Here is a 72089-nt window from a genome sequence, read left to right as displayed (position 1 = left end):
AACTGGCACGGACATTGATGAGTCCTGGGGGAAAAGGGTGCATGCATAACATGACCCATGTTGTCCTGCGGCCTGCAAGAATGATCTCAGAGTGTGCCACCAGACGTTACCGGTGATCCCATTACTGGTCTGAACCACATCAATGTTGCTATGGTCGTTATACGCCTATGTATAGATTAAATGTAGATGTACCTATGGATGTCAACAGTGGCGTCAAAGGTTGCTTACGTTTTTCCGGGTCTGAGTTTTGGGCGCGATGTCTATGTAAAATGTGCTACACGGGTCGGCGCCGGATACATACATACAGACAACAAAATAAAATAAATGTGGTTCGCCCTGCTTTCCCCATGTACCTCTTAGATACCTCGATTTTGGCTGACATGCTGTATGCTGACCATGGATACATAAAATATAGGACTAGTCCTAACACAACTATCATGGCAAGTATGCAGAGGAACCATTCTATGATTGTCCAGGCTCTCCAGTAGCATTCACATTGCTCACGGTTGCGTTGTCGTCTCTCCAGGCGAGCCCTCATCACGAGGGGGAAATGTTCCATGGAGTGTGTGAGTGTATTCTCTCGGTCGATTTCGTGACACGGACCGTCAGACTTCGCACACTGATAACACAAACGAGGAACCAGAGAGCATATGGAACCGCTCAGCTGGCACTCGCTCGTGACACCTTGTGTGTAGTGTGTTTTGGTGTATGTAGTGCAAGTGTGGTGCTGGTGGTGACTAGGACACGTCACTTGCTGTCATCTCTGTTGGTGACTCGGACACGTCACTTGTTGTCATCTGTTGGTGACTTGGACATGTCACTTGTTGTCATCTGTTGGTGACTTGGACACGTCACTTGTTGTCATCTGTTGGTGACTTGGACATGTCACTTGTTGTCATCTGTTGGTCACTTGGGCACGTCACTTGTTGTCATCTGTTGGTGACTTGGGCACGTCACTTGTTGTCATCTGTTGGTGACTTGGACATGTCACTTGTTGTCATCTGTTTCTATCGTTTCTCCTTTCCTGTGACCACGACCTTGCAGTGGCTGGCGTGGACCCATGTAGCTCTCTCTGCGACCTTGACCGCTGTCTGGGTGACGAGAAGCACCTGGTAGGGACCTTGCCAACGATTGGATTTCCAGCTCTTTCTCCGGAAATCCTTGACCAGCACGAAGTCGCCCGGTTGAAGGCGGTGAAGCGGACCAGTGGCAGTCGCTAAAGTGGACGATAGGTTAACACAATATGACAACATAGCATCCTCACACAAAGTTGTGGAGGGAAGAGGACATCCTGGAGCCTTGAGTCCAATCTGTGGAGGAGCCCCAAAAAGGATTTCAAATGGGCTGAGTTGACTCCGTGTTCTTTTCCGCATCCTCATGTACATCACCACAATGGGCAGAGCTTGTGTCCATGACAGACCTGTGTCTGCACAGCATTTTGTTAGTTTGTAATTTTGCATAATGCAGATTAGCATGCTTCACAGTGCTTTTGAGCTGTTACTGTGAATCCCCTTGTGAACCACTCCTGATTTATAGACTCTAACATCCCCCCTTTTGACACATGATCCCACCCATGTGTCAACTTAGCGAAATGAGGGAAAAAATGTCTGGGAAGACATGGATTAGAATTTGGGCCAACCCAGATGCTGGATTTTAGGTCAAAAACAGCCCCAGCAGCCTTCCATTGAGCCTTCTCAACTGGCGTAGCTAGCTGCTGCATGGAAGTCAGTGATGACATTTTGTCAGTGAAGGAGGAGACAGGGATTTTAACAAATGAGTGTGCGTGAGGTGCGAGTGGAGTCAGAGCAGCGGCCTTTGCGGCTGAGTCAGCAGACGCATTTCCTAGGGAAACTGGGTCTGTACTGCTTGCGTGTGCGGCACATTTACAGACTGCAACCTCAGATGGGAGCAGAATGGCGTCTAGTAAGCCTGCAACCAGTACATGGTTAAGTACTGGTTTGCCATCAGATTTAAGAAATTGTCTACACTTCCAAATAGCCCCAAAATCGTGTACTACCCCGAAAGCATATCGTGAGTCAGTGTAAATAGTCACGGTTTTGCCTTCTGCAAACGTGCAGGCTTCAGTTAGTGCGATGAGCTCTGCTGCCTGTGCTGAGAGGTGACATGGAAGCGGTCCAGAACGGAGAACAGCAGAATCTGAAACAACAGAAAAAAAAAACAACAAAAAAAACAAACAAATAAATTAGTGCACCCTTGGTCGCGAGAGGCAGACCCATCAACATACAAAATGAGGTCAGCGTTGGTCAGAGGAACGTCTTTTAAGTCCAAACAATAAAAACCTGTCTGTCTTTAAGTCCGGTCTAGGTGTGCACACCATGGAAAGTACGTCAACCGTCTTCAGGCAATGTTCAAACTAAATGAAGTCTCTCCTTTTGAAACATCATGTGTTGAAATAAACACCTGCAGTTCAAAAATAAAAAATGAATTGCCTAATATTTTTGTTGTGGAATCAATTAATTTCTTTCTTTAAAGGCAAAAACATGAAAAAGCTAAGAGAAAAACCCTAATGAATACAATATTATTTGGAGCAACTTAATTTATAAATAGTTGTCAACTTAAAAACATGTGTTCATGTTCAACATGTGGTAATTAAGTACATACAATTTAAGATTATATTTAAATAATACGGTAAAACAAGTTGGAACTTTTGGAGTAATCAACTTAAACTTGTGTTTATGCTACCAATTATTAAGTGAGTGGTAATTGAAAACACCTCTGATTGCAGAGGAAAAGCCTTCTCCCCTAACCCAAATAACTTTGTTGCTTTAACAACATTTCAATAGAAGTTGTCTTAACTCAATAACCATCGATGCAACCTATTGCCTTGATTTTCTTTGTTAAGCCAAGGCATTTGTTGTTAGAGTGTACATAGACTGGGCCTCCCATATAACCTGGCTGAGCCGATATAAAAACCAATCAGCAAATAACTTTTCAATACATTATTGATTACTATTTTTGAGGTACTTTTAGGTTGGAAGTGAACATAAGTCATAGGTACATGGTGTACTTTTCCTTCACTACATGTATGTAATACCTTTAGTTACTTCACAGATGTGGATGAATGATGTGAAATATAATCAAGTGTTAAATCAGACTTTAGTTCCACCTGGAGTGAATCCACAAGCTACCCTGCAGAATACAAAGCCATTCAAACTAGCTGCACCTTCACCAGCTTTGAGAACACTTTCATGATCAATCATTATAAAACATATCATATATATTCTGAAATGGACCAATCTGCACAACGACTACTTTTACTGTCTTTACTTTCACTATATTTTTATAATACTTTTCTACTTTTACTTGAAGAACATTTTGAATGCAGGACTGTTACTGTAACACTCTGGTATTTCTACTTTTACTCAAGTACAAGATCTGAGTACTTATTCCTTTACTCAAGTACAATATCTGAGTACTTCTAATTTCACTACAATATCTGAGTACTTATTCCACTTCTGGTAGTGTATTAGTCTGAATTGTAGCTACAAAATCACACAGAGCTGCATAAAAATAGAATAATATGTACACGTGTGTACAATGATTTGTAGGTAATTTTGACTACTCAAGACACCTCACTTATACATCTTCAAAGTATTGGCTTTCAGAATATTAAACTTGTTTCGGCAAATTCAGATGATAAATACAACTTTGAAGCTTGTAACGGCATAATTACAAGCAGAGAACGGACTAATGTAACGTCACAGCAAGCATAACAACAGCCGTGTGTTATGAACACATACGCAAGAATGACATCATCTGTCGCTTAGTGACTTTTTTAACATTTAGTCTTAACACAAACGTGTGAATGTGTAAGGTTTACCATTATATTCAAATGTGAACAAAAATTGACTGTCTTTGTGTACCGGAACACTGAAAAAAAACATTTGAGACATCTATGGCAGTAAATATGTTGCAGAGGCTGGAACTTTTGGAGTAATCAGATAAGAATTCCGGACGAGCGTGCATGCACAGCTGCATTTACATCGTAAATCCTGGACAAATCTCCACTCGTCAGGAGGTTTGTCTCTGATCTTTTTGACAGGAAACACTGGAATCGTTACACGGAATAATGACCCCTTGTTTAAGCAGAGAGGTAAACACTGGCCATCAACAGCTTCACGTTTCAATGGGTACGGTACGTGAACGTGGACATTAACCCTACGTCATATCTGTGAGCTGCCCAGAGTGAGTATGGCACATCTGAAAGCGCGGCAGGAAGCTCAGAGATATGAGAATGACCTTATCCTCAACCAACAGCAATGTGCGCAGAACGGCTACGTTCGTGCACATTTTCCTTTGATACACGTCACGTGACATAGAGTACATGACATATTCTGTGTGTGTAGGTGTCTAATCAGTGACTGACTCCCAATCTTTAACGATTGGACCCAAATCCCTCCATCTATCAGTGGGGCCCCCTGGCTAGTGAAATGTGTGGACCGCCCCTGGGATTTGACACAGCTGGTTGTGTCTTGTGTGTGTGTGAGTCTTAACAGAGATAGCGCTACCCAGCGAATTCCAATACATTTTTAAATATGAGCTCATCATTCACACATTCTAACAGTAAAACTCTCATCATAGCATTTACACGGATCTTTCAACCACGTTAGCAGTACAATGCAAAATGAGAAATGTCCACACAGCAGGTGGAAAACCACGTTGATCAGTCAAACGCAACAACTCCTGAAAATCAGGATATGTCAGCAGCCCATTGATACACATTCACCAGTTCTTTATCATCAAATGACACTTTTTTGAACCATCGTAGGAGATGGCTGTCGGACTTTAAGTTTGTGGAAAAATGAGGTCCAAGCCGAACCAGAGAATCAGATCTCTGCCCAGTAAATGTATTGGGCAGACAGATGATAAAATAACTGTTTTTTACTGATGTGGGAAATGGATTACTGTCAACACCGTTATCTCCACTCTGAAGTGGTACAGAAACTTCTCCTTTTCATAAACCCAGCACATGAATAAATCTATCACTAAATTTGCATTCAGGCAAATCTGCCCTTTTTTTTTACCACAGAATGTGTAGCCCCAGAATCAACCAAAAATGTGTGGGACATTTCTTAATGCAAACATTCACTGTCATATTTCAAATATGTACCCTTTTTAACCACAGACATGTCCTCTAATTCTTCTAATTTCTCAATAGCATGTATGATGCGTGTGTGTGTGTGTGTGTGTGTGTGTGTGTGTGTGTGTGTGTGTGTGTGTGTGTGTGTGTGTGTGTGTGTGTGTGTGTGTGTGTGTGTGTGTGTGTGTGTGTGTGTGTGTGTGTGTGTGTGTGTGTGTGTCACTTCCCTGGTTTGATGCTGCTGGCTGAATTTCCATCTCGCTCGATTGGGCCCCTTCCTTGCTGTCCCCCTCTGCCTCCACTCCAGTGTTCTGTGAGCAGTCCCATAATCCAATGTTCAACACTTCCACACTTGGAAACATCTTTCTTCAAATGAACGTCTTGCTTCTTGTCCTCTGCCTCTGAAAACCTCCTCTGCCTCTCCCTCGGTATTGTGAGCGGCCAGCATTTTGTTTAGCTTGCGCTGTGTCTGTGAGTCCGTTGAGAAAGGCATTACTGAGGTTTGTTTCCCAAACACCTGCTTGGTCTCCTAGGGCATCGGGTTTGTTTATCCCGCTGTTGTCGAGCTTGGAGTTGACGCTGACTGCATGGCTGGGGCTTGTAGTGGAGGTGGTTGAGGTGTTCCAACCAGATTGCCAGGGTTGTACGCCGGAGGAGGGAAGGGATACCCAGTCGAGGAGAGGTCATTCAGGCCTGCAATGGAAGGACACAGAGATGTCTGGGGTTTACATGTCTTTTGGAAATAATGTATTTCTTTTCTTCACATTCATTTTCAACCTTAATATTTTATTTAATCCCCAAGGCCAACTGCCTTTTTTTACTCCCCTTTTTAATTCCATCTTCACACTCTTGTAATTTATCCCTTAGGTTTTTGATTTTTAATTTACTCAAAGAACCTCCCTTAGGAAATCCGAACATTTCCGTCCATATATTTAATTTAGACAGACTTTCTTCACCATATTTTGCTCGCATGACATCTACAGTCGGACCCTCAGGAGGCTGTACACACCCCCTCGCCTGCTTTGCCCCCATAGCAAAGTCTTTTAAAGTGTCACCAAAACACTCCGTGTCACCAAAACACTCCTTAAAGTGTCACCAAAACACTCCGTGTCACCAAAACACTATTTTTCATCCGTCGATGCTAGATATGCCAAATATCTCTGTTTTCGAGCAGTCCCTCTCCTGATGTCATGGAGTTTTAATTACGTTTAACTTTAAACAATTTAGACTTTGCACATCTCACCGAGTATTGAAAGCCCTTTGAGTTCGTTGGATCTCGTGAAGTCAATCGGTTCCACCCCTCACGCTGGTCCCCTCGTCCCGTACGTTTTATGTCGGGGTAGAGGAGGATCCAAGATCCCGGAGCTAGCAGCCACCAGCGTCCAGAGGTTTCCCCGATCAAACATACAGAGATCCTGCCGACAACGCCATTTGTTATGGAAATCTAGGGCCCAATCACGGCTGGAGAGTACAAGTCAAATGATCAAAACAAATAAATGGTGAATCAAGCAAAGCTGTCTTTTGGTTATTTATTTGAAGCTTCAAATACACGACATAATAATATATTGTCACCGGTCGGACAGAGTATGGAAAGTCTGCCCGAGAGTGCGCAGAACAATGGGAAAGCAAAGGTTATATAAGGAAAATGAGTGGGAAAGAGAGAGATCTGGATTCACACAGTCGGATTGTTTTTGAGACACCCAGTGGCCTTGAGTAGATAGCATAACGGTTCTCAGAGCAGGGAAGTTCGTGTGTGTCTGTGTGAGTCTCTTAGTAGCCAAAGCATCTCTTTGGCCTTGAAGGAGAGGAAGAAGAGATATATAATAATGGTAAGAATATATCAGGAAATAAGAAGCATTTGGTTTAAACATATGAAAGATATAATAAGGATAATAATAAGGATGATAATAATAAAAATTTCCACTACAAGTCCTCTCCCCATCCCTTAACTCTCCCAGATCTCCAGTCTATGTGTGGGTTGTGCTTGACTAACCATGGGTAACCAAGAATAAGTGGATGCTGAGCAGAGTCAAATAAATGGAAAGTCACGTGTTCAGTATGTGTTGCATTTACGGTTATTTCAATGGGCATAGTACAATGGGTAACGGTAAACAATAACCGACCATCCAGAGCAGAGGCCTTTAACGGTTGCTTCAAAGGAATTACCACACAGTTCCACTTCTTGGCCAACCCCCAATCCATTAAACGTTCATCTGCACCAGAGTCTATGAGAACCCCCTGAGTTAAAACATGTCTGTCTACTTTTACTTGTACCTGTGTCAACGTACGAGGAGGGAATCCAGATGACAGTCGGCTCACCAGGGTCCTCCTCGTCCCTGATGAGCCCGATCTTTTGCTGTACAAGAAGCCAGGAGGTGCCCCTGCTCCCCACAGTAAAAACACCTGCCCTCCTGAATGCGCCGAAGACGTTCCTCCGGAGTCAACTTTGCCCGACCCAACTGCATGGGCTCCTCTGAGACACTAGGGAGCACTCTTCTCTCAGGAGGAGTATCGGCAGAAGGTCTCCAGGCGGGACGATGGCTTGGTGTGTCCCCTTGGTGTCGAGGCAGACGTGCCACATTCTTGAACATTTCTTTTTGTCTTTCGGCCAGTCTATTGTCTATTCGAACTGCCAGTGCAATGACAGAATTCAAGTCTTCTGGGAGGTCCAAAGGTATTGGTCTTTAATGGAATCCGAAAGACCAGACAAAAAGGCGTCGAGCAGTGCTGAAGAATTCCAGCCACTATCTGCTGCAAGGGTCCTGAACTTAATGGCATAGTCCGATACTCTGCGCTGGCTCTGCTTAATCTGCATCAGTGCTCTGGCTGCCTCCCTTCCAGGAGCCGTGCGATTAAACACCTTGGTGAGAGTGTCTGTAAATACATCCAGAGAATTACAGGTAGGTGAATCTCTCGCCCATTCGGACGTAGCCCAGGCCGCTGCTCTCCCCGTTAAGTGGCTCACTATGAAGGCCACTTTAGAGTGATCAGTGGGGAATGCAGCAGGGTTATATTTATAATGGAGATCACAATGAACAATGAAAGGGCGACAGTCACCGGAATCTCCGGAGAATCGCTCTGGAGATGCCAGACGAGGCGGTGGAGCATGGAGTGGCACATGGTCAGCTGCAACAATTGGTGTGTGAGCAACAGCAGGAGGCTGAGGGGATGAACCAGCTTCCAGGTGAGCGAGGACACGGTGCAGCTGTTCGGCAAGGTGATTCACCTGAGTATTGACGGAGGCTTGAACATTTTCCTGACGGCCGGTCAGGTCCCTCACCCCCAGGTTGATGGTGCCCAGCTGCTCCTCATGCTGGTGTAGTCTCGTTCCTCCTTCCTGTCTCACACCTGAACGGCCCGTTCTAACAGCTGTTCACCAGCGGTGCAGTCTGTGCCAGTTAACAAACGCACCGTAGATAATGTAGCTGACCCTCATCCCGGAGCAGCAGAGTTCAGCCGACAGGCAGGAAGACTCGAGCACACAGCTCGCGCTTCATATATTAAAAAATAACACCATGCGCGGCGTCATGATGGCACATAACAGCTCGCGACCGCAGATTATTTCGGCGATTAGATAAAATGTAAATTATATTTGACGCAACTTTAGTTACATTTCCATGACTTTTCCAAAACTTTGGAAAAAATATTGTTTTCCATAACTTTTCCAGGGCCTGGAATTTGCATTTTGAATTTCCATGACTTTTCCAGGTTTTCAATGACCGTACGAACCCTGCTAGGTGCTCACGACATGAAACATAACAAACTGACAAAGGAACAAAGAAACATCAGGAGGCAGGAAATGTGGGATCTGGAATGAAAGGAAAGATTACTTTCAAAATAAAAACAGGAAGTGACAAGATCAAAACACAAAACTAGTATATATTACGACTTTATTCGCGTAATATTATGACTTTATTCTCGTAAACTTTATTTATTCTGAAATCTCTCTGTTTTTTTTTTCTAAGTGTGGCCCTAATACTCCGGAGCGTACATAATAAGCAAAGGTAATGAAATAAATTAAATAAATAAACACAGCAGGTACAGAATACATGACTGAAAAGGCATACTGTAGTGTGAGTATGGGCAGCTCAATTAAAAGCAGCGGCAAATAGGTGCGTTTTTAGTCGGGATTTAAAAATAGGAAGTGTTTCGGCGGACGTGCATGATTTAGGCAGTTTGTTCCAAATTGTTGGGGCATAATAACTAAAAGCTACTTTTCCATGTTTAGTGGTTATTCTCGGAACAGAGAGCAGACTCGACCCAGAAGACCTGAGACTCCTGCTTCATAGTGATGGAGTAGGTCGAAAGCGACTTACATACTCAATACTGGACAATCCCCACAGGAGCAATTTGGGGTGAAGTGTCTCAGGGACACAACAACATGCTGATAATCAAACCAGGATAGGCTACGATAAGATTAGCTTTGTTATCCTTACACACGGAAATGACTCAGCATGCTCTAATAACAATCCAAAGTACAACATACATCCTGTATTGATGAAGGCACTCCCTGTAGTGTTGGTTGTTGTTTAGTGTGCAAATGTTTGGAAGACTTTAAAAAAAATTAAACAGTTTTTATTGTATGGGTTTATTCTGGAGAGTATGAAGAGAGGATCGTCAGACCAAATATCCTATACTCCCCCTCAGCTATCACTGCTACCTGTAAAATAAACATAATTTTTGATGTAGATGTGGATCCTTATCAATGTTGAGTTTCATATTTTGCATAATTTATTTTCATTTTAAATAATGATTAGCCTAGGTGTGACCTAGGCATTGTGTGACCACCAACGGGTCAGAGTCTCTGTTGATCTGACTATAAACGCATCATCTACAGTCAGACTGATCTGTTAATCAATTATTAAATATCCTTGATGTCCTGGGTGCCAACGTTGCCAGGTAATGATAACCATGATGTAGTCTACAGCTGTATCAGGACAGGGGGCGCCATCTGCTGTGACCTTACTATAGTTACCGTTTTAATGTTATTTGCAACGTGTTTAAAGGACAATGCGGTTTTAATATGTCCTTAATAAATAATGGAGTTAAGCCTCTGTATCTTTCTAACTGTTCCAACCTTCAGTTTTGTTTCCGTTACAGTTTAGTTTGGGACATTCTGAACTACATCCCATAATTCGGCTGTGGCTGAGAGAAAGAGCTGTTGTCTTTAAGTCAGAAGGTGGTGGGTTCAATCCCAGCTGTGCAGTTATCATGGTGATTTATCCTAGTGTGTATTGTGCTGCTTGTTAAATGTGTGCGTGATCTCACTGCTATGGAGAAGAGTTACAAAATCAAAGTTCTCAAATCTGTTGGAAATCGCACCCCTTACACTCCTGTTACTGAGTTTTAGTAGTAGCAAAACCTTTAATAGCAACGCCATTTTATATGATAATAAACATTTATATCTGGCTCTTGAGGGCTCTGAAGTGAAGTGTATAGTTCTTGTGCAAAATCCATCAATCAAAGTCAATTTATTTTTCAGCCCGATATCACAAATTGTACTTTTGTCTCAGGGGGCTTTAAGGTTTATACAGAACATGAATACGCCGTAAATTCCCGGTGCTGTGTTTCTCCTTGCACTGTGTACACATTGACACAAAGCTTCCAAATAAAAGTGGGACTGGTCAGAGGAAGTGAAATAAAATATGATAGCAGCTCAAAGATAGTGTTAAAGACATGTGCACTTGTTGAAACTTTCAGAGCAATTGAAAGTACTTTTGTTATAAATGTTGTCATATCCACAGAAAACAAAGCTAACAAGCAAAACGCATTGGTTTTAAATGCAGGCGCTCGAGGTTCAACACCTGGAAGAGGTACATATTTTCTCTTCTGCTATGCTGATGTTAAATCTGAAGAAATTGTCGCCCATGGTCATGGAAGTAACTCAACTAAGTTTACTCAAGTAGCCTACTGTAAGTACAATTTGTCAAGCTTGAACTTTACTTGAGTATTTTCCTGCTATGCTACTTTCTATTCCTACCCCACTAAATTCCCTAAAGGGAAATAAAGTAATTTGACTCTGCGACATTTGTTTGAACAACTTTTAACAAAAATGCTTCTCCAAAAATTAAACAGTGAATATGGGAATAACTCTATAAGTCACTGGCAGAGGAGGTGGCACTGGTCTCCTGCTCTCTCCCAAATGGAGCTTTTCCCTCTTCAAGCTACCTAACTTCACTCCTTCCACCTTTGAATTCCATGCCGTCACAGTAACCCATCCTATACAATTAACAATTGTTGTTCTCTACCGTCCACCAGGCGCCTTGGGAGACTTCTTGGAGGAATTAGATAATCTCCTCTCACACATCCCTGAAACTGGTCCTCCCGCTGTACTTCTCGGAGACTTCAACCTCCAGATGGGGAAGATAGACTAACTAACATCTCTGTTAACCGCCTTTGCTTTCTCACTGTCTCCGTCCCCACCAACTCATAAAGCTGGCAATGTCCTTGATCTCATATTCTCAAGGAACTGCTCTACTTCTAACCTCTCTGTAAACCCGCTCCACACATCCGATCACTTCTTCATTTCATTCTCTCTACCCCTTTCCAAACATAACAAACTAATCTCTTCTCATCCTGCACCTGTCCGCCGTAACCTTCGTTCCCTCTCCCCCTCTACCTTTGCCTCATCGGTGCTCTCAGCCCTCCCTTCCTCTGACTCGTTTCAACTCCTGCCTCCAAACTCTGCTGCAGAAACTCTCCTCTCTACTCTCTCATCCTCTCTGGACTCTCTCTGTCCTCTCGCATCTCGGCAGGCTCGTCAGTCCCCTCCTGCTCCCTGGATAAATGATGCACTGCGTGCTAATAGAACCGTCCTTCGGGCAGCAGAGCGGAAATTGTGGAAATCCAAACACCGTGACGACCTCCTAACCTATCAGGCTCTCCTCTCCTCTTTCTCTGCTTCGATCTCTCAGGCAAAAAGCACTTTCTTTCAAGATAAGATCCAATCTTCCTATTCCAATCCCAAAAAACTATCCCTATCCCTTCAAACCTCCTTCAGACTATCGCTCCTGATATTCTACCGTTTCTCACCCATTTCATCAACACTTCTCTAACTTCTGGTCACTTTCCAAACAGTCTTAAGGAGGCAAGAGTAAACCCTCTCCTAAAGAAACCCACTCTCAACCCGTCTGATGTTATAAACTACAGGCCTGTCTCTCTCCTCCCGTTCCTGTCTAAAACACTTGAACGCGCTGTCTTTAAACAACTCTCCTGTTATCTCCATCAGAACAACCTTCTGGATCCGCACCAGTCTGGTTTCAAGGCAGGTCACTCCACAGAAACTGCTCTCATTGCTGTCACTGAGGAACTGCACACGGCCAAAGCAGCATTCCTCTCCTCTGTCATCATCCTGTTGGACCTGTCTGCTGCATTCGACACGGTGAACCATCAGATCCTCCTTTACACTCTCCAAGAACTTGGAGTTTCAGGCTCTGCACTTTCCCTCCTCACCTCATACCTCAAAGACCGTACCTACAGGGTAACTTGGAGAGGGTCCGAGTCCGACCCTTGTCAATTAACTACAGGGGTCCCTCAGGGCTCTGTTCTTGGTCCCCTCCTATTCTCCCTGTACACAAACTCGCTCGGATCAGTCATTAGCCCGCATGGTTTTTCATACCACTGCTACGCTGACGACACCCAATTAATTCTGTCCTTTCCCCGCTCAGAGACCCAGGTCGTCGCACGCATCTCTGCTTGTTTAGCTGACATCTCTCAGTGGATGTCTGCTCATCACCTCAAGCTCAACCTTGACAAGACTGAACTGCTTTTCCTTCCAGGAAAAGATTGTCCCACTCTTGACCTGACAATCAACATCGGCACCTCTGTTGTTTCCCCGACTCAGACTGCAAGGAATCTGGGTGTGATCCTAGATAACAAACTGTCCTTCACTGCAAACATCGCTGCTACAACCCGTTGCTGCAGATACACGCATTACAACATCAGGAGGATACGTCCCCAGCTGACCCAGAAAGCGATGCAGGTTCTGGTCCAGGCTCTCGTCATCTCACGCCTAGACTACTGCAACTCCCTCCTGGCTGGTCTACCTGCATGTGCCACCCGACCTCTGCAGCTCATCCAGAATGCAGCGGCTCGTCTGGTCTTCAACCTTCCTACATTTTCCCACACCACTCCGCTCCTCTGCTCCCTTCACTGGCTTCCAGTAACTGCTAGAATCCACTTCAAGACACTGGTACTTGCATACCATGCTGCGAATGGATCTGGCCCTTCCTACATCCAGGACATGGTTAAACTGTACACCCCAGCGCGTGCACTACGCTCTGCATCAGCCAAACGACTCGCTGCACCCTCGCTGCGAGGGGGACCCAAATTCCCATCAGCAAAAACACGTGGGTTTGCTATCCTGGCTCCAAAATGGTGGAATGAGCTCCCCGTTGACATCAGGACAGCAGAAAGCCTGCACATCTTCCGGCGCAGACTGAAAACTCATCTCTTTCGACTGATAGAATTACTAACAAAGAACTGCTAACAGAGCACTTATATACTAATAAAGGTCTGGCTTATCTACAGCCAGTTGAGTAGCACTTGAAATGTTTGGCTCTATGAAACCTGATGTACTTATATGATTCTGTTTTCTTCAAGGTTGTGTCTTCCTGGTCGAATGTACTTATTGTAAGTCGCTTTGGATAAAAGCGTCAGCTAAATGCAATGTAATGTAATGTAAGTCACAAAATAATCAAAAATAATTTAATATTTTATAACAAAGCAATCAAAACTTTGTTTGTGTACAACAATAAAACGCTACTTGGTGCAACAATTGTATCCAGAAATGTCACATGCATAAATATAATTATATACACACATAAAGGATTTTTTTCTGCACATTGATTACATTTCATTTATATACTTTAATTACATTTTGCTGGTAATACTTTTGAATGCAGGATTTGTACTTGCTAATTAAGTATTTTAGTAATGTATTGGTACTCGTTCTCAAGTTAGGCATATGAATACTTCTTCCACAGCTGATTACCGGTAATATTCTTGCTTCTGGTGCATATCTATCTATGTCAGGCTCGTGAACACACTTCCTCGCAAGCGCGCGCCCGGCCTTGCGCGTTCCTTTCCATCCGCAAGCCCGAGGGTTAGCCTGTGTGTCCACGCTGAGCCGTTCCATCAGAAAGAGAAATGCCGATAAAAATCATCTTTGAGAGTGAAGATCAAGTCATGGAGGACGACGTGGACACTGTCGCGGAGGCTAAACCCATCAAGGTGAGCAGCACGTGCCCTGTCGCGACGGACAGACTTAAATATCCACGTAGCTCGTGCGACTTCTTCTCCCGGCACTCCATGTTGACAACATGTGGCTCAACGTGCTAGCATAGGCTAGCTAGCTGTTAGCAAACCGACGTTCAGATCAGTTTAAGTAGCGTCACTAGCATCCACATGTTATAAACAAACCACTGCGGTGTGATTTTATAAACTTAATGTAATCCACTGCTTCATTTTAACATGGGACGCTTCCTTAGCCTAGCTATAAGATCACATGTCAAGCCCATGTGTTTCTGCAATGATCTATATAAGGACAAGGTGGAGGCCTTAAACACACTGCGCACATCTGTTTGTGTATCTGCGCTGTTGGCGCCACATGATGACGTAATATTCAGCTGGGCTCGTCAGCTGTTAAGCTTACAAAACAACTTGCCCACAACTGTACAACTATATATTCAAGTTAATGATCGCTGCTACTAATGATCATTTGTTTTATAACTGCATGCTATGTATAATGCTTACATGTTTTAATTAAAACAAAAAACAGTTGCACCTTAAACTGACTCTTTATTGTAGTCTGGCCTCAAAGTAATTGAGGTATTACAATTTGAGTTAGCCCGTATAACTATTTCAGTCATTATTGTTTTAAGGAGTGGAAATGGTAAGTAATGTATATTGCCTTACTGTTATTTATTTAAAAACAACAAGGGAAGTTGGCAGCTTAGCTCACTTTACATTGTGCACAATACATTCTGTGTGGATGCCTCATTGTACTCTTTATTTGAGTCTAGCTCTCACAACATGTACTGAAAGTGCACTTCAGAGGAGTGAAACAAGCGTTGGAGCTTTGATATTATCTGCCCATTGATAATTATACCTTACATACCCACAATCAGAAGTTGTTTATCAGCAAAATTGCAATAGGATGATAAAATGGCAAAGAGATTTGAAACAAATTGCTAATTTATTTCTGTCCTTGCGTTCATATAAGGCAGTGAATTTGTTTTAACTAAAACCTATTTATCTTCTATTGTTTCTGTTTATAATAAAAGAAGACCAAAGAGGGCAAGAAGCTGAAGAAGAAGCAGTTGGAGGACCAGGAAGAGCAGGAGGACCTCGACTGTGAACCTCCAGCACCAAAAAAGAAAAAGAAAAAAGACAAGTTGGACCAATCGATCGGACACGTAGTTGAAGACACAGGAATGAACGGCATCTGTGATGATGTTGAAACACCAAAAAAGATTAAGAAAAAAAAAAACCCTGAAGAAATCACAGAGGTCAGTGCTGTATGATTTAAATGTGCAGTTATATTTATGTTTCTAAACCAAAAAGAGTTTAAATATATGGACAGCAAACTGTTACATATCCACTTATTTGTTGAGAGGCACCTTGGGTTAACTCTCATGGAAAACAGTGAACAGTTTACAAAGATAATACTCTGCCCCTCTTTATAAAACATCTTTGTTCATGTTTTTCTCTGGGTTTAGAAAAAAGAAAAGAAGCATAAGAAAGCAGAGGCAGTAACCAACGGACATTCCTCCACCAACACCCCCGTCCAGACGCCCATCCCGACACCGGCCCATTCCAGCGACGACTCAGCCAGCGACAGCGAGAAAGACACGGTATGACTAGCCTCCTCCCAGTAGACGATGGAAATTTGTACCATTACTGTGTGATTACTCTGCCACGTTGTATTTATGATAAGCGGAAAAGCTTGAGTTCTGTTGGTTAGTTCGGTAATATTATATTGGTGGATTTTAAAACATCCTGCCTTTCACTACTTGGCATGTGTTAAAGCATTTAAAAGACCCACAAATAAATTGAAACATGATTTATTAAATTGAATGTATGGATTAACTTGTGTATCTGTCCAGGGGTTGACACCGCAGCAGAAGGCAGGCGCCTTCTCCAACTTCAGGATCTCCCAAGTGACCATAGATAAACTAAAAGGTAAATAACGTATTTATATTTTTATTCCCGAGTGTACTGGTACTTTTCCAAAATCCGACATGCTTATTGCTCTGCCAAAAAACTGCACCTTTTTTATAGTATTTTAATTTTGTCTAAACAATTTTCAAAATAAATACCAGTTTTATAAAACACAGCAAACATTTTTCCTCCTGTTCTAACTCCCATGTACCCCAATTATATCTATTGAGTTGCAACTATCTTAATTAGATACACTTTCTTTTCTTTTAAAGGGATGTTCATTCAAAAGAATAAGATTTTCATTCAACATTTGGTGGTCACCATTTTCAAATGCTTTAACTCGTGTTAGACACAGCTCTTTTCATGTACTTTGTTGTGCAAACTGAGCTTTGGAGCGGCTGGGATTGTTTAAATTGTACTAAAATATCAAATTAACATGTCTCCTGCTTTTCTCCCTCTCTGTGACCTCTTTCTATCCTTTCCTCAGCTCGGGGTGTCACCTACCTGTTTGACATTCAATCAAAAACATTTGATTCTGTCTTTGATGGAGAGGACGTAATTGCCCAGGCCCGAACAGGAACAGGAAAGACTTTCTCGTTTGCCGTCCCTTTGGTGGAGAAGCTCCAGAGAGACCCAGTGGATTCTGCCAGAGGCCGGGCTCCCAAGGTACACACACTAGTACACCCATCACTAAACACCCCAACCAATGCTATTTCATGTGTGTTGTCTATAACCGAAACTCTTTTTTTGTCACTCTGTAGGTCCTGGTGTTAACTCCAACCAGAGAGCTCGCTATCCAGGTTGCTAAGGACTTCAAAGACGTCACCAAGAGACTTTCTCTCACCTGTTTCTATGGAGGCAGCTCGTACAATCCACAGAGTAAGTCTTGTTCATAAACGAATTAATTCGGAAAACCGACAGTCAAAAACATGAAATCAACTATACATTTTCTTTATGTTTTAATGTTATAAAGAACTTTTGGCGTTTCATTTTTATTTGATGGAAAATGGCCAACTGTGCCTTGTAAACAGCAGCTCATCTCTTTGTTTGTTTTAGGGAGGTTTCTGGGTTGTCACATATCAAAATAATAATTTCTCCTCTACTCTCTTCCCGTCTAGTTGAAGCAATACGTAATGGTATCGATATTTTGATTGGCACCCCTGGTCGCATCAAAGACCATCTCCAGAACCAAAGACTGGACCTCTCCAAACTGAAACACGTTGTTCTCGATGAAGTGGACCAGATGTTGGACATGGGTTTTACTGAACAGGTTGAAGAAATTTTGTCTTCATCATATGAGAAAGGTAAAGTAAATCTGTGAATGTTTTTCAATGAGTGTTAATATTCATATATGTGTATAGGCCTCAATGATAAGGAAAAAACACATTACAATTATTTTGCAAGATATTATTTTGATAACATTTAGTCAAATCTTTATAAGATAACTTGCCTCCTGCAATTTGGTTTTTGCACTCGTTTATGCTGTAATTTCTATTAAAAGCCTTATTCATTATTCAGCCCTCGTGTATAAGGAGTGTTACAATTTGGATTTGTGTATCATATATGTTAAAGTAGATAACAAATTCATTAAAGTTTGTATGTAAAGTTAGTAAAAACCTGAGTGTGTGTGCTCCTCTCCAGACTCCCCCTCCAACCCCCAGACTCTTCTCTTTTCGGCCACCTGCCCCGCCTGGGTATACCAGGTTGCCAAGAAATACATGAGACCAGAATGCAAACATGTGGATCTGATCGGCAAGAGCACACAGAAAGCCGCCACAACTGTAGAGGTAAGTGTGTGAAGCTGGCTGAGGTGCAATATAGCAAGCGGTAAAGCATCCTTAATTCTTAGTCTCAGTTCTTGTAAAGATGCTTGTAAGCAGAGATGGTCATATTAATTAAAACGGTTAATTATTCTTTTATCCATGAAAGTTAATTTGCAGATAAGATTGCTGTATTTCTTATCAACTCAACAAATATGATTTTATATTTATCTCTTCTTCCTCCCTTCTTTCACTCCTTTTTTCTTCCCGTGTCCTTTCCTCTGTAGCATCTGGCCATAGCGTGCCACTGGTCTCAGCGAGCAGCCGTGATCGGTGATGTGATCCAGGTTTACAGCGGCACCCATGGCAAAACCATCTTGTTCTGTGAGACAAAGAAAGATGCCAACGAATACTCCTTAGATGCATCCATCAAACAGGTAGACACGGGCACTGAAATGCTTATACGGGCCACAGAACAGTTTTTGAAAAGTCAAATTCATTCAAAACACTTTTCATTCATTTGTTTACCAGTTTATCTGCCTACTGTTTATCCCTTTCTTCTTATATTTTTGAGTCTTTGATGTGTCAATTCAGCAATTACCACTATGAATAAGCAAGCAAATGTGTAGTGCTTCATTTCTTATTTTATTTTGTGATCAGAGTTGCCAGGCCCTCCACGGGGATATTCCTCAGAAACAGAGGGAGATCACGCTGAAGGGGTTCAGAAATGGCGTTTTTGAGGTTCTGGTTGCTACCAACGTTGCAGCCCGTGGATTGGACATCCCTGAAATCGACCTGGTGATCCAGTGTTCTCCACCCAAGGTGTGATATTTACAAGAGTTTCACAGCATATAACACATTTCTTGTTTTATTGGGGACGTTATTTACAATGTTGTTTTTAATTGATCATTTGAACTGAACACAAAAGGTACAACGTTTTAGGGTGCAGATTTTAATCGATACTCAAAAAAACATCAAAACATTCCCAAGTGCAGATTTTCACTCTTTTGCAATGTTTTTATCATGCAAGTTGATTCAAAGGTTTTATTGTCATATGCACAAAGTTACAGTGTAGAAATGGCAATCAAATTCTTCTGACCTGAGCCCTCCAACAATGCAACATATAATAAAATAAAATGTAATGCAAAAAGTTGACATTGTTTTGTTAATAAAAAAATATCCCTTGCCGCCTTAATGTTAACAACACACTTTCTTATTAATGGTGTTGCATAAAATATGAATCATTAACGGCTGCCTCCTTTACCAGTTCTGAAAGTGTTTCTCTCTCTGTGGTGGTTAGGATGTGGAGTCGTACATCCACCGTTCAGGACGTACGGGCCGAGCGGGCATGACCGGAGTCTGCATCTGTTTCTACCAGAGGAAAGAGGAGGACCAGCTGCGCTACGTGGAAAACAAAGCAGTAAGTGTCTTTTTAAAAAAAAAAAGTAAAAGACAAGAATGGCATGAGAGTGAAGGGTTTTGGTGGTTCTGAAATGTTTCAAAAACAATGCGTTCAATTACATCTTTTGGGGATGGATGTGTAACATAGAAGAAAGGGGGGATCAAAAGTAGAGAAGATATAAAAGAAGGGATAGGTTTTTTTATTAGAGAAGCAAGCGTTGAGGAGGATGCTGCTTTTGAAAACTGTGCACATTTTGTAGACAAAGATATTCAGATATTCTATGCAATCTGTACTTCAGATGTTTTTAGATTAAGTATCAACCTTTTTTATTTTGTATTATTCCAGGGTATCACATTCAAAAGAGTCGGCGTTCCCACTGCCAACGAGATCATCAAGTCATCAAGCAAGGATGCCGTCAAGTAAGCCATTCTGTAGTGTGACTGTGTGAGAGCCCAGTGCAACCGTATACACATAGAAGTTTAAAACTTCTGTGATTACTATTTGAAACTTTAGACTTTGCGTTAGACATGACGTTTGGTTAATAATACTGACTTCTATCAGGATTTGGGAAACTTACAATGCTTACATAGACTTTAAACAAATCTTAATCATTGGATAGTTCTAAGTTTGTTTCTGTATTGTGTCCAGGCTTCTGGACTCGGTCCCAGTTACAGCCATCGGGTACTTCAAAGCGTCGGCGGAGAAGCTGATCGAGGAGAGAGGAGCCGTCGATGCACTTGCTGCTGCTCTGGCTCACATTTCTGGAGCCACAAATCTAGAGCAGCGGTCACTGCTAAACTCTGATGCTGTAAGTTTGGTTTTCTTCTCACCTTAAACAACCTACACATCTAAAGCTTTACCATGAAGTAAGGTAACAAATCTAGACCTGTTAACTGTATGACAGCAGCTAGGGCTGCACGATATTGGAAAAAACTGACATTGCGATTTTGTTTCCCCGTGCGATATGAAAACATACAGGAATTGAAGAAAAAAAACGTTTTTTTCCCCCGCAAACCATCCTTTCTTGAACTTCAATGCTATACAATTGTTTGTTTTTTTACTATATTTAACCGGATGAAGGATTTTAGTCACGGACGTCTGGATCTTAAGTTTTCAGAGCAACAAGCTGAGCTAGCTCGGTTAGCAGCGCCGAACTGCCCTGGAGAAACACATGAATCTACTTTATTCAGTGTTTTTACCTTTAATCACCGTCCGTTTGCTTTGGAGATTTGATTGTGATTGGTGGTTTGCTGGCCATGCAGAGGCTGCACGTCACTCACTCAAGTACCCCTGAGCCGCGCAAGTTTTCGTTTTGTAGCAAGCAGCAAAATAATTGTAACATGACGTGTTTGAGTTAATTTGCCTACTTAATATCGCAAGTCCTAAGACATAAAAGATTAAAAGAATCTCACGCGATGTGAGTATTGCGCATATCGCGATTATCGTCACGACACCATATATCGTGCAGCCCTAACAGCAGCCACTGCTCGCATTGAAAACATTGCCAGACAACGCATATTTTTAAAGGATTGACGTGTAAACTGAAAAAGTACTGCAGCATCTCTACCCTGCACAGGATTTCCTAAAACAGCAGGATGATTCAGACTGCAGCAGCGCTTTCACACTCCCATTACATGTTATTCCAGACCTAAAAATGTTGAGCTTGTCCTCAACTTAGAATCTGTCATAAATTATTTATGCTTTCTAAGTGCTGTCTAACCCCAATTCAATCAGGAGAGACGTTGATGTATGGAATACATGTTTATTACTGGGACACGTAATATGAATGTAATAATGATTGCCAGAATTATAAAAATGGAATGGTGTTTGACGATTAGGCCCCAGTTTGCAGGATAATCATTCGGGGGGGGAAGAACCGCTCCGATGAAACCCCCCGGGGTCTAGACACTGGTGGTGGTGATAAGTAGGTGGGACCGGTCTGAAGGGAGAAGGTTTAACTTGGCTCTGTAGGAGACGGGAGGCGAAAGGGGTGGAGGAGGGTTGCCACCTGAAAATGACAGCTGACAAGAGGGAAGAGCAGATTTTAAAGGGATTAGCGGGTGCAGCGATAGGTTTGTGAGAATGGAGAGAGGAGCGACGCCCCCGATCACTTAATGAGGGAGGAGAGAGAATTGAAATGACATGTAATATGAGTGAAGAGCTTGGTCTTCCTGATTGAACTTGCGCTGAGCTTTCATTTGTTGTTTTTTCAGGGTTTCGCCACTATGCAGATGGTTTGTTCTCAGGAGATGCATAATCTCGGTTACGCCTGGAAAAGCATCAAAGAACAGCTTGGGGAGAATTTCGAGCAACACGTACGAGGAATGACCTTCCTCAAAGGCAAACTGGTATGTAAACACACAAATATGTGGCTCATATAAGAATTAAAGACTTTGTTGCATACGTATTTTTAAATTCCGGATCACAATGTATGGAAGCTATTGAGAATTGTCAGATTTTCCGATGCTGCCTCGAAATGAAGATAGCGGTTTGAAAAATCCCTGTACTAGGAAGAGTATGTTTTATGTGTCTTCAACATTTTATTCTCAGCATGTAAACAGAAAAATATATGTTATCAAAGAGTACATTTGTAATGCCTGTTGTTTGTCTTTTATTTTGTTTATTACAGGGAGTTTGTTTTGATATCCCAGCTGACAAAGTCAAGGAGATGCAGGTGAGAACAACTGTGAAAACTCCCCTGTTCAATATGTGCACTGGACTGTTTATAGTGTATTCTAGATTGAATTGGTAAAGACAAATAGTCCATGGGAAAATATGAATAATAGATATGTATCAAACTAGATGATTTAATGTAGCTCAATATTTATCCGCTCAAATGTACATGGGTACTGCAAAGATTCATATGCTTTATGTCATATCCACTATAACTACAGTGGAGTTTTGGCAATAAACATTAAAGTCCCAGGCTCGTTAAACAATAGATGAAGATTTACAAAAAAAACTATAAATAAAGTATTGCAATAGACATAATGGCGCAAGTAAGTTGTAGGAATAAGAAAAATATATACTCATAAAATAGTGTAGAATTACGTACTATACATTACAGTTAAAGGTGGGGTAGGTGAGTTTGAGAAACCGGCATGAGATACACTTTTAGTTATGTTCCATGCAATGCTCTTAACATCCCGATAGCAATGAAAATTTTAAGTGCTTTGACAAAAAATCCATAAAAAAATGTCATCTGTGGAAGCCGTGGTGCTGTAAAAAGCACGACCAATCATCTGAGCCGGCCCGGCTAAAATAACTGGATGGCCTACCTGCCTGTCAGCCTTCCATCTGTGCACAAACTTATCTCGTGCCCTCATTGGTCGTGTGCGCGATCGTGTGTGTTGGAGGAGGGGCTCTGTGAGGAAGAGGCAGATTCTTTCCGGCTGTGTATTTTCAAATTCTAGCGCACTCGAGCTGGTTTCTCCAAAATGACCTACCCCACCTTTAATATTAATATTTAATATTGTTATATAGATAAGGACATATGTTAAATGAACAGAAGAACAGTGTATTATAAATATATGGAAGTTGTGGCGCTTCAGAGCTCAATTGTATTGTATAAAAAAAACTAAAAAAAGGTTAATGTAATTATTTCATCGGAATTATTGACAGTGTTTCTTGCTGAAGTTGACTAACATCCTGCTTTTTACTTTACCTTGTATCAGGATGGCTGGAAAGATGGTCGTCGTTGGCAACTGACTATAGCCGTAGAGCTCCCAGATTTGGAGGAGAAGCAGATGAATAACCGTGGCGATAGAGGGTACGGCGGCGGTAACCGAGGAGGAGGAGGCTTTAGAGGCGGAAGGGGGCGGGGCTTCGGGGGAGGCGGCGGCCGAGGCGGTGGCTTCAGGAGCGGCGGCGGTGGGGGCTTTAGCAGCGCCAGAGGAACACACAAACGTGACTTCAGTGAAGCTTTTGATTATTGAAAAGCCAACCTGCGGACTGATAAGACTGACTGTCACTCACATGGGCTGGCAGGGGTTTTTATTGGCTGTCAGTGAGGGGATCAATGACTCACCATCACTACACGAGCTGAATTGTTAGCTCTCAAATATTCACAACTCTCATAATACAGTACATTAAATTACCAATTTCCCCTAGAGTCAACGTTGCACGTTTTCCTTTGTCTATGTAGCCATTTCTTTCTGATTTAAAATTAGACTTTTTGGATACAGTATATTGACAGCAGAAAACCCTTTGCAGATCAATTACATGAGACATAGGAGATATACGAGTATATTTAAAGGTTGCAAATAAGCTCCATGCACAGTGCTTCTGTGGATGGTACCTGCTGTAGGTCATGACATTTTTACTTGATGTATCGGATAATTCACATGATATGTCTTGAATGTCATAGATTGAATCATTACCTAATCCACCTATAGTAAAAGTGACTTTTTGTACTGGGTGTTTTGGTAACGGTGGCAGCAATCAGATTTAAGCCTTTGTCCAAAATATAAAGCACCTTATTATGACCTAAGAACGTGTATTCTTGTGATTCTTGTCACATGACTACACTAAATCGCTCTGTTAATGTCATGAAGGTGTAGTCCTGCAGACAGTTTCTGCTCTGCACCCTCAGAGTAAAGTGACAAAATGGGTGTCAACCTTTACAGTTGTACTCGGTGTTGGATTGCTGCCTTACCCTCGGCTGAAACCTCTTTCTCAAAAGAGGTGTTGGATGATTGCTTTGCAATTGCCTCTATTTAATAACTGTGTCTACGGCTTCCATTCATTAAAAAAAGGTCAACTCAGGTTGTGTTTATTCTTTGAAATGGGTCTCAAATATGCTTATACACATGCATGAATGTTTAAAGTATCAATTTCAATGTGAACGTCTTGTGTGAGCATAGTACTTAAAGAAGATGCAATTATTAGTGCATGCATAATTACTATCAATTTATTGATAAGCAGTTAAAACTGCCACAGGAGTACACAACACCAAGGGGAAACTAAGAACTGCTTCCTAATATGATTTTCTAACCCTTTACCCCATAGAGAAGTGAGTTAATTACATTTCTGTCTCAACAGTTAAAACTAATCTTTTTTGTATCTATTCAAAGACATTACAAATCATGTTAATTGGATAAGATGAATATCCGCCACAAATTTTAAATGCATTTATTGCTAACATGTTTTACAACACATTCATTTCAATCAATTCAGAAGCTTTCAAGTGAGTTTAACATAAACCTTTGCTGTACAATTCAATCCCTCTAAAGTGCATCTTTCCAATTGGTTTACATACAGTATAAACACTGATACTATTCTGACTATTAAAAGGCTATACATAAATACACAAAGCTATAAATTACACTAGAAACAATTCAGGGTATTTCTTGCAATATATTATGTGCAAATAACACATACAAAATTCTAAATCAAATGATTTTGATACAGGCATGCAAGAAAAAAAAAAGAATATTCATCAAACTTCACAAATTTAGTTTAAGGATATTCAATTAGTCGATGTTTTCCACCACACTTAAATGCAATAAATAAATCTAAACAAGAAAATACCATGAAATGAAGCACATGATCAATGAAAACACTCCAACCTAATATCACATTTTGTAAAACCTTAACTCACATATTTCCTCATTTTAACATGTCAAACAATTTTTCGTTGGATTTGTTACAATTGTTTTCCCTTGTGCCAGTCAAGACTTACTGCTGAATGCAAGATGATTTCCTGTTCACTCTGTTTAGTTTTTAATATGTATTGCATTTGAAATGCTGTCTGGTTGCTGGGTTTCACTTGTGACAGTTGGTTGTCATGGACTACAAATCATCAACAGTAAAGGTGAGTCCCGTGGCGGAATGGTTCTCCAGAGTCATGCAATATTCATCCTCGGTAAGCTCCTAGGTGACAAGAAGTCAGACAAAAACATAAACCTCATATTTTTCGTATTCATAGTCTATATTGTTTACAGCAGGAAAAGTCTGGATTAAAATGTTTGGACATTTGACCAAGATTATTGCTTTTGTTCTAATCAGCACAACTTTTTGAATTATATATTTGGCGAGTCAAAACCTTTTGAAATACAGATTTGTCAGCAGATGATGTGAGCTTTTTTTTTTTTTTTTTTAATGAAAATGACCACAGACAGCTGCAATTTATGCTATTTAAGATATACTCATATTTTAATGGAAATGATTAAAGTGGAAGCTAATCAGAGAAATATGGTTCTGTGTTCATGGGTTTAACCTAGACTGCATTGATAGGAGTGAATCTTGAAAAGATTTAGAAATTTGAGTATGTAGACTGTTGCAATTGGCCTTTAAACCCAGAACAACAAAAAAGACCAAAAAGGAACCAGCATATTTTACTAAATGTGCACAGGGGCCCCTTATCTCATAATCCACCCATGTTAGAGGGGGCCTGACCCCGTAGATTGGAGACCACTGGACCAAAATACAGAATTTAAAAGTATTTAAAACTCTCACTGGTCTTAAATAAGTAATGTAGGGCCTATCAATGTTTTATAAATCTCATACTTTCAGTATCATTCTCAACTGTCAGATTCTGATATATTTTCAGTTTTCCATGAATTTCTCAATCAATCGCCTTTTCCCTGTTAAATAATACAACCTTACCTCCCCGAGGTAATCTTACAGGAAATCTCCAAACCAATTTTAAAACCCCTCTCTCACAGGTTTGTGTTTATGTACAAGGTATTCTTTTAACTTTCTTTTTAGATTATTGTTTAATATTTTATATTATGTTATATTGTTTTATTTTACCTATTGCACTTTTCCTCGTATCAAGGATAATAAATTAATTGAAACAGCGCCCACTGGATTGCAACGTATGGTATGGTGATGAATACTTACTCACCAATTGAGTTTGCGTGGTGACAGGTCAGGTGGTATTGCACTCTTGTAGAAGTGGTCGTGCAGTGCTTACGTAAAGTCACGCAGGTGAAGTTGACATCCCTTGATTAGTAACTTAACGCCTCGAGAAACCCATATGGAGCCGTTACTGTTTAGCACTTCAACAGGTTTAAAACTGAGAAGGGAGGCCTCATAAATAAAAGTTACCTAGGTAGTTACAATGAAACAAACCGGGTAGTAAACAGTGTTTAACACCAGGAAAACACCTTTTCCTGCGGCGCTAATAGCGAGACTAGTTATTTAAGCTAGCTCAACAAAAGTTAGTTGGAAATCAATCGGTCTTAAATTGAACGGCTTAAAATAAACGGTTTTAATAAAACCGTGTCAACATTTTTTTGGAATCTGCCTGGACCTACGCCCGGGACAATTTAGGAGAACAAAATTGATGAACATGACAGGGAAGACGTGGAGACTCAACATATATCAGTCAAGATTGTAAAAGTGGGAAATAGAGACTTTCTGGACCCTTTACCACCGTGGAGGACAGGACAACGACTTGTTGTAACAGGTAGGCTACGTGAGTCAAACAGACCCCCTCTCTTCATACTTTAGTATAAATAACAGTAACAATGCAATAGCATAGAAATACTCTTTTACATACAAAACAGTATTCTCAAAATATTCTTTAAGTGCCAAACTGAAATGATCCCGTAGGCTACTCATTATGCAGAATGACCCATTTCAGAATGATATATTACACATGCATTTTACATGATTGATACATTATTGTGTTCATCACTTGAATATTGTGTCTGGTAGAGGTACATTTAATTACGGTATACCCTGCTGGCTAGCTTAACCCACATATAATAATAATATATCACCATTTAAAAATGTTTTTAATGACCTGAATCTGCAAAGTAACTGGTACAGTATTGGCCTCTGACATGTGGAGAAGTAGAAATACAAAGTAGCATAAAATGGAAATAATTCAAGTAAAGTACAAGTAGCTCAAAATTGTACTTTAGTAGCCTACATTACTTGAAATGTAATTTCCAGCACTGTTGTCTGATGGGTTGTCTCAATTGATCAGGTGAGCTGAAGTTTGTTTGGGTTTGATTTGTAACTTATTTTACTTCAAACAGAAGTCTGGTGGTTGCTCATTGGATTTGTATCATCCTTTTTATTGTTAGGTTTTCCTTTTATAATAATGAATTACCTTTTAATAACTACACTCCCAAATAATACTGCATTTATTACAAGGAGATAGCTGTTATGTGTTGGTCATGTGTGGAGTCACTTGTATTTTTATTTTTTATAGGAGATACACTACCATAATCTACCGGTTTATTAATTTTTGAAACGTTATCGCTGTAATTATTGTATTCACTTAATTAGTCAAGACTGATCTGTACTTTGTTTGATTCAAAACGTGCGTATATCATATTTACTGTATTATTTTTATTTGAAGCATCATTTAGCTGTCTTAGAATCATCTGCTTGCTTTATATTATCCTTTATGTTGAAGTTAGTTATAGTTTCCATTTGTTATCATGGTTTAATCTTTCTGATTTCATTTTGACAAGAGCATTGCTTTTCTTTCTTTATAAAGTTATGTTTAGGGTCTCAAGTGGAATTGTGCCTTTTTTATATAATCAATTCTATGTCGGTCTTTAACCTGACCATTCTAATTAAAGATCAAATTCCCATTCCCATGTGTGTTGCTTACCGGGTCTTTGATCCCCTTCTGTCTGTAGTCTTTCTCTGAGCTGCGATAGGACACCACATGGATCAGAGTGTAGACTCTGCGAAGAGAGACACCAAGGTGAAACGAGTAGATCATATGGGAGTGTGAGGAAATGGATTTACAATACTTAAAATAACAACAGGAGATGTCTTAATAATTCTTTATAAGTTAGCAATGTATTTATCCAAATGTCCCTGTTTATGGTCGGGGTTATCCAGCCTATAAATACATTGGCATTTCTTTGCCACAGAATCAAACCTGCAGTATTTGAAAGTTGATGGATTTCTCCGCCTAACTTTCAAAGTCAGTCTGTTAGTAAGCTGTGAAGCTGTCAAATACAAGCCTGATATTACAGCTGCAAAACAATGAAAACTGAATGTAAAGGGATTTCTGTGTTTTTGCTGCAAATACACAAGTCGATTCTTACCTGTGATATAACATGGCCACAAACTGGACAAAGAGAAGAACAGCAAAAGACAACAGGAACATCAAACTGAGCGGCTCCACCTGTCAACAGAACATGAGAGGAATGGCAATAACCTTTAGAAGCTGCAGCATTCAAAATATGCAACCGTCCTACTTTAACTTTTTCTTTATCTGCAGCACATGCATACAAAACTGTATCTGCGTGTCTGTCCAAACCTTGAGGATCTCTCCAGATGCAGTCCCGTTCGGAAGGTATTTAGGGATCTTGATGCTGATTACATCATTTCCAATGGCCTGTAGGAAGAAGGTAGCTACGACCCACAGCACGTTGATCATGAAATACAGGAAGACTGCCTGTTGAAGGGAAGGATCATTACAAAAGTTTTACTCCTAAGACTTTTTAACAAAAAGTAATTTAGTTCCATCAATTTAAAATGGCTAAGTTAGGTCGTAGTCGCCTTTTTGTAGTTTTGAAAAACTTGGAAATAAACTGTCTCTGCAGTGCATTATCAGTACAGACATCATTCATGTATTAAACACAAAAAAAGAGACACATTTGCATAAACATTGAATGACGTTAGCTGACCTTGTTGCGTAGTGACTTGAGTTCTCTGGTGACCTCATCCTTATGTGCTTGAGAATCATTAATAGGTGTCAAGTAGCGATCAATCAACTTGTTCCAGAAGTCCTGCTCACCCTAAACACACACAACACACACATATTGTCAGGAATATATTTGCAAAAGTTGAAGTAAATGTGTAATTATTGATTAGTATCCAAAAATGTACATCTTCCCGTGTTTATCACCTTACCCTCTCTGTTAGGTCTAAACTGTTGTAGCAGTACATTACCTATTTAGCTTATTTCTTGTACATCTGTAGAAAGCCAACAGTAACATTAACTACCTGTTCTCCAGCATTTTCCGCTCACATACCCGGGGACGAACAGCGTCTTACCTCTTCAAGTTTCCGCACTTGCGGTGCAGTGAGGGTTTTCTTTATGGCAATGGCAACTTTCTTCTGCAATTTATCCATTCTACTGGTTTTAAGGATACGCCGAGCCTGGGAGATAGGGGAAGTACTTATCAATTATCAATACTTAATTATCAATCAATACTTCTCTCCTTCTTTTTCTTTTACGATTTGTTTTCATAAAATAAAAAGCCTCTTAGATAGATTATTACATGCTCTTCCAGTGCGTGTTGTAACTCCTCCATCTGGCTTTCTGACAGAATATCTTCAGGCCCCACTGTACCAAGCTGTTGATTGAGAGTATCTATTAACATAAGGACCAGCTCTTCACACACATCTTCTTCACTTATGTTAGGGAGCGCATATCTGAGGACAAATAAAGCACAAAACAATTAACTGTCATTTTACCTTTTTGATATTGTACAGTTTGTTTCTTTGTTTTTCTTTGTTTTGAGACTGCCACAAGAAATACACAAACACATGTAATGAATAACATAAACGCACATATAGTGTTTTACAATGTATGCTTAACATGCAATTATCTTTGTAATGTTAATTATTTACCGTATTTGTTGTTGTAGATTTCTCTTCAGGTTGGCATATGTCAGTTTCTTCAAAAACTCTTCTTTTACCGGCAATACCCAGTCTACAAAAACACACACACACACACACACACACACACACACACACACACACACACACACACACACACACACACACACACACACACACACACACACACACACACACACACGCTAATTAATGTCAGTATTTGTATGCTATACAAACCTAATGAATTACATTATGCAATTATCAGAAGAAATACACATTAAAGGGGCCTCTTACCTTTGATTGGGAGCTCCTCTGGTTCAGCATGCATTGCGTCATCGTCGTCCTCATCATCCTCTTTGTTGAATGCACTCTCTGTTAGGCACCTTTTTTTAAAACTGTCATCACTGCACACAGCCACACACACATGTTGTTAATGTTTGGTAGAATGGATTACACAATTCAAGTGTATGTATGCTTTAATCCTTCTAGAAGGACAGATTAGCCTAAATCTAAGCATGTAGAGGTGAGTTTTTGTGGATTGCGGTTAGGGCTGATCAATATTTAGATATTGTGATACGAGACTATACAGATATAGTCTTTGATTTCGGATATCAACACTTATGTGTCTTCTGCTGGTTTAAAAGATGGCATTACATTAAAGGGATGTCATTTTCTAATTTCACCAAACCATTCTGCCTATTAATGCCCACAACATATTATCTATCTCACTTCTAATTATTTATCAAACATTTCACTGTGTAATCAGCCCTACAAATATGTTGCAACATCGATATAAAGATATTTGATCACAAATATTAAAATGATATTCTCCATATTGCCTATCCCTAAATACTGTGTTAATAATCGTCATTAACACAGTATCGAGCTTTGGTTTGGCCTATATTTAGTAAAAAGCTTATTTCGTAGGTGGCAGTACAGGTTTCCATGAGATCGACTGAAACCAAGTTGTGACCAAGTATATTTTTTTATAAGAAGAGAGGAAGGAGAAATGAATACCTGCTGCAGGAAGCAGCCTCGTTCAGCTTCACCGCCTTGTTGGGCTTTTCAGCTCCTTCTTTGGTTGTGATGGAGATGAGTTCCACCTGAGCCTCAGCCGTGTCAGCGGCCTGTTGAGCCATTGCGTCCTGGCTGGTGATGGGAAGAGGAGAGCCTTGCTCTGCAGTCTGGCCTGTGACCTGACGAAGCATCAGATTCTCTGTTTCTTGTGATACCTGTAAAGCAACAAGAACAAATGAAGTCATATATTCATTTGATGGAAGGCTTGTCAGTATCTGTTAAGCAAAAAAAGCACCTGTATCTTCATGTCCCAACAGCAGAGTCTGCAGTTTCTGTCACACAGCATGTTATGGTTCTTCTTCACTTCTGCTTCTCCCCTGAAAGAAAGACACAATGAAAAGTTAGAAATAACATACATTCAGTAACATGTATAACACAAGTGGTTATTGGGAATGCAGATTGGCATTACTTAAACTAATGACTTCCCTTCTGCCTCCATTTATCTGTCAGATAAGTCATCAATAAGCTAAAAAGTAGAATTCTAATTCTACACATATGGGACACATATGGGTCTATACGTCTAATTGTGACTTTTACAGTGACAACTTGTATTTCTTTTTTTGTCTTATATTTCTTTGTACGTCTTTATTATGTTAAATATCCCATACAAATAGTGTTGATTGATTTGAATGTTTTTTATATCACTTTGACTACATTGGTGTTAACTCTTTGGAGTGTTGTTGCATGTTGAGCAGAGACCAATTTCACAATATTTAGTAGGGATGCTCCGATCGCCAATTTTGGGACCGATCGCCGGAATCAGTATCGGCCGATACCGATCGCCGATCCGATCGAGTGGGTGGACACCTTAAAATACTGCCGGACCGGTGAAGCCATTTTTGACGAGCTTGCTTTTGCTTTTGCTTGCACAGAGAAAAGTGTCATGTATTTTACTTCATAATTCTACGTCATGCGATCGGCTCTCGCGATCTGCATTTTTAGAGAGCACCGATCGGCGGCCGATCGATCGGAGCATCCCTTTTATTTAGATAATATATAATAGTAACACAATTACCATTATTTTTGCGCATTGTACTGGTAGGACTGTTTTACTGCTTTTGCTCCTTCGAATGCTACGTTTACATTCCCGACAGTCATCTTTACTGTTACAACTATCACCATGACTGCGTAATCCAAAATCAGGTGATCAACAAATGGATTGGCTTTAGATTAATGGATGATAAGGAATGAATTAGGACGTTTGCTGCTTCTCTTTGCTCAATACCCTAAACTAGGAATTAGTCATTAGAAGATCAATACATAATGTAAATGATTGTTTTCAGCAGAAAGTAGCACTACTCCTTGTAATAATGATCAGTGCGTTACTTGTTGGTTTCCCTTGTGCCCCAGGACACGTTGTTCATGTTAACCAGTGAGTAGATGGTCAGAAGGAGATATCCACTGGGGATGCAGATGAAATACATCAGACCGTAGATAATATTCCCTGAAAAAAGGAAAACAAATGTATAACATTACTGAACATCAGCTGTTAAACATACCTGAACAAATTAAACACAATACAACGCATATTTTAGTAATATAATATAATCATACCCCACTCCTCTGGGTGTAGTATAGCTGTCACTGCGTACATGAGTGTCATAGAAACCAAAAACAGACCAGTCGGGGTCAGGAAGGTGCCCTGAATCACCATGTCACCTACAAAGGGAATTTGATGTGTGTATTTGCATTTATAATAATAATAATAATAATAAATTAGATTTATATAGCGCCTTTCAGGGGACCCAAGGTTGCTTTACAGAAAAAACATTGCAAGTTTAAAATATATTTTCAAAGGATAATTTAAAACAAAATGTTGCGCGCATTAAAATAAAAATAAAATGTTTTTATTTTACTCACCGATTATAGAAAACAAGGATGCAGTCATGAGGAACGCATACAGCACACTCATGATGGCAGCGATGGTGATTTGGGTATTTGACTTGACTGTAAAGCAGATGATGACGTAGAACACTGGAGGAACGCTTGCGATGATGATGGAATTTGTACCGGCAAGTTTGAAGACAAATTGAAAAGCACCTAAGAGAGAAAGAGATACAGAGATGCAGGCTCTTTGAAGAAGTCATTAATACAGAAAGATGTATTAATGAAAGACCTTCAGGACTACGTAGGTTTCCTAGACCTCACAGTGTATTATAAAGCCTGTTTTAATGAAGGCAAAGTCCTTGTGTGTTTTTATAAGAACTGAAGGCAGACTTCCAAGATGTTAGCCAACAATAAATGATATGAATTATAAGGGAAATGGATGAAACAGTTAATCAAACACCCTGAAAACAAAAGGGCTTGAGTTATAACCTAGACCTACCTGCTATCATGAGAGTCACAGAGGCTGGACCAAGGATGGAGGAACCAACCGTGAACATCTGGTAGAAGATGTAAATCCCGGAGATGGATGTGTTTCTTTTCGATGTCTCCTTACCGCTGCAATTCAAGTCACAACCACAGAAAAGTTAATATTATTGTAGTTTATATAGTGTCATAGTAAACAGCTGATTGAATATGTATAGTCTGTAGATATCAATCTAAAACATCACATTGAACATTTTAATTCAGATGTTTTCTTAAATCAGTTCAGTGAGAAAGATGCCCCCTTAGTACTAACAATGTGCACTAACCTGTGCAGAAGGTCCAGTGTGTTGGCCAGTGTAGATGGTCCCCATCGTCTCCTCTGGTTATAAAACTCCTTGAACTCTTCTGGTGAGTTGGTGTAAGCATCTGATGCAGCATTGTATTCAACACGCCACCCTTGTTGCAGTAACAAAGTACATAGCCAACGATCCTCTCCTACAAACATAGCAACATGTGACACGTGAGAAATGGTACTGAAATGTTCAAGAATAAAGGTAAAGAGACATAAAAAGGCACATTTAAAATAGTTAGTCCAAGAACGGACCTTGGTCATATTGCACATATTCCGAAGCTCTCTTGGATGTTGTTGTGTATTTTTTCAATACATTGTCATCCATTATGGCCGATCCTCTGAACAGACTGAAACATCCTGGACTGCACAGCACGGAGCCGAACACGTGCTCTGCTGTCTTCTGCAGCCAGTGGCCCACTGCGTACTCAAACTTCTGGTACCACACCATGGGACCTGGGATGACAAAGTGATAGAGATAGACATAGGACTTAGAGAAATGAAAGACAACACTTTCAAAACATTCCCAAATGCCTATTTCTTTAATGTTCTCTTTCATGTCATGTTGAGGGATAAGGGGGCTGGAGTCCATCCCAGCATATGTTGGGTTTTTGATAGACATGAGCCTCACACTTAAACAGACATATTTACCAGCCCCTCTCCTACGCATTCGAGAAACACCCAGAACCTTTGCTAAGAACTTAAGCAGGACTTTTTAAACCTGTAACACCTATTGATTACTTGTCAGATTCATATACACCTATTGTGTTGGGTGAATATTTAGCATATCTGCAGTTGGCTGAGTACATTTATGGTTGTTTTTATTTGGCAATTTCGTCATTTTATTTTGCCTCCGAACAGCTGTGAGATGGTCTGCTCGTTGTGAGCGAACAGAGAAACGTCAGTTTAAAACAGCTTGGAGAGATAGGGGCCTATTTTCACATCTAACTGTGAAGTAAGGGGTTATTTTGGCACCCAATTGTTGCAACAGTGAAAACCAAAATGTTTTTGATGAGTTTTTATTATGTTGCCCGTAAGTTTGAATATAGTTAGTTGTAAGATGATATAAGGCAAAGTGGCAAACACACCAATATTTGTAAGGTAGGGATAAAACAGATTTAACATAATGCAACCCATGAATTGATGTGAAGAGCCTTTAAGAGCTTGTTCAAGGTTTCTTTTGCAGTTTCAAATTCTGGGTAATAGATACTCCTCTATGCTTAACTGTCTAGAAAGGCTCCAGTAAAGGCTTTACATATCATGCACAGAGCAGGCAACTTTAAAGGTCACCTGTCATGCTATTTTTAGGCAATAGCATAGGTCTCAGATATATAAAATATATATAAAAAACATGTCTATGTGTTATGTTTTGCATGGGGCTTTTGTTGTTTTTGTGTTTTACTTGTTGTGTGCCCCTTTTACCCCTCACTACTCTGTCTTTCTGTCTCTGCAGGGCTGGTGTGTGACAGGGGGGCGTGGCTGGTTACTCCTGGCTGCAGATGAGGCACACCTGTCCCCACTCACTTGATTACCTGCTCTTTAAGAGCCTGGCCCTCACCTCACTTCTTTGCCAGAGTATTTTTCATGCTGTCCCGCGGTCCGGAGTGCCTTTCTGCAGCCTGGAGTCTGTTGCAGATGTTTAAGGAGTTCTTTTTGAGTTTTGGTCGGGAACGTTTTCCCGCAGCTTTGTTTTGGATTACTACGGCCAGCCAAGCTCCCTGTCGTCAGTACCTGCCTTGGATTACCTTGTTAATTAAACTCTTTGAAACTTTATTTTTGTCAGTCTCTGCTTTGGGGTCCCAGTAGTATCTAAACGTCACACTATGAAGTGTTTTGCTCAAAATACCTCACAGATCACCCATTCTAGCCATGCCTCATATCCCTCTATTTCACTTCCTGTTTCAAAAGTGCTGATTTGGGGTATAAAGCTTTAAAAAAAAAAGAAAAGGAAATTGATAAAAAAGGAGGGGGCTGAGCTCATGCGGGACCCGGCAGCTACTGTCTAAACTAAATACTGCCGTGATGAAACGCTATATCATGGATTATCAACGATTATTTCTGAAACAGTATGGAGCTCAAAGGCTTTCTCTCTTGCCGGTTATACCACAAGATGAGTTCCTTTGTATTTCCTGTTTCTTCACAAACATGCTCTCTCCAGTACAGGTTAGCTCTGAGTGTTAGCAATGCTAATGTAAACACCGAACATATTACGTCCAAAACAGTCGGGCATTGTTTCTGATAGCAACTTTCTGATAGTGCCGTGGGTCCACATTTCCGATATTACGTCATGTCGGACGCAAATCTGGATCAGCTCGGTTGTAGCCCCGTTTTTAAGAGATTTGGGTACGGAGGAAAAGAGAGAGGGTTTTATTTTCTGACGCTGCGTGAGTTCCCTGACACAACGGGGACACCTATTTATGTATAAAAGACATCAAAAAGTGCATTTTGCATGATAGGTCCCCTTTAAGTAAAATCAGTCTGAGTATTTAGGAACATTGAACTTTGTTTGATTGAACTTATTTACCTTCTGGTATAGAGACCAACCGACTGTATACAGAACTTACCCATTCCTGTAGGATGGATTCTTCCACATGCTGCACCTACATTGAGATACATCCTCATCCTGTAAGTGAAAATATTTTTTTTTAGTTACTTTGTTTTAATTTAATGTTGCATATCCATTAATAACATGAACAACAACTGCAAATTACTCTGTCACTGACCTGTCAACAAGCAGAATCACAGCTTTGGGTTGGAAGTCTGTGTCCCCGTCCAGAGCCAGGATGTAGGTGTTGTCATCTGAGATGAATTTTCTTTTGAAGTCATTGTCATGCTGAGGCAGCAGAAAAATCTCTCCATTCATAGAGATCATACTGTCTCTGTGTGGGTTGTTCTTGCGCTGGACAAAACATGATATATTACATATTAGAATACTTTATACACATACACAAAGATAATAGCCTTTTTACACAAAGTTAGAAAAGTCTTACTGTGATCTTCTGAGGGTTCTTGACGATGTAGCCCTTCCAGCCGAGTAGATAGTACATATACATAATCTGAAAGTCACATACAGTGTGGATTGTGAAAGTCCAAACACATTGGTGCTATTTAAAAAGTGTATTTGTCCAAGACACACTTTAAACTTGGATTACCTGGGACCATCTTTTCTTGTTCCTGATTAGATCTTTGTCTTTTAGATGAATATAGAGCATGTTTCCTTCTGGCATAATAAACATCAGCCTGCCACCGTAGGGGGTCTCAATGATCGACACATCATCTGCTTCTTTGTTGGTAAACACCCTGAATGGATGGATGGATGGATTGTTGGTTATAAAGATAGATAGATAGGTGAAAAGTTGGATGGATAGATAGATGGATGGATGGATAGTATACATGTAAAGATAGACAGATAGGTGAAACGATAGATGGATGGACGGACGGACGGATACATGTAAAGATAGACAGATAGGTGAAACGATAGATGGATGGATGGACGGACGGATAGATAGATAGATAGATGGATGGATGGATGGATGGATACATGTAAAGATAGATCGATAGGTGAAAAGTTGGATAGATAGATGGATGGATGGATGGATGGATGGATAGATAGATGGATAGATGGATGGATGGATGGATGGATAGATAGATAGATAGATCAGTGTGAGAAAAAGTTTTTAGAGAGTACTTGTCCATGGACAAGTGAGTTTGGCAATCTACTTGTCCGAATACATTTTTCACTTGTCCAGAATGGACAAAAATGTGGGGCCACTGGAATCTTCTTCTTCGCCATCGTATTTTACATTTTCCCACGGTTTTTACGACACCGATAACGTAAGTGAGCGGTAAGATTTTACTGTATCACACATAGTGCTGCGTACCTGGACTCACATTCAGGTTCAGGTCCGGACTCAAGTCCAGAGGTTCAGGTTCAGGTCCGGACTTATAAGTCCGGACCTGAACCCATGGCTTGTGTCAAGTTGTGTGAGTAACTAAAGTGAACTTATTGTGAGCTAATTATCAATTGAAAATTAACTCATAATCAACTCAAATTCAAACTCATCAGGTTTATTGTGCTCCCTTCCAACTTGTGTCTACATTTCTCTACAAAGTACAAATGTGCCACTTAGTCTACAAATGACTTATGACAGCAACTACAGTGAACTACTACAAAGTTCAAACATTTATTTCATTTACCAAACTAAAGTAACCAAACAGTCCCTGAGCTGACTGAGCCTAAATCCCTAAAACGTTGCTGAAAGGTAGAGTGTAGAGTAGACTATACGCATCACACTGTTACACACCTAATATACAGTATAGGCTACACTCTAGTGACTGTACAGTCAGAGTGTACTGTACTGTCTGTGCACCATGTATTTTCTACAACTCTACAATACATACTGTTAGAAATTAAAATCAATGTTGATATGGCGTAATTTTGAATTAAAAACACTAATTTAAATCACTTTTATTCTGAAAAAACCGAAAATTCACACTATTAACTTAAAACTTTTATTCTGAAAATTCTTCACTTCCGGTTAGCATTAGCATGTGGCGAAATTCTACGTTTTCAAACCGTAAATCGAAGGTGAAATGACATGTGATGTTGTACACTGAGCACACTGGGATTAGCACTCATTTATTGACGCTGAATAACGTTTATCAGGGAATGTTTAAATAACCACAGACACCAGAATATACGTAAGTGCTAGTTTTTTTGCGAGTCCAAGTACCGGTTCCTGACGTTCCGGTTTTAACCGGACTTGAACCGAAACTTTTTACAAGTCCAGTACCGGTTCGGCGTACCGGTACGCAGCACTAATCACACATAGGGTTGGGTATCGTTTGGATTTGAAAGATTCCGGTTCTGCTTTTCGATTCCGGTTATTTTTGTTTCTCGATTCCGGTTCTTTGAGAGGGTAAATAAGTCCCATGAAAACTGGGAGAAAAATATATTTATGAAAACATTAAGTCAAATCTGTATTCCTATTTACAAATCACTTCATACTGTTTAATTTATTTCGGTTATTGAATACAATTGTATACAAATAATCTCTGCATTGTTTAGTTAGTTCTAAGTGGTGCAGTTTGAGAATGTACAGTTGGCCCAGTGTCCTTTGATGTTACACTGCAACCTGCCTGTGAGACAGAGTCCAACCACACATGTCCAACACATAGGACATAACCTAATCATAATAATAATAATGACACATTAGATGTATAGCCTAGAGGCCTAGTGCTTTTCTACAACTCAAAGACGCTTGCACGCTTACACATGTCCTGCAATCAGGGCCGCTATTATTAATAGAAGTTGTTTATTTGCATTCATTATATTTTAATCTTTTTGAGAATAGTATTTGGCAGGAAATGCAGACGTATTCACCTGTAAACGCATACTGAACTACATACATGCACAACCATTTACCTCACTGCATAAAAAAGTGTTGATAATAATAATAAACAGGAATTATATTTATATTAGCCTACTTTGTTTCGAGAAAAAAAAATAAAGTTCACTCCTGTCGGTTGGGGGAGGGGCCTCATCTCACAATGTTGCTTGGGGCCCCAAGCTGGCCAGGGGCGGCCCTGCCTGCAATACACATGCTGCAGCTGCCCAGCTGCTCACTGTTTGTAAAAGTAAATAAATAGTATTTTCATTTCAGTAATGTACTTTCTATACCCTGCTTCATAAACAATACTAACATCCCTGTGCTCCTCCGAGTCTGGGGGTCCGGGGATGTGAGGACAGCGCGAGGACACAGACAGGAAGGCTACTTCATAAAGGAAATGGCGGTCAATATTAACAACATAGGAGTTAAAACGCTTAATAACCTTCATTATGTGTTAGAGAAAGAACATAAGAAAGTTTGACAAAGATGAGGCTGTTAAACGGGCTGCGGATCCGCTGTGTGTAGAAAGAGAGAGAGAGACGCTGAGCTGCACCGCGCAGCGATCAGCTGATACGGAGCATAGAGAGAGAGAGAGCTGCGGTCCGCGGGGCTCAGCCTCGCCTCCTGTCCTCACAACTCTTATTAATCCCGGTACCGGACAATTGTTATTTGTTCCCACCCCGCTCCGCCCCGCCCCCGTCTAACTGTACAGAAAGCGGCGAGATGCATTTCCTTAGGAATCGACAAGCAGAACCGAAACTAACATTTCTAAACGAACAATGGCGGACACGTACAATTTGTGAATGAGTTCTACCTTTTGTAAACTGAATGTATCAATAATTTGTCAATAAATCAGGGCGAAAAGCGTCACTTGTCCGCCGGACAAGTCAATTGAAAGATCTACTTGTCCGATATTGTAAATAACACGTCCCGGACGGTGGGACGTGTACTTTTTTGCACACTGTAGATGGATGGATGGATACATGTAAAAATAGATAGATAGGTGAAAAGTTGGATAGATAGATGGATGGATGGACGGACGGATACATGTAAAGATAGATCGATAGGTGAAAAGTTGGATAGATATATGGATGGATGGATGGATAGATAGATAGATAGATGGATGGATGGATGGATGGATAGATAGATAGATGGATGGATGGATGGATGGATGGATACATGTAAAAATAGATAGATAGGTGAAAAGATGGATGGATGGATGGTTAGATGGATGGATGGATGGATAGATAGATGGTTGGATGGATACATGTAAAGATAGACAGTGAATGGATAGGTAGTCTCACCTATACACCTCAATGACAACATGGATCAAGTCAGTGACATAAGAGTTAACCAGCCTCTTTTTTGTCTCCTTCTCATTCATGTAGGCATCGTCTACATAAATGTGACACTCAAAGTCAAAACAATCGTTGTGTTCCTCATTTGGATCACCTCGATAGCGGTCCAACCTGAAACCACAAAAAACAACTATAACAATACGAGTAAAAAGTTTACTCACCTAAGTACTTAAAGTATATTGAAGTTTACCATTTAAAACAAGTGTTTTTAAAGCCCTTGCATATTTTTCTTTGATGCTGCTACGCATAGGTGTCTGCAGTAACAGCGTCTCTTACCTGAACATGGAGGTGAGAATTTTCAGCATTTCATCATAGGTCTCGTGCCACATGGTGGCACAAAGATAGATCACGCATTTCTGCTTGTCATCTTGACTGTAAAGGAGAACATAGGGAAAGGGAGAGGTTTTTCAGCAGAAGCTTTAAACAATTCACGATGTGACCATGAACGTCTCTCAGCAGCAGTCTAGGAAACAGTCTTTGATCTATTTGTTGCGCCTGGCGACTGTTAAGGACCCAAGGTGACAGTTATTTCAGACAACAACCACATTTGCATGTACAGGTATTTTTATAATTCATGAAACTTTATATTTTGTTGTTGTTGATTCTAGATCATCAAATGTTTTCATCAAAACAATGTCTATGGGGAAACTGCAGAGGGAACTGTATTCTCAGACGCCTCTCACCTCTCTTGGCTCTTGGCCCGGGGCACCTTCATCTTGGTGTTGAGTAGCAGAGACAGGTCGATGAAAGCAGATTCATAGAGGCGACGAACAAACAGCTGAGAGGTTCTCTCTATACGCTGGACCTAAAACATGGTGAGACATAGAGGCATATGTCTTTCTGCCTGATCTTAACATAAGAGGTCCCTGGGTTAATACATGACTAGTCAAATGTGCCATTTGGTGTTTTGATTTTAAGTTTGACTCTATAGCTGTAGGCATTAGTTGAGCAGTTTGATCTGTCCTTTTTAATTAGGTCTATTCATCCAAATGACAAATCAAAGAAACTGGTATCTGCAGACAGATATTTGTAGTTTATTTAGCCAGGTTTTGAGTCCACACCTTAATTTTGTTATGCTAATACAGTGGTGTGATTGTGGATTAGACTTGAGAAATTACATTTTAAAAACTTTCCAATCACAACTATGCTTTGGTTCATCAATATTTACAGGGGCATTGTTTCTGGGGAGAGATATTGCTGCTGACTATTTCAAATCACAAAATGTTCATGCTGTAAGCAACACAAAGAAAAGTTATATCTTACATTTTACAGGGTGCTGAATATCTCTTATTATATCATTTGGATGAACTGACCCTTTAAGGTAAGGTGCTTATCGTTAATGGAGAACATGGAGGTGTGTGTGTGTGTGTGTGTGTGTGTGTGTGTGTGTGTGTGTGTGTGTGTGTGTGTGTGTGTGTGTCTGTACCTTGATCTTCCATACATAGTAGGTGCATGTGACAAAGCCTGACCACATGCATACCCCCTCCAGTGCCAGCATTGAAAATGGCCATTGCAAGTAGTAGCTGTCAATCAAATAGTCCATAAACATGTTGGTAAACATTTAAATTGACTGATTATACTTATACATCGATTGCTTTGCAAGGTCATTTTATCCTTACTATTTTAGAGCATTCATAAACCAAAGAGGCTGGATCATTTGTGATGAGCAAAGGTGCTAACATACAAAAAGGCATACACATTTTAAACCTGATACAAACACACACTTACCTGTTGAGTGAAGTTCGACAAATGCTCCTTGTGATTTCTAGTAAAATCACAGGGGTTGTGTTTTTATGGCTCAAGTAGACCAAGCTTTCACAAAATTCTGCAATAGAAACAAAGCGTTTTGTTTTGGTATATTTGTACTTATGTTACTCATTCTTATCACACAGGGCTTTCCTTCCTAAGTACAGAGACATGACTAACTTGTGGCCAAAGATCTTTTGAAATTCAGCCAGGGTCAGAAAGGAGAGAGAGTGTTGAACGTTATGTGGAGTGTAAAGAAACCTTCATTTTGTGACATTTGGCCATGTTAAAATAATTGTTTTAATCAACCACATCACGACTAAGCAGGTGCAATGATTTTTCAGCTATCTGATGTACGGCTAAATTAAACTAACTTTGTTTCAATAATTATTCATATGTTTTAAATAATACGTTTACCTGTGATGCTCCCGTGCTTTGCCCCGTCCAGTTGTTCGGCCTGAGTTAAGAAAAGTATCATTCCCAACAGAAGCACTGCGGGTCCCGTGCAACACACTGGCAGCGCAAAGCTCATCCTGACCGCATGGATCTTACAGGCCACCACACCGAACCAGTGGCAGGCCGCTGAGCAGAAGGCCTGAGAGAGTGGGCAAGAGGGACATTTATATAGCCAACAACTAACTACACATTACTGTCAGCTGTACAATTATAATTTAGCAAGTTACTTATTGAGTTAAACCTGGTGTAATTATTAATAATCAATGTGTTCTTGTAGTTGTTAAACGTTTTACACAGATTTTGAATATCTATAGAACAGTAATGAAATGTGTCTGATGAATAGGTTTTTAATTGGCTGCTTTAATCATGACAGATCGAGCTGTGAGCCATTCAAACTAAAGCGTACCAATCATGCAATAAAACAAACATAAAACAGGCTATTGCTTTGAGACACATTCAACTTGATACATCATGTTGCATGCTGGCAGTGGTCTGTATACATTTATCTCTCCTTTACTTCTATGAACATCGAAATCATGTGTTTTCCATTTGCTCAAAAGCACACTTTTGGCAGTGTAACTTTTCTTAGATGTTACTTGTGCGAGTTATTATAGATAATGCAGTGTAGCAGAGGAAGATACCCTTGACTCATGCAGTTTGTTTATAGTCCATGCATACCTTGTGAGTGTCTCTGTTTAATATGTCTAGTCTCATTTCTACCTACCTGTAAGAATAACAACACTAGTCCTATTTGCAGTAATTCCCAGTCCACATCCTGCAGATTAAAGTCCGACCAGTTGATGGATTTCTCAATTAGCACATGGTAGAACAGGTATACTCCTCCTGCAACAGAACAGATGGTGTCACTGATGTAAAAAGACAATCTGACCTGAAGTTAAAATACAAAACAGAAAAACAACAAGATTGAAGTAAATATAAGAATTGTCAGAGAATATTTTAATCCGATCTCTTTGTGTCTAGAGGTTCTCAGCTTTTCTGAGAAACTGTTAAATTACAAAGATATGCTTTTCGTTAAGTCGCATATGCTCCTGCCTGTAACTTGAGGAGGACACAGGTCAAGAGGTCCTCTGCCTTCCTGTGGGTGAGAAGTTTGGCCCATGTGAGTTTGTAATACAAACAGGTCTTTGTTCCAATGTCTGGTAATGATTAACGTAGGAAAGGCGGGCTTTTTAGGTCCCTCCTTTTGGGATATACAGATCCATGTTTCCACTCTTTGTCTTCAGAGTTTGCTTGGTTGGCTCACATGAAAGTGTGATATACTTTGTGATCTCTCCGGCCGTATTATACTCTCAATAAATAACAGTGTTTGACTAAAGCCGCTCCAGCTTCCATCCTTTCCTGAGCCTTGGCTCTGCATTGCTGCACAGAAGTTTCCATCACAAGAATATTATGCTCTTCTATATAGAGCAGGGTGTCCGCAGGGTCTTAAAAAGTATTAAAAGTTGATAAATCAATTTAGCCAAAATTAAAGCTATTCAAAAGTATTACAAAGTATTTAACGGCATTTCCCATGGTATTACATTTTGTAGCTTGTTTTCAATAAGTATATACATTGTCCAAAGAGGTTGTATTCTACAGTCTGCCTGAATGTAATCATTGCGTAGGTGTGTGGTGTGATTCTGTGTAGTTTATTTATGGCATCCCGTTGGGTTTGACGTCATCTGAACGGGACATCGCACGCTCACTGCTTGATAGCGCGCGGAGGTCCGTTTACGCCGGTTGTTGAACAACATCGTTATGGGGAAATGCAAGTTTGCGTCCAAATGGTTGGAAGATAAGGAGGAAGGACAATCAATACTGTATATAGTAAATGTGAGGTAAAGTGTGTCGCCAATGTAACCGGTTAAAACTCAAAGTGGTCTTAAAATGTATGGAAAGGGTCTTAAAAGGTATTACATTTGACTTCAGGATTCCTGCATATACCCTGTGTAGAGGAATACAAGCATTTCTTGAGCAAAATAAAAAGCATAGCTTTATAAAATTGAAAACTACAATTGAAGCCTTCATCACAGCCGGAGAACATCCTCTGCAATCCTTCTTCATCACTAACACCACAAGCCTGTTTGTTCACAACGTGAATGTTGGAAATATGATAACCACAAAGCCTGGCAATACACAGTGATGCTGGTTTTGATAATACTCTTGTAATATTATTTTGCATGCTTTTATTAGTCGTATATGTTGACACAGACATTGAAGTGAGAAAATTACCTATCACTATTATCCTCAGAATACTGCTGATGACAAACACAAAGTCCCTGTATCCATCCATATCTTTCAAGAATTCCTGCAGGGGGAAAGAGGAGAAATATTTTCTGATCATGTCAAGTCAATGATATACACTTTTTGTTTATACTCCATATGGCCCAAAACGGTTTAAAATCCAGCTAAATCTCTATCAGATCTAGTCCACATGTACACAGATATTTTTGTATACAAAATGGAAAGTTGCAACAACTAAAAAGGAGAAAATGTTACCGGCATGTGATTAGTAGCTTGCAGTGGATTTTCCCACCAGCAGAGGGAGATTAGGAGTGAAGAGAAAATCCCAATGGCAACGTACACAAAGCAGTCGGTGCCCTGTCGATCCACAAATGATGACACGCGAACATAGTAGTCGACCCCCAGGAGGCAGTAACCTGAGGGTTTCACAGTTCGGTAGTTATTAAGTATCAGAAGTTTGTATAAGTCTCATCAAACCAGTCTAGTGACATTTATAAATGACAGCATTTTGAAAGAAAACATAATGTCGACAAGACTGTCTTCTACCAACATAATGTTGAAATGTTATTATTTAACAATAACCATATCTGGAAAGTTTCACATGTTCCCTTCATCATAGAGACAGATGTCGGCAAGTATTTCATTGTTTTATGCCACTCATCAACCCTAACCAACTCCCTGTGATTCAGGTGGACCCCCTATGAGTGTACGGAATTTCATAGTAGTACATACTAGAGATAATAGTTTGAAAATAATGGGTGAAGCATGCTGAAAGTTTTGCAGAAAGACAGTAAAGTAAATGGTTGTACCTGTAACTGTGAGAATGAGCGAGCAGATTGGGAACAGGATTTTCCATTTGTCTCCCTGCAGTCTGTATACTATCTGCAGAATGGCAGACACAATGCAAACTCCTCCGCTGATGAAGAGGTTAGTCAGCACGTCAAACTGAGGCATAACTACTAGCACCAGGAGGGAAGTACCAAGAGACACCAGGCACTCAATGCCACAGATCTGAAAAAGACCAAAACACATCATACTTAAAGAAGTAATACGTATCAAATTGAAGCATCATCGCTAAGATTCCTGAAGGTATTCATATTGGCAGTTAGGAACTTGTTTCTTGCATGTGCAGCCTTTTAGGTTTTGAAGTTATTTATAATCATGTTTAAGGTTTAGTATGGCTGCATTTTTTTATTTGATCTGGACCATTTGAAAGTATTCCCTAAATATTCTGCCTCATAAAGATGAATGATCTGAGTAGTATAGCAATACATAATGAAAGAAAGAAGTAAAAGAAATGGGTCTGTAAAGTCCTACCATGTAGTTTGTAAATAAGGAGTATGATATACATGTTTCATCATCATATTTGTTGCAAAGCATATCAGATATTATGAGAGTATGATTTAGAAAAACGTACAAATGCCATGGTCTTCATTTTTGGCTGGATGAAGCTCTTGAAGGTACACCTCCACAGTGACTTCAAAAACACCAGGAAGTTGGGGCAGATCAGGCAGAAAACCAACATCAGCATGTAGAACTGTTTCTCCTTCGGGCTGCGCATGGAGGTCGGACTGGACAGTGTGGACAACACCAAGAGAGAGCCCTGATTCAAAGATGTGGAAGAAAAAACAGAGTTTGGGACAAATGAAACAGAATACCAAAATGAAGCGTAACATTTCTCAAATCAAATGTTATTTATAAAACCCAAAAGTTACACTCTGGGTTCTTTACAGTGTATACAGATCAACAACACATCAAAACACATAAAAAAACCACAAGATTACAGCATAGACAATCCAAATGATAACAGTTCATAAGCCAGCTCTTAAATGTGTAAATGGTTTCTGCGTCCCTGACAAAAACACAGAGCTTGTTCCACAGATAACTACTCATAAACTAGTTATTCAATTATTTTTCTCACTTGTCTCTCCCCGAATTCAGATTTGTATGGACCCTGAAAGAGTGCACTTGACTTGTCACTGCCATTGCTTTTGAGTGCAGTTACAGTAAAGTCCTTTGTGTTGCGGTACTTCCTGTTAATATGAAGAAGACTGGTAACTTTAAGGACATCTCGTGCTCTCTTCACATCATTTACCTTCACATCAATGAGGAAGTTCTTTGGGTTTTACACTTATCTCTTCACTTTGATTATATTGATAAACAGAGACAGTTATATTTAATGACTGAGCATAGTCCTGTGATTCATCATCAAGAAAAAGAGAAGGAGGAAGATGATGAATTGAAACGGGAATAGAGGCAGAAACTGAGGGGCAGACGATACAAACGCATGCACATACTGCAGTTACAGATTGATAGAGAGTACATGAAGATGACACCTGCAAAGAGAGAGAGACAGATACAGAAACAACAGATACTGAGAAAGACAAATATAGTTTGGTACAGAGAGGTCATTCACTCTAAGCCCTACCCTACCATAAATAATGTTTTTCATGTCGGACACAGCCAGATAAGACACACAAGGTTTTTAAAGATTACAATTATGATGGAAAAAAGTTTGAAGTACATGTCATGGACCATGAACACATTTAGAATATAAACAATTTTAGTGTAATGATGTTTATGACTGAGTTATACAACATTACATAAACCGTTTGTATCCATTTACAGCCGTTTTAACCCCCAAGGGTCAGTTAAATATTTCCCAACTTTCAGATGTAGGCTACTGTAAGACAAGACTTGTATCATCATTTACATCAACAGCACACTAAAGCCACAATACAAGAAGCCTTTTATCTGCATTAAACAGCTGCTAGTAAGACTTGTGTATATAATGGGTATTTAAATGAAGATATTTCATTCAATTGCTGTAGTTACAAAAGGAATCAAAAGCACCTACAGAAACTTCAACCTCATCAAAAAAGAAGTGTCTGAACCAATCACTTTTTGACAGACAAGGGAATCAAATCAATTCGACTTTCACGCAAAATGTAATTTTAAGCAGAATAACTGCATCGTGTAATAGATTCAAACCACAGACATAGAAATCAAATATTTAAAATATATATTTTTAAAGGCTTTCTTGGGTAGACCAGAAAGAAAAACAATCATTAAACTTAAAAGAGATGAACACGTACCTTTTTCAGAGTCTCCTTGTGAAAAAACGACACACTGGCTTTTATCAAAGAAGGTTGTGAAGCTAACATGTGATCATTGTTATAAACGTAAGGCTTCACGTTTAGTGTCAGGAACTCTGTGATGTTCTGTTAGCCTCGACATCAGTGATGAAAATAGGAATTACATAAAAAGAGTCGTAGACGGACAGATAGGCGGACAGATAATCCTACCTTTGAGATAATGGCACTGGTCAAGACGGCCAGCCCCACAACCACAGCCACCAGGTTCTGAACCAGCCTGAAACATGTTCTCTTATTTTCCTTCTCCGCTCCTATTGGGTTCAGGTTGAACGGATCCCATGTTTCCCTGAGATACACACACGGACAGATATTCATTTTATGTATCATCAAAGTTGTCCACTGTATCAAGGTCAGACTGTAACTTAACTATAGATTTGGATTTTATGTATTCTTATATCACGTTATTTGAGTATATAACATTACAGTAGTTGGTAGTGTTAGGGTAACCATAATGTACCTTGTAGAAATGAAGCTTAGCGCAAGTTCAACCAGGAAGACCGTCTTTACTCATTCATGTATTTCTATCTCCATGTTTCTACTCTCTCTCCTTTAAATAAGTGACCGGGGGCGTCACTCTTCAGCTTAGCCAATCACTTCGCTCTATTCCCAAGAGCCTATCATAGCGTGCCGTCAAACCCTTTAAACTCTGCTCTTTCCCCTCCGACAGCTGTCATTTCAGGTGACTCAACGCAACCCTCCTCCACCCCTTTTCACCTCCCGTCCCTCCGAATCTAGGGTCAAGCTAAACCACTCCTCCTCAGACCGACCCAACTATCCATTCACCACCACCAGTATCTAGACCCCGGGGGGTTTTCATCGGATCGGTTCTACCCTCCCGAATGATACTTCCTGCACAACGGGGCCTAATCGCCAAAACTACTGTCACATTAATTTGCGTATCTGCGCATTAAATATGTATCATCACATCAAAACCGTCTCTCCTGATTGAAGTTTAGTTAATCAAAACTGTGAAACTGAAATTATCTTAAAATGGGAGCTTGTAGGTTCCCCAGAACAAATATGTTTTACAGTTATCAGGTGCAACTGAATGCCAGCCTGGCTTCAGTCAGTGCAATATATAAGTTACATTTGATTTTAAACATTAAAACAATCTGACACTATACTGTCCAAAAGGGCTGGTCATCATATAACCAGAGTATTTCCTTATCCCGGTTTTACAGAATCACTCTCCTCCATTTCTACCCAAAACAGATGAATTTGTTTAGCAGCTAGATCACAACATGGCAAGCTCTTGGGAGAAAAGCCATTCTCAGTAAATACCATATTGTGGAATCTCTGCCAGGAAACACATTCCCACTGTTGCACGCTATTTAAGTGCAACATCGAGTTCAAACCATTTCCCAACTTGGGATAAATAAAGTAATTATCTTTTTCTTATAAAACAAGATTGAGTTTATATCTATATGATATTCAGAGAAAACCTAGTGCTGTCTAATTGTAGCCGACTGTGCAATTGAGTGCCCTAAATGTAGAGGTCACAGGTCATAAGATGTGGTTATAAGGAAATGTTTGATAATAAACAGGAGATCCTTCTGACCTGTCACAAGGACGCTAATGGGACCAAATAAAGATGTTTAGTATCGTATAACAATGATAATAATAATTGGATGATGGGAGTCATGATCAGGGCGGGGTTTTGGTTGCCTCTTCATAAGGTGCAATAGATAATTATAATTCCTTTATCAGTCTACCAATCCAACACAGACAGCACTCTCAGAGAGTCAGGGTACAGAATCATTTCATACAAATAGAGTTGACATTTGAGTTTATATTCTCTGTGCCTCCCCACCAATTTGCAGGGTGTGGTTTGTCTTTCCTGGTTTGATAACGCTTTGCAATCTTTGACTTTGCCATGGCAACTATCACAAATACCAGCTGAACTGGGTGCACACTGCAGTATGTTTGAGCCACGCTGGCAGAAGATGTGTGAGGAAGATGAAGGTGCGTGCGTGCACAAAGTGACGCACTCTTTACCTTAATGATGCATATTAATAAGCTGACATCACACGAATAACCATGAAAAGCTGCTGGTTTAAGAAGAGCAAATACACTTTCTTAAAGAACTTCAGCTCTCTGAAAAACACCATTTATTGTTTTTGAAGTTCTGGGGAAAGCCAATCTTTAATTTGTATTAATTAGTTCCAATTATAGTATGTTATAATACCATTTATACAAGTCCATTTAACAGAAAGGCATGTTGCCAAAGAGATTTTGGAATCAACATTAAGTTTCTCATGCTGCAAAAACCTGCTGGCATCATTCTACTAAGGGTAATTTTTTGTATTTCCTCTTGTTAGTTATTTATCTTCCCAGCTACAGTAAATAAGCTTTGTTATAGTGGTCACCTGCCCCGAAGATTGGTAGTAAACATGAAGACTAGCTGAGACCTACAAAGACCTACCACTTCACACACATTCTTTAGTATTTCACAGTCAACGCTGAACGGCAATTGTTTTGTGTTCTTGAACCAAAGCAAATATTGACGCCAATGCAGTGACATTCTTCTTCTTCTTCTTCTTCTTCTTCTTCTTCTTCTTCTTCTTCTTCTTCTTCTTCTTCTTCTTCTTCTTCTTCTTCTTCTTCTTCTTCTTCTTCTTCTTCTTCTTCTTCTTCTTCTTCTTCTTCTTCTTCTTCTACTTATTTTACTTCTCACAATCTTTAGATATACAAGTGCACAAGTTATGTAAGGCAGTAAAGGAAAAGTATGGTAAATATAGACCATTTTGCCTAGTTTATTCACAAAACTCAAAGCCCAAAATCCAATTTCAGCCCTATTGCACATTCTTATATTAAGTATCTTCTCAATCATTTTAAGACCACCTTGCTGTAGCTGCAAAGTAAATGATTACTTTGCATCAAATTACAGATGTCAGGAGTCTGGTGGCTGGAAATAGAGCCTTCTGTGTGGCTGAATAGCATAACAAAATGTATACATCATATTTCAGCATGTTGGATGGCCGATAGTTTACTTGCGATTTTACAGATTTGATGTGCAGACGATTGCATGCCAGAAGGCTTGGTTGTTTTGAACATAAACAAATTGTATTTTGTCTTTTATTTCAGTGGCCCACACAACTATTGACACGTCATGTCCAGTCCTGTCAGACAGATTGTGAGTGTGTTAGCATGCTCAATGGTCAAAAGGGTTTTTATTTTGCTTCACTAAATCATCCCTGTCCAACCACAAAACTCACTATAGCTTTGAACATGCACACATACACACACACTACCTCCCATCAAAGATTGCAGCCAAAAATATCATATGTTATTTATTTGTATATTTATTAAGTATCAAACAGATTTTTTTAGTAACTATTTATATTTAAACATTGTAGCTTTATTAAATAATCTTTAAAAAAGTGCATATAAGTGATGACCCTGATTATTGCTACTATCTCTGCTTTATCACTGCTTTTATGGATGTGTTCTTATTTATGTACTGCAGTGAGAGATGCCATCTTAATTTTGATACACTGATGTGTGATGACAATAAATATATTCTATTCTATCATGGCAGAAAGCAGAAGGCTAAAATGGACGTGCAACAATTAAATCAAAGATATTCTATTCCATTGATGAACAACAGGTCAATAAACTATGGGTTTGACCCTTGATACAATCTCATTTCCGAGTATTTCCCCTACACAGTTGGACACACCTTGTTTAGATACAATAATTACAGTGTTAGCTGCTGACAGGGCTGAAATGTGTCCAAGGGCCAGTGTGTTGACTCAGAGTTTCTAAGGGAGGAATATAACTATTGACCCCCTGAAGCAAATGACCTCCTGCTGTGCTCTGTGCTGAGTCATGGTGGCGTCAGTCTTACACTGAATGGACTCCTGTATTATACTGTCACATTCTTTCATGTTTACAGAAGAACTAACTGATCATATTTCTTTCTCTCCCATACAGAGGGAAATAAATCATCTTCTAGTATTCTCAGAGTTTACATATACTATTCAACACATATTATTTGCTTTTTAAAGTTGAGGGTCTTCAAAATCATTATTAGTTGATGAAAATCTGAGTTGTTGAAAGTTTTACCTAATCATATATAGGAGCAAGCAGAGTATAATTATATTTATAAAAAAATCTTAACCCAGAAGCTACTCCATTGTTTTAACCTGCGAGAGATACCAACATGCAGGATGTGATTAAAACTGTGGTGCATATTTAACATTTGAAATGGAGCAGCACTCCCCGAGCAGCAGTCAGTATCTGCGGGGATGATATTAGCCAAAGCAATAAAGAGAAGCACAGCATTGCACAAGGGAAATTAACTGCTTCCTTTTACTGTAAATTATACCAAATAGAAACCTGGTAATACAATACTTCCTGAGATGTTACTCTGCACACAATTTAATGATAATATGTATTGCCAATATCTATCTCGCTAACAATTAACCTCCTAACAATGATGAAAGTGGCGGGGTGCCTGCAGACAGGATGTGAAGAAGCTGCCTGCTTTAAAGCTGATCGTTTTATTGAATATCTTTCTTTCTAAATCTATCTCACTAATACAGTCAATAACACAACTTTAAAGCTTTAGAAAGAAGGACATGATAAATGCATTTTTAAAAATGGATTACAGTTAAGCACATTAAAGCTAAATTGTATATTTAACCTCTTTTTTTATAACTGTTGTACTTTTCTATGTTTGAACATCTGGACATAACGTGGATAAATTCTACCTAAAAACTAGGGATATAAATGAATCCAAATGTAATGCTATACATTATAAATGAATGATGCCTCCTTAACATCGTTTGTTATGGTTTTCTTTATGAATTTGCACAGTAACATTTCTAAAAATAACGTTTTCACTTATCCTAAATAGCATTCTATCAGTTTTCACTGGGTTAGTTGAGCAGCATACAGCTCTTATGGTGTGGTATTTTAACTGTGATGTAATAATCAGAGCAGCAATTCATTTAGTAGTTGATGGAAAATATACTTGATAGTTGATCTATTTTGATTATTCAACTATTTTGGATATCAATGATCGATTGTTTAAGTAGTTATTTCAGAAATACCAACATTCTTTATAGTTAATAATCTATATGTGAAGCCTCTGTGTCGGCCCTGCTTCTTTAAAGTCTTAATCCGGAAACAAATTGGGACAACAAATTTGCATTCCTATCATGCGTCACATCACAGAACCAATTTAGTTTTAACCAAAATGCCTCACAAACACAACATGGGTTGAACAAATACAAATAGAAGTTTGAGTTTTCCAGTTGTATAATTGTAATCAGACAGGCATATTAAGAACAGTGGTAGCTGGGCCTGTCATCCACATACATACATTCATATGATTCCCCCATCTCAACTTCAGTCACCACATTTCATAAAGCATAAATAACACATTATGAACTTAAAAAAAAGCAGCATGTACTGAACGTTTTTACCTGTGTCTTCCCTCTCTTTTCTTGCCTCTGAATTTCAGTTCCTCCATCTTGCTTGTCTACTCCGCTCCTTATGGTAGTCTGTGTGTCAAAGAGGAAAGATATTCAGAGTTTTTACGATGGATACAAAGTGTATTAACTAGGGCTGTCAAACGATTACAAATTTTAATCAGATAAATCACAGCTTAAAAATTAATTAATCATGATTAATCACCATTCGAACTATGTCCAAAATATGCCATTTATTTATGTATATTGTTGTGGGAATGGAAAGATAAATGAAAGAAGGCGGTTATATCCATTTAACATACAGTATGTAGGCCTATGTATGTTTATTATAACATTGTTCGGTGTGTCAAAATGAAAGACAGCCTATACACCTATCAATCATCACACCGTGGGGTCTTATTTCATTAGGCCTACGTGTTGATTTCTATCAACACGTAATGTTGTATCGATGTATAATATATAGAGATGTACAGCAAAAGTATTCTTCGTCGGGACTTCCTGCAACAACACCACGCCGTTATCTTGATTCTGATTGGCCAGAAGACATTATCAAAGATGTTCTATTGAGAAGACATCACTACGTGACAAAAGTTTTCAAAACCGTTTATAGTCTTCGGTATTTCCAGACAAGTGGCTACTGAAATCAATCTTACTAACTGCTGTCTGTACAATTTACTCCGCGCGAGTTGGCGGATTTTATTTTTGCTTCCTTTAACATAATTGTTCATGGTGGGGCTAAGATGGGGCTAAGCCATTTCTTGGTATGGCTGTAGCCTACCCCAGCCATACCCTGGCGCTGGGATGTATGGTGGGATGTATGGGGCGGGCCATTCTGCGCATGCGTTAAATGCGTTAAATATTTTAACGCATTTAATTCAAAAAATTAATTACCGCCGTTAACGCGATAATTTTGACAGAATTAATTTTAACACATGATCAAGATTAGAATGTATTTCAATTATGATCTCATTTAATCATGTTTAACTATAAGAAAAGCAAAATCAAATTACCTTGATATATTTAATCCGGAAGTCTTTGGCAATCCACCCTGGCCTGAGCTCCTTTCTCTTCTTCACAGACCCCCTACAATCAGTTCTCTCCCAACTCAAAAAGAATCCTCCAAACTCAGATCCAAATTGTTATCCGCAGTAAATAAATGCGTCTTTAGGTCTAATTAACTTATCTAAAATCCAACTTGTACGTTTTTAAATCATGTCATTTAAAAAAGGTTTGCGGAGTCAACTGGCGACCGACTGTTCCAAAGTCTCAGTGAATCTGTCAGTCAGTTTTTCCTTTGTTCATATTACTGTCTGGAAAGGAAAGGAAAATCAGTTTAATGAGTGGCAATAAAAAGGTACAAGGTGCATTGGAACTGACACACACACACACACACACACACACACACACACACACACACACACACACACACACACACACACACACACACACACACACACACACACACACACACACACACACACACACACACACACACACACACACACACACACACACACACACACACACACACACACACACACACACACCACACACACACACACACACACACACACACACACACACACACACACACACACACACACACACACACACACACACAATCTTACATAAATGCTTTATTCATCAGTTATGGTTTTGATATAATACCATCCCTATGGATAACTCCAAGATGTCTGTCATTGTGTTTTGGATTGAGCTCTGTATACTGGTGTACATGACATGTTTGTGTAAGGCTGGCCGAGCAATTATCTTTTCTTTATCTCACTCTGGTTGTAAAGCTGATATCCTAACCAGCACCATGGAAACCATTTTTAAAGATAGCTGCAGATTTTATTGCTTCACCTCTTACTTCTCTTTTTAACCTCTCCCTCAGCACGAACACAATTCCAAAAGTATGGAAGTCTGCTTATGTCTTGCCTTTACTGAAAGGAGGGGAGGCAACTATTTTAAATAACTATAGGCCAATCTCTAAGTTGTCAGTTCTGGCTAAGGTGCTCGAACGCTTAGTGAGTGAACAGGTAAAGGAGTTTTTATGTAACAATGACATCCTGTCTAAACATCAGTCAGGCTTCAGAAAGAAACACAGCACCATCACTGCGACAATGAAAGTGGTAAATGACATTACTACTATTTTAGATAATAAGCAGAGTTGTGCAGCTCTGTTTATTGACCTTTCCAAAGCGTTTGACACCGTTGATCATCGCATCTTAAAACAGAGGCTACTCAGTATAGGCATATCCAGCCATGCAGTGGGGTGGTTTGTGAACTACCTCTCTGAAAGGTCCCAATGTGTTCACTTTGATGGGCTGTCTTCTGAGTGGTTAAACATTTCTAATGGTGTACCACAAGGTTCTGTTTTAGGACCACTTTTATTCTCCATATATATTAACAGTGTAGGTGATAATGTGGATGAAGCTACTTTACATTTTTATGCGGATGATACTGTAATGTATTGTGCAGGTCCCTCCATTAAAGAGGCTGTTGTTAAATTACAAGCTGTTTTTAACACTATTCAGACTCAGCTCTCTGAACTAAAGCTTCTTTTAAATGTTGAGAAAACCAAGGTAATGCTCTTTTCAAAAGCTAAAAAGACTCCAGAGCCTGTTTTAGATATTGTAACTACGCAAGGAACAAAACTTGAAGTTGTTGCCTGTTACAAATACCTTGGTATCTGGCTTGATGATTGTCTCTCTTTTAAACTTCATGTCAATAACCTGCTAAAAAAACTGAGGGTTAGGCTAGGTTTCTTTTTCAGAAACAAGTCCTGTTTCTCGCTTGAGGCCAGGAAAAGGCTAGTCACTGTGACCTTTTTACCTGTGCTGGACTATGGGGATTTGTTGTATATGAATGCACCTGCCAATTACCTGAGCAAATTGGATGCTGCGTATCACAGTGCTCTGAGATTTGTCACAAATTGTAAAGCGCTTACTCATCACTGTACACTGTATACCAAGGCAGGTTTACCATCACTCTCTGTACGGAGGCTCAGTCACTGGTACACTTTTATCTATAAAGCTTTGTTGGGTAAACTCCCGTATTATATCTGCTCGCTGATAACACAGAGAGTTGCAAGCAGCTATTGTCTGAGGTCACATGATGTAGTCTTGTTAGATGTGCCAAGAGCAAGGACTGTCTTAGGTAAGACGGCTTTTATGTGCGCAGCTCCACTTGCTTGGAACAATCTTCAGCAAGAATTGAAACTGAGCAATCTCATTCCTCTGCATGTTTTTAAAGCTAGGGTAAATGAAATGCTTGCCGATACAATGGGCACTTGTAAATGTCTATAACTATGTATCCTGTAAATATAATGTATAATGTCCTTTATTGTTTTATGTTTCATGTGGAACCTATATGCTGCAGATCTCCCTTGAAAAAGAGATCTATGATCTCAATGGGACCAATCTGGTTAAATAAAGGTTTGAAATGAAATGAAAATGACTCTGTTCTTGCAGTTATTGTTGTTGATCTAACCTACCTAATAACTGTTTTCACCCTTAGTGGAAACAGGCTTAATTGCCATAGCATTTAACATTTATATCATTTTTTGTAAACATGGTCAAGTTTTATACCATTCTAATATGTAATACATAAATTGTCTGTATGTCAAAAACATAAAATGTTTTAAGCACCTAACACAAAGCTTTAATCAGTTTGTGTCAGTTGGACACACATTTAGTGTCGACTGTTACCACTGGGTGTCAGTACAGGGCTTTCATTTTAGCTGCTCCGATATGATTGAATAATTTTTCACTGTTTCGTTTTCAGTTTTGTGTGCGTCTGTGTAAAGAAGACTTTGTACAAAACGTTGGTGTGTGTGTGTGTGTGAGAGAAGCCATGCCTGCATGTTAATATATCTGCATATATGTGTGTGCATTTGAGTCTATGTGTGTGGTGTGGGCTCAGAAGACTCTCTCTGTCAGGTTGTGGACTCTCATTAAGATGCTCTGCCAGTACATAATAAGCCGGCCATATGGTCAACATGGCAGAGGTATCTTCCCCCACCACTAATAACACACATCAGCTTAAGGGCAAGGCTGGAGAAAGAGCAGATTACATTAGTTTTACTAGTACTTTCCAATAAAACAATGTTCATGAAAGGAGTTGGGCTAACACAAATTGTGTAAGAACAAGGGTTTGGCCTCAGTCATTTCTTAGTAGCAGTGATCCCAGCTTGACAGTCCTGCTTCATGATCTGTGAAATGTTGTTCACATCACAGTAGTAATGTCACAGAGGGCATTGTTACTGCTATTCACAGCTGATGCCTCTCAGATCTACAGAAAGGTCAGGAGCGAGGCACACATCCCTGGCTCGGATTTGGACACACTGAAATGTCTGATGCCAAACTATATTAATTAGTAGCCATATGGGTTGTCTGTTGAGAATAACTTCCTGCTGTAGATACACATGGAGGGGCTACTGTCGGCAATGTTGTCTCTCACTATTGGCTTTTCAGAGCCTGTAAAATGTTAAGGGAGGGCAGGATTAGTGAATGACATGTTCAAATAAATGTACTACATTATCTTGTAATATGTGGTGGGAACAAATATCCTCTTTGTTACCAACTCTTTCACAATACACTCAATTACTCGAAAAATTCCATTTGAACTTCTTACGTTTTCCCTCTCCCTCCTTCATCCCTTTTACACATAATTTCAGTAAGAAGAAGTACGAACATTTTTAGCGCTTTTCCCCTTTAACTATGGCATAAAATGGACGTAAAAATCTTAAAGTGTCAAAAAGTGACAAAACTCAAAATGACTGAGACTGACGCAATTAACCCATACAATGTCTGGAAGGAATCAGAAGGTCCAGTTTGACACCACCAAAATGCACATCTAGAGCAACACTTACAGATGAATATTTTTTCTGCAATGATAACGGTATTTTTGACAATAGGACTCACGGTTTTCACTGGGAAGAAGGGCCTTGAGAGGCAGTCAGTTCACCATCACAATATCAAACACATACAGTGGAGGAAATAAGTATTTGATCCCTTGCAGATTTTGTAAGTTTGCCCACTTACAAATAAATTAACAGTCTATATTTTTAATGGTAGATTTATTTTAACAATAAGAGTATCAATATCAAAAAGAAAATCCAGAAATTTACATTATATAAAAGATACAAATGTATTTGCATTTAACTGTGGGAAATAAGTATTTGATCCCCTTTCAAAACATGTCTTAGTACTTGTTGGAGAACCCCTTGTTGGACAGACAGAGCTCAGACGCTTCTTGTAGTTGGTCGGTTTGTGAACATCCAACCCAGTCTCACAAAAAAAACGTGTAATAACTACGTTGGTCCACAACGTAGGACGTAGTATTTCTACAAAAACGCCTCTGAAATTGTAAGATCCCTCCTTTTTTTTTCACCATTCATTTCCAATGGCTGGCATCTATGTCACGTGATCTTCAAATATCTCCCTGCAGAAAAAAAAACATGGCCGAACTTCGTTTTATTCTCGGTGTAAAATGCCTATTTTAAAGTTAGTTTGGCCATTAAAATGCGTTTTGATGTCATTTGATGCGAGAAATATGAGTTGTTATTTCAGATTATGTGTGCAGTGGATGCACATGATCTTTAGTTTGCTAGTTATTACGAAGATTACTTCAGGAAATTGTGTCTATACAACATTTTCATTGTCACCAAGGTGGTTGCTAGGTATGCTGCTATCGATATTATTTCTGTTATGTTGTGTAACTGTTTAATGGTGTTATCTTTATTGCTACCCCCTTCCCCGTCAATGTATAGTGTTGGTCCACAGCGAACAGCACTTGAAATGGGATGGAACCACGGCAGACTGTCCAAAACTGGATTTGAACGGGTCCACCCCGTCCCAATTGATCCCAAGTTGGAAACATTTGCGTTACATCAGCATGTGTAACAGTTGTAAATATGCAGTGGTGTTTATTTGTAAATCATTTAGTATAATCATACAAATTCTGTGTTTTATATTTAATAATTCTGTGTTCTTTATTTATTGATTGTTCAATACCTTACAAGATGAAAAACTTTGGTCGCAGGTTCCTCAACAGTGCATTACAAGACATCTATCAATATGTGTGTACCTCCACCATTGAACTGTCGCATTCTGCACATTTCTTATACTATCTACATACATCTTATATAAGAGTATAATACATATGTATAATATCAGTTAAAATAAGTGCTTCAACATAGTTAACATTGCTGGAGGTATACACAAAGTTTTTCATTCATTGCATAACTACACCGTTTGTGTATGATATGTCAATAAACATTAGAAAATCTTAAAATCTTGAACGGGATGTGCAAAATAGTCCTTACATACAATCTTTAATTAACTATTAGTAGAGAATAACGAGTAATGAACATACTTTATAGGGATCCTATTCATATCTAATAATAAAAATAATGAAATTCAATAACATGCTTTAACCATTAGTTGTCCCTTTATATCAGCTGTGCACCTTTATGGTGTAAATACAGCCTATCTACCAATTGGATCAAATATAAAAGTCAGCCGAATTAGTGTTGATACTGCAAGGAGACGTATTGTGTGAAAAGAAATGTAAGATGTTGTTTAATGGCTGATATATTTATGATCCACGTCACGTTTCCAGTGTTGGCGGCAGTTCTTCATGTTTGTCTAGAAGTCTTCTCATCAGGGCTCTATAAATACAGAACTACGGCAGATATGTAATATGTAATGCAGCCGAACCGTGTATTACAATGCTGTTATGTGATGACTTTCAAAGAGAAAAGCAAGCACACTCGGAATAAAGTGTTTTCGGTCTGTTTCCGGTATTTGTTTATGACAATGTGATGTGAGATGTGAGACTGGAATTGCACAGTGGAAAATAACGTATCTATGCCACAATTTTAGATGCAGATTTTGTTAAACTAATACGTTTGCACTGTACATTGACGGGAAGGGGGTAGCAATAAAGATAACACCATTAAACTGTTACACAACATAACAGAAATAATATCGATAGCAGCGTCCCTAGCAACCACCTTGGTGACAATGAAAACGTTGTATCGACACAATTTCCTGAAGTAATCTTCGTAATAACTAGCAAACTAAAGATCATGTGCATCCACTGCACACATAATCTGAAATAACAACTCATATTTCTCGCATCAAATGACATCAAAACGCATTTTAATGGCCAAACTGACTTTAAAATAGGCATTTTACACCGAGAATAAAACGAAGTTCGGCCATGTTTTTTTTTCTGCAGGGAGAAATGTGAAGATCACGTGACATAGACGCCAGCCATTGGAATGAATGGTGAAAAAAAAACGTAGGGATCTTACAATTTCAGAGGCGTTTTTGTAGAAATACTACGTCCTACGTTGTGGACCAACGTAGTTATTACACGTTTTTTTATGAGACTGGGTTGGAACATCTCAGGAAGGATTTTGGTCCACTCCTCTCTGAAGATCATCTCCAAATCCTCCAGATGTTGGGGCTGATGCTTGGCCTCTCGAAGCTTCTATGGGATTAAGGTCTGGAGACTGGCTAGGCCACTCCATCACCTAAATGTTCTTTTTCTTTAGCCACTCCTGTGTGGCCTTGGCCGTATGTTCAGGGTCATTGTCCTGCTGGAAGACCCCTCCATGACCCATTACAGTGGCTCAGGGAAGTGGCTCAGGGAAGGAGGCTATCGGCCAAGATTATACGGTACATGACCCCGTTCATCCTCTCCTCGATGCAGTGAGTCGTCCTGTCCCCTTAGCAGAGAAACACCCCCAAAGCAGAATGTTTCCACCTCCATGCTGGATGGTGGCGATGGTGTTCTGGGGGTTATAGTCAGCATTTCTCTTCCTCCAAACACGGCGTGTCGAGTTGATATCAAAGATCTACATTTTGTTCTCATCTGACCACATCACCTTCTCTCAAGCCTTCTCTGAATCATTCAGATGTTCATCGTCAAACTTTGTTCCTTCTTGAGCAGGGGACCTTGCTGGGGATCCAGGATTTGATACCAAACGTTTTCTTAGTGACTGTGGTCCCAGCTGCCTCAGATCATTTACAAGTTCCTCCCGTGTAGTTCTTGGCTGATACCTCACCTTTCTCATGATCATCAATAACCATTGATGCCAATTTTTGTTCTCTTCCATTTTCAAATAATGGCATAAACAGTTGTTTCCCTCTCACCAAGCTGCTTTCTGATGGTCAGCCAATCCCAGCCGTGTGCAGGTCTACAATCTTGTCCCTGAGGTCCTCAGACAGCTCTTTAGTCTGGTGTAGAGGTTGACATCTGATTGACTGATTATGTGGACAGGTGTCTTTTATACAGGGGACAAAGTTGATATGAGTACTTTCCTAAAGGAAATGTACTTATGTAACCGGTTTGTGGGAGCCAGGATCCTTGTTGGTTGCATGGGGATCAAATACTTATTTCCCACTGTTAAATGCAAATCAATTTGTATCTTTTATATAATGTCAATTTCTTGATTTTATTTTTGATATTCTTACTCTCGCTGTTAAATAAAACCTACCATTAAAATTATAGGCTGTTCATTTCTTTGTAAGTGGGTGAACTTACAAAATCGGCAAGGGATCAAATACTTATTTCCTCCACTGTTAGGTGATGAGTTTTTTTGCCTGTGAAAGATCTCTCATATTAAAGAGTAAACGTATACATCATTGTGTCCAGGGAATCCTCCTTACTGCTCACAGTTAAACACCCCTCTCACAACCACAAATGTTTTTCAAAATAAAGCCCTTAAAAGTCCCTGTATAGTAACAAGAAACAATTAACTTTATTAACAAAGTGCTTATAGTTCAACTCTTATCAGGTCTAAGTTCTCGGTTATAACATTGTTGTTCTCTATCCCATTCCCACCCCTACTATTCCTAATACTTGACCTTCTTCTTAGCGTCAGCTGTTCAGAATCATGCATTTGGGCTTTAACACTTTTTAGGCAAGCCATCTCATATTGTTGCTTTTTCAGCTCTGCTTTGCAATGAATTTGCATTGCTGCCATTGTCATACACATTTTCAGCAGGTAATGCAATTTCTGGAGAAAAGCCGAATGGTGCCGTTTCCTAACAGCGCTGTAGCTCACATTCTTCACACCACCAACATGAAATCTAAATCAACGTGTTCAGCGGCATTTCTCTCTCTCATGATGATAGTATTTTGACGATAAGAGTCATAGTTTTGTCTAGGAAGAAGATCTTTGAGGTATTCTTTGCACAAAATCAACTGTTATGAATGATTTGCTCCATTTACTGACACCCTTCTTTTTACTATCACACTTGCAAAATGCAAACAGGAGGGGTCACTAGTTTTCACATGGCGTTTTGAGAATCAACACAGTATATCAATATGCAGTTTATAAAAGATCAATACGAGGAATAAACAACTAAAATACATTGAAATCTCTCGTATGACACTCAGCTTGTATATCTTTTTTAAATGATCAACCATTTCAACATTTAAACCAGTTGGAATGAACCTATACATTCACACAGATTTAAAACTTTCCACTAGAAATTCACAAAGTTCCACTTTGAAAGTGCTAAACTGTGAGCCAAATGTTTACAATAGCTAAATAATGAGTTCCTGAGAAAGTATTTCATTATTAAGTAATCATTTCAAGGCTCAGCAAAGATGTGCATGTTATGTGCTTGAAGCACATTGCTAAGTGTGAAGAGCATCTCTTTAACCATGATCAGGCAAAATGTACAATATGTTGAACTCATAATATGGTTTCTGGATTTTGTTCAGGCGACCTTAGCAAGCAATCACAGAAACAGTGAAAACCGATACATACATGGGTCTAAGTCACTAAGTGCTGAAGATAAGATTAGCCTTTATTGATCCATTAAAGGGGAATTTCAGTTTGAGGCAGCTTCTTCCAGAGAGGTTAAGGCAATTTGAACTGGGTGTCTATGGGTGGCAATTATTTTGAAAAAGATTACTTAATACTTGCAGGAAGATCTTGGCTTGGCTTTCAAACTAAAAGCCCCTAAAATAAACTGTATTGTGACAAGTAGCTCAGGTTTAAGCTCTTTTCAAAAGAACCACCCTTCCGAAAGCAACAATACAGCTACTGCTATCATTACCTACTTAGCTCAGGCATTGTTAGCATTTGGATGCGTGAGTTCATTAGTTAACTTAACACAGTATAATGGTTATACAGGACTGTTGGTAGCTTACAATGTCACACCAGCTGATGGTAGAAAAGCTGTGAGTGAAATGGTGGAGAGCTAAAGAAAATGATGGTCTGGTAAATACTACACACACATTGAGTATTTTCACATTATTGTTTGTCTGTAGCCTTTATTTAACCGGTGAAGCCCCTTGAGATCAATATCTCTTTTTCAAGGGTGACCTGCAGCACATTGGTTACACATGTAACATAACAACAACAGAACAACAATACTGACGACATAATGCTTCCTTTTATTGTCAGACTACATTTTGTAGGCAAATGTTAACAAATTACTTAAATACATTAACCTACTTGAGTTAATTTGCAGATTTAGGTTATTAATACAAAATACAATCAATTCATGAAGTGTGATAAATCATTATAGTTTAGGTGCACATTTGAATACTTTTACTTAAGTAAAACATATGGTTTGAACATAAGTATTAAAAACAACTGCCCTTCTTGGCCTGGTCGCTGTTGGAAAAGAGATGTAAATCTCAATGAGACTTTTACCTGATTAAATAAAGGATATGCATAACTTTCAATCCAGTTTTGGTTGATGCACATATGAGTCACATTTTACCACCACCTCCCCTGAAAAAGGAAAAGGTGCAGTCTGAGGTCTGCCAAAAACAACTGCGTAGCAACTAAATATAGACATGTCTCTGCAGGACACAGAGACGTGGTCCTCAGCCGAAAGAGAGGGCGAGTTGTTGAGAGGGTTATTAGGGTAAATGTTCAGAAATATAAAAGTGTTTTAGATCTGCACTCTGCAAATGTGGCCGTATGTCGGCTGAAATAAAAATGAACACGAGGACAGTCTGCTTTAAATAAAGAAACACCTTTGATGTGGCATTGCTTTATATGAACTATGATGACACTTGTTAGTCTCAAAAATCCCAAATAAATGAAAGGAATTGGTTGACAGATTGACAGAATAATAGAATATCAAAGGTGCTGTGAATTCAGAATTGCAAACTACTATTTCTGTGCAAATAAGTAAAATAAGATGAAGGATGTTTTTTATACATGGATCAGCACACTAATTCTCTACTTGTCCAAAACATGAGTCTGGTGGGTGAAGTTTCTAATTCTGAAAATGCCATTTTATCACATAATAAATCGTGTTAGATAATAAGATAAGGTTCAGTCATGGTGGCCATTAGGAACAATTCATGTTACTTTTACACAGTGGTAAGAAACGGGGAAACTTGTACAATATTATGGAAAATATTTAACAAAGAGCCAGCAGATCCTACCTGAAAGTTGAGATGTATTTGCCTTAAAATGCTGTTCCTGTTATGATTCTGTTTAGTTGTATTTTTGTTGTGTGCTTTTGTGTGCTATTTCCTGTCTCACCCCTCTCTTCTCTGTTTTCCTCTGCAGGGCTGGCGTGTGACAGGGAGTTGGCTGGCTCCTCCCAGTAGCAGACGAGGCACACCTGTTTCCACTCACCTCTTCACCTGTAGAGATAAAAGCCCGGTCCTCATGCCACTTCCCTGCCAGATAATTCCTCTCTGTTTCGACCCTCCGGTGTGTCTCGCTGCTCTCCTCGTTGTTTGGATTATTGTTTTGATTTTTGCCAGCCAACTTCCTGACTCCACTGCCGTATTTTTTGTTTTCTGCTTGAATAAAGCTTTTTGTTTATCGACCATCTCTCTCCAGTCTTTTGCTTTGGGGTCCAAAATCCTATAGGCCGTAACAGAATTATCTGGCCAAAGCATGGACCCCGCAGAGACTGAGAGATTGAAGCAAGCTATTTCGACACAGGGAGCTCGTGTGGGGCAGCACGAACAAGCCCTACAAAGTATCATGGAATCCCTCCACAACCTTAATACCGGTTTCACTCAACTCAGCGGCCGCTTGGACCAGTCTTTCACCCAGCTCAACACTCTGACGGCTCCAGCTCCTGCGCCACCGCCTCCAGCTCCTGAGATTCCAGTCATTCATCCCGGCCAACCCCGTGAACCATTCATCCCCACCCCTGTGAGGTATTCAGGTGATTCAGGGACATGCAGTCAGTTTCTTCACCAGTGCTCCATAGTTTTTGATCAGCAGCCTTTAACTTACTCCTCTGACAGAACTAGAGTAGCTTTCGTTATGAGTTTGTTATCGGGTAAAGCAGCTGCATGGGCGGTAGCCATAGCCAAGAGTAACCCAGCTATCTATAACTCCTTTCCTGTGTTTGAGACCGAGATGTATCAAGTTTTTGACCACCCGCTTCAGGGTAAGGAGGCTGGTAATCGGCTCCTTTCTTTACGCCAGGGTTCTGAGTCAGTCTCCACTTACTCAGTTGATTTCCGCATTCTCGCAGCAGAGAGCGGGTGGGATGAGACGGCTCTACAGATAGTTTTTTCCCGTGGATTAAACGAGGAGTTAAAGGACGAGCTAGCTGCTCGAGATGAGACTTCGTCCCTTGAGGAGTTAATTTCTTTGGCCATTCGCTTAGATAATCGCCTCCGTGAGAGGCGTAGGGAGAGAACAGACAGGCAGAGATTCCCTCTCCCCTTTTCCCAACCCAAGTCACCATGTCCGCCTGGACAGTCTGCACCTCCTCACCAACGCCTGGAGCCTTTCTCCTACCGGGACCCACCCACCGTCTCCTCATCCCTAAGCCCAGAGGAGCCTATGCAGCTGGGGAGAATGAGGCTTTCACCTGCTGAACGGGAACGCCGTTTCCTCCAGAGGCTCTGCATATACTGTGGTCAGGCTGGCCACATTCGAGCCAACTGTTCCGCTCGGCCAAAAGAGCAGGCTCAGCAGCCGGGGGAGGGGCGCTGGTGAGCCGTACTTCTGTCTCCCCTTCCCACGCTAATCGTCTCCAGTTAAAGGGTACGGTTTCTAGTTCTCAAGTTTCCCTTCCTCTCCAAGTGTCTTAGTTGATTCAGGGGCTGATGAAAATTTTATTGACTCTGACCTGGTTTTCCAGTCTAATCTCCCCTCAGAACTCCTTCCCGAGCCCAAGAACATTTTTTCCCTTGATGGTAGGCTTCTTGCCCGTGTAACTCACCGTACTGCCCCAGTGTCATTGTTACTCTCAGGTAATCATCACGAGACCATTTCCCTGTATCTCATTCCCTCACCCCTTTCTCCGCTGGTGTTAGGTCTCCCCTGGCTTAAACTCCACAACCCACACATAGACTGGGCCACCTTATCCATCGTCAATTGGAGTTTGTTCTGCCACTCTCACTGTTTACACTCTGCCATACCCACCACTGTTACTTCAAAACCTGTTCCCCCCCCCCCGACCTGTTGACCTCACGTCAGTTCCCTCTGAGTATCATGACCTCCAGGAGGTTTTCAGCAAGGATCGTGCCCTGTCTCTACCACCTCATCGACCTTATGACTGTGGCATTGACTTGCTCCCCGGTGCTCCCTTGCCTTCGAGCAGACTTTATAATATCTCCAAGCCGGAGAGGGAGGCCATGGAGACCTATATCACTGACTCTGTTGCTACTGGTCTCATTCGCCCTTCTCGCTCTCCATTGGGGGCAGGGTTTTTTTTTGTTGACAAGAAGGATAAGACTCTACGCCCCTGTATTGATTTCAGGGGCTTGAATGACATTACTGTAAAGAATAAGTATCCTCTTCCGCTCATAGACTCAACTTTTGGTTTCCTCCATCAAGCCACCATCTTCTCTAAGTTGGACCTCCGAAATGCCTACCACCTAGTTAGGATAAGGGAGGGAGACGAGTGGAAGACTGCGTTTAAGACGCCCCTGGGACATTTTGAATATTTAGTTATGCCTTTTGGGTTAACTAACGCCCCTGCTGTGTTTCAGACACTCATTAACGATGTCCTTCGTGATATGCTTAACAGATTTGTCTTTGTGTATCTTGATGATATCCTCATTTTCTCTCGTGACCCCCAAGAACATGTCCAACACATGAGGTTAGTGCTGCAGAGACTTCTGGAGAACAGACTTTATGTTAAGGCTGAGAAGTGTGCCTTTCATGTTTCCTCTGTTTCATTCCTGGGTTTTGTGGTGGAGAAGGGACAGGTCAGAGCCGACCCTGCCAAAGTCATGGCAGTGGCCGAATGGCCCACTCCTACAACGAGAAAGCAACTCCAAAGGTTTCTTGGTTTTGCCAACTTTTACCGCAGGTTTATTCGTGACTATAGTCGAGCAGCCGCCCCACTCACCAAGCTCACCTCAGTTAAAGTTCCCTTTGTGTGGTCATCTGAAGCTGAGGCTGCTTTTGCTATGTTGAAGTGTTTGTTTTCCTCTGCTCCTGTGTTATCTCACCCTGATTCTTCAGCCCCTTTCGTGGTCGAAGTGGATGCCTCCGACACTGGTGTAGGGGCAGTCCTCTCCCAGCGCTCAGCCTCCGACCAGAAGTTGCATCCCTGCGCCTTCTTTTCCCGCCGGCTCTCCCCGGCAGAAAGAAACTATGATGTGGGAAATCGGGAGCTTCTGGCAGTAGTCTTAGCCCTGCAGGAATGGAGGCACTGGCTTGAAGGCACAACTCATCCGTTTGTGGTATGGACGGACCACAGAAACTTAGCTTATCTCCGTTCTGCTCGCAGGCTCAACTCTCGCCAGGCTCGATGGGCACTTTTTCTGGGCCGGTTCAGCTTCACCCTCACCTATCGGCCAGGCTCACGGAACATCAAGGCAGATGCCCTGTCACGTCAGTTCGCTCCTCCGGTTGAGGAGCCATCCGCAGGAACCATTCTTCCATCCTCCTGTGTGGTGGGAGTAGCCAGGTGGGAGGTTGAGAGGGTGGTCCTGGAGGCACAAGAGGACCATCCAGCTCCTGAGGGTTGTCCACCGGGTCGGCTGTTCGTTCCACCGCACGCCAGATCTTCAGTGCTCCAGTTGGGACATGATTCGAAGATAGCTTGCCATCCAGGAGCACTTCGGACTCTAGGCCTCATCCAACAACGCTTCTGGTGGCCCTCCATGTCCTCTGACGCCAAGAAGTATGTCGCTGCCTGCTCCATCTGCGCCCGCAGTAAGGCATCCCACCGCGCCCCTGCTGGTCTTCTCCGCCCTCTTCCCATTCCTCATCGGCCTTGGTCTCACATCGCCATGGACTTCGTGACGGGTCTTCCCCCATCGGAAGGAAATACAGTTATCCTGACGATTGTTGACCGCTTCTCCAAGGCCGTACACTTCGTTCCCCTACCTAAGTTACCTTCTGCTCTGGAGACTGCTACACTAATCACCCAGCATGTTTTTAGATTGCATGGCATTCCTCTGGAGATTGTTTCTGACAGGGGTCCGCAATTTGCCTCTCGAGTCTGGAAGGCCTTTTGCCAGGCATTGGGGGCGTCGGCCAGTCTGTCATCAGGTTACCACCCGCAGACCAACGGCCAGACTGAGCGTGCGAATCAGGACCTGGAGGCAGCCCTTCGCTGTGTCTCTTCTCACCATCCAGTCTCCTGGGCCTCCCACCTGCCTTGGGTTGAATATGCCCACAACTCCCTGGTTTGCTCCGCCACAGGAATGTCTCCATTCATGGCTTCTGTTGGGTTCCAACCCCCTCTCTTCCCCGCCCAGGAGAGGGATGTGGCAGTCCCCTCAGTACAGGGGCATCTTCGGCGGGCCCGCAGAGTCTGGCATGAAGCTCGGGCAGCTCTCGTTCGCACTGCTGCTCGCAACCAGAGGCTTGCAGACCGCCATCGCACTCCAGCCCCGGACTACCAGCCCGGTCAGAAGGTCTGGCTGTCCTCCCGTGATCTGCCACTCCAGACTGACTCCCGCAAACTGGCACCCAGGTACATTGGCCCGTTTGTCATTGAACGGATTATTAACCCCGCTGTGGTTAGGCTCAAGCTGCCTGCTGCCTTGAATGTCCACCCATCATTTCATGTCTCACTTCTCAAACCAGTTTCCTCCAGTCCTCTGAGCCCTCCGGCCGAGCCCCCTCCTCCCCCCCGGAGTATTGACAATCATCCTGCTTTCACCGTCCAGCGGTTGTTGGATGTACGAAGGCGAGGCCGGGGGTTCCAGTACTTGGTGGATTGGGAGGGGTACGGACTAGAGGAGCGTCAATGGGTCTCCCGCTCCCTGATTTTGGACCCTGCTCTCCTTAGGGACTTTTATGAGAGGTACCCGGACAGGCCTGGTAGGACGCCAGGAGGCGTCCGTTGAGGGGGGAGTACTGTTATGATTCTGTTTAGTTGTATTTTTGTTGTGTGCTTTTGTGTGCTATTTCCTGTCTCACCCCTCTCTTCTCTGTTTTCCTCTGCAGGGCTGGTGTGTGACAGGGAGTTGGCTGGCTCCTCCCAGTAGCAGACGAGGCACACCTGTTTCCACTCTCCTCTTCACCTGTAGAGATAAAAGCCCGGTCCTCATGCCACTTCCCTGCCAGATAATTCCTCTGTGTTTCGACCCTCCGGTGTGTCTCGCTGCTCTCCTCGTTGTTTGGATTATTGTTTTGATTTTTGCCAGCCAACTTCCTGACTCCACTGCCGTATTTTTTGTTCTCTGCTTGAATAAAGCTTTTTGTTTATCGACCATCTCTCTCCAGTCTTTTGCTTTGGGGTCCAAAATCCTATAGGCCGTAACAGTTCCAACATTAGAAAAATGCTACCTTATCAGACACCATGCAAATTGCAACCAGAAAAATGTTCTTAGCAATAAATCAACTCGTTTGTGGTTCATGCTGTATTTCGTGGTGTTAAATTGACAAGCAGTACACTGATAATAATTATGTCCCATCAAAAAAAAAAGGGCAGCGCTGTGGCTCTCTAATTCACCTTGACCAAAGCCCAAAATACACATGATTGAATTTCTGCACTCAATGGCACCTTAGACAGTGTTTTTCCCCTTCTATGATCTGATTTCAAAGTCAAAACGGAAAGTCTAATTCTCTGAGGAGACTATAAATCAGTCTTCAATGACAAAATAGGCTCTTAAGCAAAGCAGATAACGGACCTTATTATTCCCCAGCGAGTGTCTGATGGCTGACAAATACTAAACATTGTCAGGCTGAATGTTAGAAAAGATTAGCGTCTGACTTTTACAGATATACCAAGACACATTTTCCTGACTGTCTTTAATGCTCTTGAACATACATTTGAAGAAGTCCATAATGATTTTTGTATGTATCCATCTGCATCTTGTAATGTGGGAAAACATCAGCTGACAACATGCTATTGAGAAATGTAAATTGTATTTATAGGGTTGTTCATGGCCTACAAAATCGAATGGTACAGTGGGCTGTTCAATAATTTGCAGTTCAATCTGACTGCAGTCGGAGCGCCCTTGAGCAAGACGCTGTAATCTGCTGTGAATGAGCAGGTCAATGGTATTATCATTTGATGTAATGATGTGACTTGTCCTAGGCCTTAGATCTAATGTGCAACTCATTGACTTCAGATGCCCTCAGACATTACTCAGACTTGATAGTAAATTATCAATGAGACCACAGATTACAAAGTCACCTCCAGCAACACAGAGGAAAGTTGCTTCTCAGGACACGCATGACACCCACTTAACATAGAGCTGTTTTAAACAACATTGTCATATTACATGTCATAAAAAGTATGAAATATGTTAATTACATGTTTCTTGTTAGACGCTTTTATCCAAAGCGACTTACATACTCAATACTGTGGACAATCACCACAGGAGCAATGTGGGGTGAAGTGTCTTTCCCAGGGACACAACGACATGCTGACTGCAGTGGGGTTTGAACCTGTGCCCCCCTGATCCGAACACCAACGCACTAGACCACTACGCCACACGCCTCTCTAATTATGTAATTCATTACATAAAGGACGGAAAACTTTTTTAAGCAGTCATGAGCCAATGCCTTTGATATTTCTGTATTGTCAGACATGTTAGCTATCTTATTAACTTAAATAAAACTGTGCATGAGTGGAGGTAAATATGAATGTTCAATGGACAGATGGTATTTGTTTGCCGTTGTTTCAGGATATTAATGGACCTGTGTTTGTGGGGGAAACTTCTGTGTAGCAATGCAGGAGGAGTCACCGACTCTAAAGGAGACACGGGGAGAGCTGGAGCTTTGATGTGAAACACTGATGGGTTTATTTGGAGCTTCAACCGGAGAATTCACAAGACAAGTCAAGAGTCAGAGGTTCTGACTACACGGGAGTTGCCACAATCAATTCTGAAGAACTCTACCCCAGACCCATGTATTTAGCTAGTTCTCAGAGAATAATCAACATCGTGCAATAGACTAAACAGCTGAGGGACACTGAATCACATTTGTTGTCGCTTATGGCTCGGGGTCATCTACACCCCGAGAAGGATGTGTTCCAGGTGTCCCATTACAATAACTATCTCTAACCGAGAGTTGCCCGGTCATAAACTGGTAACATCAACAATATGCTAGGGCAGCCCCTCCTTAAGGGAGATAACGGCTGCTCAAGGTTGGTCAGCTGCGTCAGAGGGCGAAGGAGGACATGCAGGGCAAATGATTCCCCAACAGTGTTGTGTTACTACCACACACTGACCAGGT

At 40.5% G+C, this 72089-nt stretch overlaps 2 protein-coding genes across 3 annotated transcripts; one reads left to right on the top strand and one right to left on the bottom strand.

Annotated features, from left to right (window-relative positions):
- The first annotated feature begins 14173 nt into the window (after nt 1-14173).
- Nucleotides 14174-24186, top strand: ddx21 (DEAD (Asp-Glu-Ala-Asp) box helicase 21). Of its 2 annotated transcripts, none has more exons than XM_034075066.2 (16): nt 14174-14332; nt 15388-15609; nt 15820-15954; nt 16207-16282; nt 16749-16927; nt 17023-17140; nt 17380-17565; nt 17903-18048; nt 18309-18458; nt 18682-18843; nt 19322-19441; nt 19769-19842; nt 20072-20231; nt 21637-21771; nt 22053-22097; nt 23098-24186. In XM_034075066.2, exons 1-16 carry the CDS (start codon nt 14249-14251, stop codon nt 23356-23358), a joined length of 2253 nt encoding a protein of 750 aa, XP_033930957.1. In that variant the 5' UTR covers nt 14174-14248; the 3' UTR covers nt 23359-24186. The 2 variants fall into 2 exon arrangements, with proteins under 2 accessions (XP_033930957.1, XP_033930947.1); XM_034075056.2 differs by having other exon boundaries at nt 15385-15609.
- Nucleotides 23931-54684, bottom strand: chs1 (chitin synthase 1). Its single transcript, XM_034075042.2, has 35 exons — nt 54493-54684; nt 53477-53554; nt 48198-48333; nt 46310-46495; nt 45702-45903; nt 45148-45308; nt 44881-44956; nt 43373-43491; nt 42610-42787; nt 42175-42271; nt 41873-41969; nt 41130-41251; nt 40723-40818; nt 40393-40557; nt 36851-36998; nt 36689-36754; nt 36422-36597; nt 36263-36321; nt 33954-34154; nt 33676-33844; nt 33366-33481; nt 32900-33079; nt 32594-32698; nt 32366-32483; nt 31275-31356; nt 30980-31194; nt 30257-30366; nt 29975-30056; nt 29623-29776; nt 29396-29500; nt 29026-29136; nt 28656-28793; nt 28441-28520; nt 27996-28071; nt 23931-25294 (listed from the first exon to the last, which is right to left on the bottom strand). The coding sequence occupies exons 2-35, from the start codon at nt 53521-53523 to the stop codon at nt 25214-25216; spliced, it is 4254 nt and encodes a 1417-aa protein (XP_033930933.1). The 5' UTR covers nt 53524-53554; nt 54493-54684; the 3' UTR covers nt 23931-25213.
- Between the last annotated feature and the right edge of the window lie 17405 nt (nt 54685-72089).

Source organism: Pseudochaenichthys georgianus, chromosome 3, assembly GCF_902827115.2.
Source record: "Pseudochaenichthys georgianus chromosome 3, fPseGeo1.2, whole genome shotgun sequence".
NCBI lineage: Eukaryota > Metazoa > Chordata > Actinopteri > Perciformes > Channichthyidae > Pseudochaenichthys > Pseudochaenichthys georgianus.
The sequence above is the reverse complement of the archived record's forward strand: the minus strand, read 5'-3'. Positions and strand labels throughout refer to the sequence as shown.

Coding starts and splice junctions, on each gene's coding strand:
- ddx21 (XM_034075056.2), top strand. CDS start 14,249: ATGCCGATAAAAATCATCTTTGAGAGTGAAGATCAAGTCATGGAGGAC. Junction 17,141..17,379: donor CAGCTCGTACAATCCACAGA/GTAAGTCTTGTT, acceptor CTTCCCGTCTAG/TTGAAGCAATACGTAATGGT. Junction 17,566..17,902: donor GTCTTCATCATATGAGAAAG/GTAAAGTAAATC, acceptor GCTCCTCTCCAG/ACTCCCCCTCCAACCCCCAG.
- chs1 (XM_034075042.2), bottom strand. CDS start 53,523: ATGGAGGAACTGAAATTCAGAGGCAAGAAAAGAGAGGGAAGACACAG. Junction 42,788..43,372: donor TAGTGTTGTTATTCTTACAG/GTAGGTAGAAAT, acceptor CCACTCTCTCAG/GCCTTCTGCTCAGCGGCCTG. Junction 36,598..36,688: donor AGAACCCTCAGAAGATCACA/GTAAGACTTTTC, acceptor TGTTTTGTCCAG/CGCAAGAACAACCCACACAG.